The sequence below is a fragment of the Saccopteryx leptura genome, chromosome 2, assembly GCF_036850995.1.
Source record: "Saccopteryx leptura isolate mSacLep1 chromosome 2, mSacLep1_pri_phased_curated, whole genome shotgun sequence".
Lineage (NCBI taxonomy): Eukaryota > Metazoa > Chordata > Mammalia > Chiroptera > Emballonuridae > Saccopteryx > Saccopteryx leptura.
Window position 1 is genome coordinate 350,809,872 of NC_089504.1, and position 69,802 is coordinate 350,879,673.

The 69,802-nt window shown below is 48.8% G+C and overlaps 3 protein-coding genes and 1 pseudogene across 7 annotated transcripts; 2 read left to right on the forward strand and 2 right to left on the reverse strand.

Annotated features, from left to right (window-relative positions):
* The first annotated feature begins 5,910 nt into the window (after positions 1-5,910).
* On the forward strand, positions 5,911-44,549 carry ACSF2 (acyl-CoA synthetase family member 2). The gene is made up of 16 exons (XM_066364544.1): positions 5,911-6,097; positions 30,591-30,786; positions 31,136-31,264; positions 31,510-31,563; positions 31,941-32,059; positions 32,197-32,362; positions 32,928-33,023; positions 33,160-33,314; positions 33,599-33,690; positions 33,995-34,071; positions 40,438-40,545; positions 41,758-41,906; positions 43,090-43,231; positions 43,321-43,431; positions 43,559-43,627; positions 43,880-44,549. Exons 1-16 carry the CDS (start codon positions 5,970-5,972, stop codon positions 43,928-43,930), a joined length of 1,842 nt encoding a protein of 613 aa, XP_066220641.1. The 5' UTR covers positions 5,911-5,969; the 3' UTR covers positions 43,931-44,549.
* LOC136392407 (large ribosomal subunit protein uL16-like) lies at positions 22,388-22,931 on the reverse strand (annotated as a pseudogene).
* Positions 34,086-38,419, reverse strand: CHAD (chondroadherin). The gene is made up of 4 exons (XM_066364545.1): positions 37,452-38,419; positions 35,368-35,531; positions 34,985-35,130; positions 34,086-34,749 (listed from the first exon to the last, which is right to left on the reverse strand). Exons 1-3 carry the CDS (start codon positions 38,223-38,225, stop codon positions 34,989-34,991), a joined length of 1,080 nt encoding a protein of 359 aa, XP_066220642.1. The 5' UTR covers positions 38,226-38,419; the 3' UTR covers positions 34,086-34,749; positions 34,985-34,988.
* A 1,328-nt stretch (positions 44,550-45,877) lies between the features above and the next one.
* Positions 45,878-55,592, forward strand: RSAD1 (radical S-adenosyl methionine domain containing 1). Of its 5 annotated transcripts, none has more exons than XM_066364550.1 (10): positions 45,882-46,368; positions 46,765-46,898; positions 47,012-47,216; positions 50,389-50,754; positions 50,953-51,016; positions 51,441-51,588; positions 51,798-51,852; positions 52,387-52,490; positions 52,671-52,821; positions 55,262-55,344. In XM_066364550.1, the coding sequence occupies exons 1-9, from the start codon at positions 46,234-46,236 to the stop codon at positions 52,786-52,788; spliced, it is 1,329 nt and encodes a 442-aa protein (XP_066220647.1). In that variant the 5' UTR covers positions 45,882-46,233; the 3' UTR covers positions 52,789-52,821; positions 55,262-55,344. The 5 variants fall into 5 exon arrangements, with proteins under 5 accessions (XP_066220644.1, XP_066220648.1, XP_066220647.1 ...); XM_066364549.1 differs by lacking the exon at positions 55,262-55,344 and adding an exon at positions 54,618-54,735; XM_066364548.1 differs by lacking the exon at positions 55,262-55,344 and adding an exon at positions 54,608-54,740 and having other exon boundaries at positions 45,883-46,368.
* The last annotated feature ends 14,210 nt before the right edge of the window (positions 55,593-69,802 follow it).

The window sequence follows — 69,802 nt, forward strand, 5'->3', positions numbered from 1 at the left end:
ACAGGCCCCAGATGCTGGGTAGATTCCAGTTGGGGGGCATGCGGGAGTCTCTCTTTCTATCTCCTCTCCTCTCTCTTTCTAACTCCCCTCCTCTCTCTGTCTTCCCTCTCCTCTCTTTCTATCTCCTCTCACCAAAAGAAAAAAAGACTCACTTCATACTTCTGATCTCTAGAACTGTGAGAGAATAAAGCCACTATATTTATATAATTTTTTCAAGCAGTAATAAGAAACTAATACACTACTCAGTTTTCAGTACTCGGCTCACAGCTCTATAAGACCTTCTGTGACATGCCTAGGGTAGGTGCCTGTCCCCTGTGCCCCTCTCCCACAGCACTGACCATACTGCCTGCCATTGCCAGTTTAGGGTTGGTGTGCAGTGAGCTCCCTGAGGACAGATGCTCTGTCTCATTCATATCTCTGGTCTGAGCTCCCAGAATTGTGCCTGGCATTAAGTCAGCACTCAGTGAATGTCTGTTAAACCATGAATGGGGAAAGAAAGATAAGTTTGGTTTGGTTTTAACATTTCAAGACACTAAATCTTTATCCAAGACTTTACAGTTAACTTTAGCTCTTGACTTTGATTCAAGCTAAAAATGGCATCACGCAAAGAAAGATTTTTGTCCTCCACTCTTTATGAAAGCAAGGCTTTCACAAATTTTGGCAGCTGCTGAGATTGCAGCTTATTTAGCTTTTCGATGTAGGGCTGTCAGCAAGAAAATACAGATTGTTTAAGATCACATCTGCCTGTGTCTGCCATCAATTATTAGTTGTGATCAAAATAATTTTACTCTACACAGCAGTTCAGAACAAATCCCTTATTTTCACTTTCCATTTGAAAATCAGAAACATTCATTTTTAGAACAATTTTTTCCTAAATATTTTTCATTGACTTTTTGAAAGAGAGAGAGAGAGAAACATTGATTTGCTGTTCCACTTATCTATGCATTCACTGGTTAATCATTGTATGTGTCCTGACCAGGAATTGAACCCGCAACACTGGCACATTGGGATGATGCTCCAACCAACTGAGCTGCCCAGCCAGTGTCTAGAACAATTTTTACTAGGTTTTTGTTTTTTTTTTGGGGGGGGGAGGGTATTGGCTACTATTTTGTTTTGTTTTGGTATTGGATCTAATTGGTAAAGTGTAAGCATTATGTTCCAAGTCACTGTCATCTCTTTTTTCAAAAATAAAACTGCCTTCTTCATCTTCCTCTCCTCTCTTCTCCATGTGGTTGCCAGCATTCTCTCCTTTTCTCCCACCTCTCCTTCGTGACTGCCCTATTTCTTATTACACCGCTCCCTTCTCAGACATACAGTGAAGAAAATTCTATACTGGAGATGTTTTTCATGTACTGCTTGGAAACTGTCCATTATAGCAGAGAGCTATGAAAATTACAGCAGAGGGAAGACATTGGCTCAAGGTCATTGAGAGACAAAGAAGCAGAGCTGGATTCAGCCCAGCTCCGACTCCGAGGCTGGCTGCCGGCCTATGTAAGCCCTTCGCACTCACTGCTTTAGACTGAAAGCCTCACGGAACACACTAGTCCCTGTACGCCATCAATGGTGCTAGTCAGGATGCCTCCCGTGGCCTGTTAACAAAAATCTTATTAAGATAAAGCATGTACCCTGTCTTAGGAAAATGAAACAAGAAAAAGGCTTTTTAACAAAAAGCTGTGCTCTGCTCCATGCTTCTTCTCAGTCTCATGCTCCAAAGAGAACCGTTTTCTGTTCTTGTGGTAAAACAGAGATAAAATGTACCGCCGTAAACATTTTAGGAGTGCAGTTCCGTAGCATGAAGCCCATTCACACTGTCGTGCAACTATCCCTCTCCAGAACTTTTTTCATCTTCCCAAACTAAAATTCTGTACACATGCCAGTCCCCACTTCCCCTCCCCCCGACCCCTGGCAACCGACCGCTCCTCTAGTTCCTGCCTCTGTGCCTGTGACTGACTACTCTGGGTACCTCATGTAAATGAAATCATGCAATACTTGTTATTTTGTATCTGGCTTATTTTGCTTTAGCACAGTGCTTTCAAGGTTCATCGCCGTTGCAGCATGTGTGAGAATTCCTTCCCTTTATAAGGCTGAATAATATTGTATTTACACTTGTGAGTACACAAAACACAGCTTATTCTTGTATTAGTATTTATTAATTACTGTATTATTTTCCATATGAACAACCATAAGCCTGCTTTTGCTCCACCCTGTATACAATATTGTGTATATCTATTCATTGAAGAACATCTGGGTTGTCTGTCTTTTGGCTGTTGTTAATAATGCTGCTATGAACATTGGCGTACATGTCTGCTTGAGTCCCTGCTCTCACTTCTTTTGGGTCCATACTCCCAAGCGGAATTGCTGGATCACGTGATAAATTCTGTTTATAACTTTTTGAGAAACTGTGCCGTTTTCCACAGCAACAGCACCAATTTACATGCCTACCAACAGTGCACAAAAATGTTCCAACTGCTCCACAGCCTCACCAACACTTGTTGTTTTCTGTTCTTTGAATAGCCCTGCTAATGGTTGTGAGGCGGTATTTCGCTATGGTCTGGATTTGCATTTCTCTAATGACTAGTAACGTTGAGTACCTTTTCATGCGTTTGTTGGCCACTGATACATTTTCTTTGAAAAAAAATGTCTATTCAAATCCAAAGGGAACCATCTTGAACTATATTAGCCATTTCTGTTTTATCTTCTTCTGTTATTTACTTCTAAACAATATACTTATTCAGCTATTTCTTGGTTTTCTATTTGATAAGTAAGGATTTGCACTCCCATCCCTCTTGTCAAGTCTTCCTAAATAGTTCTATTGTTATTTTGAATATATACTGGTTGCCTTTGTGACTTTGAATAACATGACTCCTTTATTTCATGTTCCATCATTGGCAGACAGAATCTCTTGACACCTTGATTTATAAGGTGAGGATGTTTGCTTCCACTCTGAATCTCCTACCCCTTACCTTTCAACTGCAGCCAGGTATGAGTTCCGGGTTTGTAGCATTTACATTGGTTCATAACTATGATTAATTCTTCTGAACTTTTTTCATAAGTTGATAATAAGAATTTTAAAAGTCAATAAGTGGGCCCTGGCTCAGTGTTTTAGAGCGTCATCCTGATACACCAAGGTTACGAGTTTGATACCACGCACCCCCTCCCCACTCCCGTCAGGGCACACACAAGAAACAGCCAATGGATGCATAAATAGGTGGAGCAACAAATTGATGTTTTTCTCTCCCACCCTCTCTCTCCAAAATCAATAAATATATTTTTAAAATAATAAAATAAAAGTCAATAGGTGGTGTTTACAGTTTTTGAGGCACAGATGGGAAAGATATTGGCAAATGGGTGGGACTAAGGGCTTTCTCAGGGTAGCCAATGGCATGAGCAAAATCATAGAGACCATGAACCATGTGAGTCCTGTCCGGCACACAGCAGATGCGCTCAGTTCAGGCAGAGAGATCCTTGGGGAGCTGGGTTAAGAAAGAGGAAGGAAAGTTGAAGGCCCTGGATGGCCCATGTGCCCTGTTGCCCACTTCCTCAAAGTGACACAAGAATTCTGGTCAACACAATCCAATACAAAGTCTCAGGGACTTACACATCAGGCATCTTCACTATCCTTTCTCCAGCCTTCCTCCTCCCTTCCTCCCTTCCCATGGAACCAGTGTCTACCAGGACTCTCACAGCTTTGCAGAGATGAAAAATAATTCCTTCTCTTAAAAAACATTTGCAACACCTAACACAGAGGAAGGTCTCAGAGTGTAGACATGAGAGGAAGGGGAGAAGGTGAAAGGAACCAGCAATCACTGAAAACTGGTCAAGCACCTGTTCTGTGTCATGTCGCTCGGTCCTTACCCCAACCCTCTTCATGAGACTGAGATTATTACCCCCATCTTAAAGGTGACAACTAAGGCTGGCGAGGCTCACAACTTACCCAAAGCCACAGAGCGTGTATGGGTAGAGCCTTGGCCTTTGCTCACTGTGTCCACTTGGTTTTGAGCAAGTAGCTGGACCTCTCTGAAGTCTCAGTTTCTTCACCCATTAAAACAGATACACACTCCAAGGCATGCCTGTTCCCTGCAGGGTGACTGTGTGGGACAGAGAAAACAACCTTGAAGAGTATGGCTTGTGGGAGATATCCTGAAGCCCGCGGCTGTGATTCCATGGCATGTATATCTGGGAAAGCAGGAAAATCCAGTATGTGGAGGTCAAGGCTGGAGCAAAGTTCAAAAACTAACTCATTCCTCTCTTCCCCCAAGACTGACCTTCAAACTAACAAGGGAAGTGGCACGGCCTGCCAGGCAGGGCAATACCCCAGACTTGGGGTACTCACCCTCAAGTCCCGCAACACCTAACACGGATAACGCCAGGCTGAGCTCTCCGAGTCAGTGAGTTAGTCTCAGCAGGAAGGTGTGCCCAGTGCAGGCCTGGCTCCCCACAATCGCTCTGCCCCCGTCTTCCTTCCTGCCTCATCCCCACACAGTCTGAAGTGTGGGGACTCTCCCCAGGAGCGAGGATTTCCAGGAGATCTGAGGTCGTGCTCGGCATGGTGAAGATGAGCAGTGTAGCCTCCTCAACGGAGCCCAAGTTCCCAGACAAGGACAAGGGTCTTCTCCGGCCCGACCCACCCTTAGATCTCCCTTCTAGACCACCTTTCATCACCCCTTCTGGGTCATGCGAAGAGAGGTCACCCCGCCGGGGCCTTTCTGCCATTGCTCTCCCACTACTCCTCTGGAGGAAGGGTCAAGGTGGAGACAGACAGTATGGTCCTGATGGCCAGAGTGCCACTCTGGCGTCCAGTGCCACCTTTTCCAGCTGGGACCAGAGATGGGCAGTCACTTCTCCATCCTGCAGCCACCCCTGGGCCTCAGGGGACCATAAAGAGGTCTGGAGGTAGAGTGAGATTGCTTTCCATTTCCACTTGGGACAGCTCACAGGAGCTGAGCTGGGGCGGGCAGGTGAGGGACAGGGCAACAGGTTGCAGTGCCTTGCAGAGGCCCAGGGACAGAGATCGATGGGAGATGGGCTTCCCTTCTGAAGCTCACGTGTGGCCTTAGCTGGGGCTAGCTAGCTCTCTCAAGGGCCCCATTGTCCAGACAGCCTCCCAAACCCCCACCCCCCAAACACACACCCCCACTGCCCCTGCAGGCCTCCTGACTGTTAGGTCGCCAGACGAGGAACACACAAGGCCTGCTGAGTTTTATGAGAACTTTATTTATGCATTTGCAAACAGATCGGCTGAGACTCTAGTGGTGTCACCCCCGACTGCCCGGGGATTTAAGCTTTCATAGGGTTAATGAGCAAGGCTTAGCCAGGAGGTTAGTTGGGTGCTAAATTTTGGGGCGGGGTGAGAGTATATGCTCAAGGGGAGGTTGAGTGAGAGGATGTGGGATATAAGCCAGGTTTGCTCAAGTGGAGAGTTATGGGAACTGCCCCAGCGCCAGATTACTTCAAGTTTAACTTGGCTTAGGAGAAGCTTTCTGTTAAGGAACCCTGGACACTAACCCAGCTGGCAGGCCTTGGAAACACAACCCTTGGGGAGAGGGGGGAGGCTAGCACGTGACCGCGCTGAAGCCATGGGGATGGACACATGGGTGCCGCACCACCTGCTCTGCATTCAATCACCACTGGCTCCCCTGTACGAAGTCAACAAGACCTTGCGCCCCAAACCCAGATATCTGGTGGCTGGGAGGAGAACCTGCCTTGAGTTGCAGCCCAGGACCCGCGGATCCAGAGCGAAATCAGCGCAATTCTTTGAGGGCGGGAGGGGGAGGGCGGCGGGTCAGAAAGACGGTGGCCCTGCGCGGAGTCGCTCCCTTCACGCCACGACTTGGCCCGCCCTCCGCTGGGGGCCGCGGCCTCCGCACCCCATAGGCAGAGGCGACCCCGCCTCCCCGCCCGCTCCGCGCTCGCCCCGCCTCGGCTCGCCTTAAAAGTTTCTTTGGGCAGGGACACCCGCGTCGCGAACCATGGCTGTCTGCGTCGGGATGTTGCGCCTCGGGAGGCTGTGCACCTGGAGCTCCGGGGTGCTAGGGACCCGCACCGTCCTCTCTCCGGGTTGGCAGGAAGCGAGATTGCGGGGCGTCCGTCCCCTCAGGTACGGGGTCCGGGGAAGAGAAGGCGCGGGCCTGTCCCCTAGGAGGGTCCTGCAGAGCTTCGCGGGGGGCCGATTCTGCTCCGGCTGGGAGGCTGCCGCTGCTGCACCTCTGGATGGCACTCGGGGGAGTAGGTATCCATTACCTAATTTATAGGCAATAGGAATGGCCTAGCTGGCGTAGATGGGGGCTTGGCTGGTGGCTGGCAGCAACCCTGCTCTGACTCCGGGTTCAGGACTCCAGAGTCTTAGATTTATGGGCAGACAGAGCACCAGGAGTGTTGGCCCTTAGTAGGCTAGCCTGAGGGGGAAGGGCAGGGGAAGGCCTGGGCTCTGTCCCCAGGGCACTGCCTTCAGAGATAAACTTAGAGATTTTCATTTTTTAAAAAAAGATTTTATTTATTTTAGAGAGGAGAGAGAGAGAAGGGGGGAGGAGCAGGAAGCATCAACTCTTATATATGCTTTGACCAGGGAAGCCCAGGGTTTTGAACCAACGACCTCAGTGTTCCACATGACACTTTAAAATCTACTGCACCACCACAGGTCAGGCAACTTGGAGATTTTCAGCCCAGTCTTGCCCACCCCAGGCCACTAAACTCACAGACTCCTCTTCCCTCATTAGTTGCTAACAAACCTTGCTACTTACTGGGCCTGTTTGTTTGTTTTTTTAAAGCGAGAGGAGAGAGAGAGACAGGGACACAGAAAGGGAGAAAGATGGGAAGTATCAATTCTTTGTTGCGACACTTTAGTTGTTCATTGATTGCTTTCTCATATGTGCCTTGGTTGGAGGTCTCCAGCTGAGCCAGTGACCCCTTGTTCAAACCAGTGCCTTGGGCTCCAGCCAGCAACCTTGGAGCTCAAACCCGAGACCATGGGGTCATGTCTATTAATTAGCGCCTACTCAAGCTTGTGACTTCAAGTTTTGAACCTGGATCCCCTGCATCCCAGGCCAGTGTTCTATCCACCATGCCACTGCCTGGTCAGGCTTACTGGCTTCTTCCGTCCTCGGTGCAAAAGGTGGGATGGGGGCCGGCTGGTAGAGGCTGCTTTGCCGCGTTTATAGCAGTGTAGTAAGTGATGCTGTTTCCTGTCAGATTGCAATGTGAAAGTTTGTTGACTGACCAGAGCTGGGCTCCCACTGATGTTATCACTGATGGTAGTTAACTTCCATTCCTGGAGGCCTGGGTACCACGGAGCCTGCCCTGCCACTTCGCTGGGCCAGGTACTAAGTCCGGGGTCAGGACACAGTTTTGAAGACAAGGTCTCAGGGTGTAGGCCTGAGTGTGGAAAAGGGAGAAGAATCCCAAAGAGGTTTCTTGTCTGAGTGATCTGTTTGGTTAAAAAGGCGAAAGATTTATATGATCTGAAGAGAAACCAGAGCATACCTGTTTGGTTAAGAAATAACAATTGGGCCCTGGCCGGTTAGCTCAGTTGGTTGAGTGTCATCCTGAAACGACAAGTTTGTGGGTTCCATCCCTGGTAAGGACACACATGGGAAACAACCAATGAATGTACAACTTAGTGGAACAACAAATGAATGCTTCCTTTACACCTCCCCTTTATCTCACTTCCTCTCTGTCTCTAAAAAAAGAAAATTTAAGGCCCTGGCCGGTTGGCTCAGTGGTAGAGCGTAAGCCTGGCGTGCAGGAGTCCCGGGTTCGATTCCCGGCCAGGGCACACAGGAGAGGCGCCCATCTGCTTCTCCACCCTTCCCCCTCTCCTTCCTCTCTGTCTCTCTCTTCCCCTCCCACAGCCAAGGCTCCCCTGGAGCAAAGTTGGCCCGGGCGCTGAGGATGGCTCTGTGGCCTCTGCCTCAGGCGCTAGAATGGCTCTGGTCTGGCAGAGCAATGCCCCAGATGGGCAGAGCATCGCCCCCTGTTGGGCGTGCTGGGTGGATCCTGGTCAGGCGCATGCGGAAGTCTATCTGACTGCCTCCCCGTTTCCAACTTCAGAAAGATACAAAAAAAAAAAGAAAATCTAAGCCCTGGCCAGATTGCTCGGTTTGTTGGAGCATCGTCCTGAAGTGCAGAAGTTGTCAGTTTGATTCCCGGTCAGGGCACATACAAGAGCAGCTTGATGTTCCTGTCTCTCCTCTGCCTCTCCACACTCCCCACCCCCACTCCCATCCCCGCTCCAAAAAAGAAATAACAATTGGACAGTGGGAGTTGGAGTGAGACACAAACTCCTCTTTTGGCTAGAATTCCAAGATCACAATGTTTTGAACATGCTTTGAGATCACTATGCTTAATTTTCTGGGGAAACCCAGGGGCTCAAACCTGGTTAGTAGATGGTATTGTGGGGAAGAGACTTGTCCCTCACTACTTTCTAGTGCCTCCCTCAACCAGTTTACTGATCATGCCACTACCTAGACCCTGGCCCCACCTGTGGACTCCCAGGAGCCCTCTTATACTGGAAATTACCCCCAAATGTACATGTTTTATGATGCCAAGTCTGTCCACCTCGGGACACCTGACAACACTTCTGACTTTGATTTTTTGTGAGTGTGCATAAACAAAACAGCTCGCCCTAGTGCTACTGGCCTACAGTTTCAGGGTAGGGGCATCAGGTCTCAGAGAAATTCCGACTGGGTCACAAGAAGACCAATTTGTCCAGAGACATAAGATTTCTAAATCTTTGGGCCTAATTCCTCCCCACCCCTTCCATTTCCACTTTCCCCTTCAGAAACCCTCAAGAGTCTCAAGCATTCAACAGACGTTCGTGGAAACAGATGTCATGTCATGCATGGTGGGTGCTGTGGCGATGGGAGCCATTGGACACAGTCCTCCAGAAATGTGCAGTCTAGGGAAGAAAAACATGAAGTAAATCAAGGTGATCATGACTCAGGGTTCCAGGTCAAATGGGGTGCAGAGCTCTTGGACTTCTGTCCTTTGCTCTTTCTGACCTGGGCAAGATAGCCTGATTTCCAGCCTCCCAACACCCTAAGGCCTGTGATTTATCAGATTCCTAGTTTTACCCTTCAGGAAAGAGCAAGAATGCTCTTGAGTTACCGCCCTGGCACTCCACCTATTTGCTGCCTGCGCTTTAGCAGGCTGCCTAACCTCCGAGCATGATGAGTTTGTCTCTAACGCTACCTACTTACCGGATTGACAAAGGCTTGCTCTTCTCGGCCTTTCCCTTGGGGCAGGCCCCTGAGAACCTTCGAATGGTGTCTGAGTAGGAATTCCACTTGATTTAAAAGTAAGAGACGATCCTCTTCTTGGCAGCCTCTTTCTTGTACCTGGTTCTCTCTCTTAACCAGTTGCCAAGATGGGAGTCTTTGCCTAGCCATAAGGCTGGTACTTAGATCTGCTGGACACTCCTCTCCCCATCAAAATCAGGGCTGCCCAGAGCCTTTTTCCCCAGAAGGAAATAAGCTATCTATTACTCTTTAGATCTGAACCACACCAACTCCTTCCAGGCTTCCTTCAGATCTCTAAAGCTAGACTGGGGCTACCTGTGATGTAATTGCACCCATCTAGGGCAGCAGTCTCCAACCGGCGTGCCACGGCACACTGGTGTGCGGCAGAAAATGTGAACACATACAATATCTGACTATTTAGTCAGGGGGGACTGACCTCTTTTCCCTTAGATTGTCAAATTTAAAAAAATAGCAACAACCAACACAATAGCTGCCTGGTGTGAATGAATCAAAATTATACCTATTTTTTGTCAGAGCAGCAAAAAATATATCTTTTGTTGTGCTGCAGAATTTTAGTACTTAGTTTGTGTGTGCATGAAATGAAAAAGGTTGAGAATCACTGATCTAGGGTGTTGGGAGCACTTGGAGCTGGGAAAGACAGAGAGAACAGTGACTTAAGCCTCCCAGAATTGGGTGTGAAGCTCAGAGCTGGGGCTCCAGAGATTTAAAGTTGATGGTTGGGTCAGAGAGGTAAGTGGCCTTCATGGACCACACTCCAGTGGGATGGCTGTAATTAGATGGGACCAGTATTGGAAACTATAAAATGCTATCCCTCTATGAGGGGATTGTATTAAAGCCAGAAAGTGTTTTGAATTGAAACCATAATAGTTACAAAAAATAGACTCTCTTCATAATTCCCCCGAAAATGATTAACAAATGATTTGGTAATGATATGCCTATGTATCATACACAAGGTATCCTCCAATCTAAATGGAACAATAAAGGATAAGCTATAAACTTGAACACTATAGTCGGTGAATGATACACATTGGTTTTAGTTACCCTTTCATGCCTTACAGGAGGTAGGTATGCAATCTACTATAGAGGGTGTGGTGGGGATACAAACTTGTTTTCACTTTGCCTGAGAGGGATCTACAGGGGGGAGACCATAGACCCACTCGCTGACTCAAGGCAGAAAGGGTGCTGCACTGTGGATAATGTCCATCAAAGCAGGAGAGAATTCGATTGTGGAGATGGGCTCAGGGAAGGCTTCCTAAAGAGATCTGAACCCTCCAACTATAGGACTGAATTGTAGTTTGCAGCTTGTTGCTAGAACTCTTTTGAATCTGGGTATGAAACCCTCCTAACCTCCCCACCATTATTTTATTTATTCAGTCTACAGAGAGAAATTTTAGAATCAAACAGATCTGGGTTCAAATAAACCACTTTCTAGCTGGTAGCTTTGGCACTGAAGTTGAACTTGACTTTTTTCATGTGTCATGTTGTTGTAAAGGTTTAATGAGGTCACAGAAGAAAATTATTTATTTTTATTTATTGATTTTTAGTGAGAGAGGAAAGAAGAAAAAAAGAGAGAGAGAGAGAGAGGAATATCAATCTGTTCTTGTATGTGCCCTGACCAGGGATTGAACCAGCAACCTCTGTGCTTCAGGATGATGCTCTAACCAACCGACCTATCCAGCCAGGGCAAGAAAATTCTTAACCCTCAGCTTGGTGCCATTGCAGTGATGAGTTATTATACAGATAGTGCTTGTGCAAAATGTCTTTGCACATTGCTACAATGACCCCATGGCCCACAGTTTAATAATGTTGGCCAGACAGGAGGAGAGGCACAGTTCTGGCAGGAACTGCCTGGGTAGGGCTGCTCATGATGTTTGAATAGACAGGCCTGTGCTTACCTTGAGTGTTGAGATTAAGGGATTATTTTTGTTTGTTTGTTTGTTTGTTGCTGATTCTTACTGAACAAACAAAAAAGTACAGGATGTTATTTCATCTCTCAAGTGGGACTTGCTAGGGGAAGAGCTAATATATGACAAGAACCAGTGATCCTGCCAGGTGCCCTCCCTTCAGAAATAAACAAGTTGTGTTTCTAGCTTACAAAGCATGTTTTTTTTTAAAACCTGCTTGGCCTGTGTGTTTCTTAGCTTGGGAGTCGTATGACAGCACGTCTGAGCTCTACCCCTTTTAACTTAGACAAGTCACTCAACTTTTCTTTGTAATACAGGCCACTTAGACAAGAAGCACTCTACAATTCTGTAGACGTTCTGTGATTCCTAAGGAGTATGGCTTTGAAACTGGAATAGGTAGAATGAAATGTGTCCCCAAATTGCTCCATCGAGTCAAGCCCTGCCAAAGCACATTGCTGCAGGGAGTCAAGCCCTGCCAGCGCTGGGGCAGTTATCAATAGGTTGCTATGAAACAATGGCACAGGAACTAACTGACTTCTTTTAAGTTTGTTTGTCATATCTAAAGCCAAGGCACTCCTTGGCCAGGTGGCTCAGTGTTGCCCAGGCACACCGAGGTCACCAGTTTGATCCTCAGTCAGTGCACACACCAAAAGCAGACAATGAGTGCACAACTAAGTTGAACAATTAAGTGGAATAAATTGATGCTTCTCTCTCTTTCTCTCTCTTTTGCTCCCTTCTCCCCTTCCTCTCTCTATCTCTCAAATCAGTGGACAAATAGAAAATAAAATCAAGCTACAAACCCAAGACAAACTCAATACGTGGTTGGGAAAGCCCCTTCCTGCATCCCATAATAAGTCTTGCACAATACCAGAATGCCTTACTTTACTTACGCGTACCCGGACTTCAGTTGGACCCCAACGTTCCTAAAAAGCCAACCAACATACACCTTGATTGGTTAACCCCGGCAACTTCCATATTCCCAAGGAACACTTTGTAGTCCCCAATAATATACTGCTCACAAAAATTAGGGGATATTTCAAAATGAATATGAAGCAATGAAAAAAAGAAGCATTTGATTTTGTTTTATTAAACAAAAACATCAGAAAAGCAAACAACAAGTCAAAGAAAGTTGTTTGATGATGCAAATGAGATGCAAAATCAACTTTTATTTCCTTGGTGAACATGCACTACACAAAAGGCTGGAAGTACTGGGGTATCTGCACGTCCCCTGACCCCCTAATTTGTGTGAGCAGTGTGTACACCAAGGTTGTGGGTTCCATCTCCAGTCAGGGCACATACGAGAAGCAACCAACAAATGCATAAGTGAGTGGAACAACAAATCAATGATCAATGTTTCTCTCTCTCTCTCTCTCTCTCCCCCTCCCTCCCTCCCTCTCTACCTCCCTCTCTTTCTTTCTCTCTCTCTATAATAAATTAAAAAAAATTTTTTTATTCGTTTGAGAGAGGAAAGGGAGAGAGGGAGAGAGGGAGACATAAGGGAGGAGGAGCAGGAAGCATCAACTCCCATATGTGCCTTGACCAGGCAAGCCCAGGGTTTCGAACCGGCAACCTCAGTGTTCCTGGTCGACGCTTTATCCACTGCGCCACCACAGGTCAGGCCTAAATGTTTAATAAAAGAAAATTTCATATGGAAATTTTTTAACCCAGTCACATGATAAAATAACAAAACACCTGTATACCTACCACTCCAAATTTAAAAAATAACCACACTTATTATAGAACATTATAAATAAAACAAATAAGACATTATGGGTCAAGGTGAAATTCCTTTTATGACCCTCCTCCAACTCATTCCTCACCAGGGAGTCATTATCATAAATTTAATGTATGTCGTGTCAGAGCACTGGTTGTGCTTTTAATATTTCTGAGTCCATAAACAGTTCAGCTATCATTTGTAAATCACTTACAATCGTGTCGTGCAGGTGATAAGTGCTTTTAGTTTTCTTATTTTTGGATCCAAGAATAATACTTATTATACTCTCATAGTTTTATTTTATTTTTTATGCTATCAGAATTATAGAAAAAGAGTATCACAGTGTCCTTTTGCTCTCAACACTCAACAGTATGTGTTTGAGATTTGTTTACGTCGACACCTCTAGAGCTAGGTTTTTCTCTATGTCTTCTCTATAGTAAGTAGTCCATTGCATGACTGTCTCTACTGGTGCAATGGCTGTGGTAGAGTTGACATTTTCAGCTGCTCTAGAAATTTCCCTGGAGAGGCTGTGCTGCTGTGACCACCAGGAGCAGCCAAGAATCCCTGTTTCCCCACATCCTCACAAATACTTAGGAGTGTTGCTGAATGGTAAAGTGTCTGCCCCTCTGATTGGGGAAAAGGGTATCTCATTTTGGTTTGAACTTACATTTTCCTGATCACCTGTGAAGTTGGACATCTTTTGAAATATCTTCTGTGAATACTCTGTTCATATTCTTTGCCTGTTCATTTTGTTAGATTGCTTGTCCTTATTGATTTGTGGGTTTGGTGAGGTGTTTTTTTTCTAAAATACAGGCTGAATATTCATCTTTCATCTTGTATATAGAAAATGAAATTTGTGAACCAAGGCAGATCCTTGTTTTTTAGATTTGTCAATGATTTATGTGTTCCTCAGGGCCAGGGCCATTCTGGTGGCCAGTGCCTGTGGGGGAAGGGGCAGAGGCCAGTCCAAGACTTGGAACAAAAGCAAGCAACCTATTGCTTCCAGTTTTATTTCTAAAGCCTTTTCGCTGGTGGCTGGCATGGCACCTTGCCCAGGGGAGCAGTAGTCGGCCTCGGCCTGGGGCGTGTTTCTGCAGTTCCCTGTGTCCCTCACCTCTGCCCACCCGTCCTCCCTAGTGGCTTGTGAAAGGATTAGAGGCCTCGCTCAGGAGCCTGGGGTAATTCCAGCCTCCAGCAGGAACAGAATCTACCTGTCAGCCTTTGGCCCAGGTCCTAAGCACATCCACCCACCAGGTAATCTGACAGGAAACAAAACAGTTTCTCCCCAAGCAGATCCTATAGCTCTGTCAGGACTGTATAATCCTTGGTGCCAGAGAGGCCTCTAGCCTGGACTTTTGTTGTCAGCCCTGGAAGCCACAGAATGTCACAACTGTTCCACCAGAGTTCCTTGAACCAGTCAGCCCATATTTTGTGTCCGGCTCCTGCTTGAAGACCAGGCTGGACTGGGCAGGGCTAAGGCTAGACAGAGCACGAGGCTTTCTAGGTCGATGTAGCCAAGGGCTCCACACTTAGGATGAAAGCCATTATGGTTTGTTTCAGGGGAGGGGTGCTAGAGCCATGGGAACAGGACAGTAAGATCAGAGGCAGCGAAGAGGATGAGTCAGATACCACAAGTGAATTATGCAAAGAGCTCTCTTGAGCTTGAGGGCTGAGGTGCAGGGCACGGAGGAAGGGTGAGCCTGTGGCACTCAGCGGGCCGAGCAACCCCCGGTGTGCTGCTTTAGCTACTGCAGCGGCCCCCACGGAGGCTGTGGATGGGCTGCGGCATGAAGAGCAGTCCACAAAGGAGAGGTCCGCGGCTGCCACTTACCAGAGTTAGAACCCAAAGAAAGTGAAGCTCTGGCTTCTTCATCCATAGAAAGAAATAATCCTTTTTATAGGTGTTCCAAAACTGGTGTGAGGGCCATTCAGATCCACATAGAAGCCCCTTGTAAGCCATAATGCTCTACAGAGATTCATTTTGTATTGTATCAAGGCTTTAGAAACCGGATAGTCCTGGGTTTGAATCTCAGTTTGGCTGCTTACCTGCATTTCTTTGAACCTCATTTTTTCATCTGTTAAGTGGGTACGCTTCTTGGTCAGGGAGTGATTATGAAGATCACAGGCGATCGTGTGTGTGCAGTTTTTGGAAGAGAGCTGATATGAAGATACAGCATTAAATGTCAACTCACGTTATTTAGAAATGTGCTTTTAAATCTAAAATATATTAGACATTTTCCATATAATTAAGTACACAAAAAGTGTCTTCCTACTGTTATGCATTCATTCAGTTACTTTTGTTTTTTCATATAGATCCCTAAGAGTGGAATTGCTGGTCAAAGGGAATGCATATTCAAACATCAATAGTGCCTGACCTATGGTGGTGCAGTGGATAAAGCATCGACCTGGAACACTGAGGTCGCTGGTTCAAAACCCTGGGCTTGCCCGGTCAAGGCACATATGGGAGTTGATGCTTCCTGCTCCTCCCTTCTCTCTCTCTCTCTCTCTCTCTCTCTCTCTCTTTCTCTCTCTCTCTCTCCTCTCTAAAATGAATAAATAAATAAAGGAAAAAAAACATCAATAATTACTACGAAAGCAAAAGGGATCCGAGTTTTGGGTTCTAAAACTCACACAATTTGGGGCACCCTCTTTATAAAAAAGAATACAAAATTACAAACACTAACCGGTTGAACATCAATTTAGAATAAGAAAAGAATTTGCGACAAGTCGCTAGGCCTGGAAGACTCAGGTCCTTTTATGAGATCTCTGTAGGCAATCTGCCAGAAATGCCGACATAATAGATGCTTCTAGATTTGCCATCAGCCTCCCCCTTCCAGTTCCCAGGAAATCCCAGCAGCAGTAGGAGGCGAAGGGTCCTAAAGTATCAGCTTCATAAGCTTCATGGCTTCTGTACCTCAAGCCCTTCAAATGTATTGGACCAGTTTACACGCTGGCCCATTTCTCCACATTCTTGCCAACATTCTGTATTATCAGTCATTCTTGTTTTTTGCTGAAATAGTCATTTTATTCATCTTCTCCGGTTAGGGGGGTTGCTTTGGGCAATGTTGAGGGCAGCGTTATAATCCACATGCTCTCTGCTGAGTCCTCCCTTCCTTATCCTGGGATCCGCTCTCCCACTGACCTGTGAAGCCAAGGAAAGCCCAACTGCCTCCGCTGGCCTGGCGGTGAAACTGCTTGCTGTTCCTTACTGGCTGCAAACAGTCTTTGCAAAAATACTTGTCAGCCCTGGCCGGTTAGCTCAGTGGTAGAGCATCGGCCTGGCGTGCAGAAGTCCCGGGTTCGATTCCCGGCCAGGGCACACAGGAGAAGCGCCCATCTGCTTCTCCACCCCTCCCCCTCTCCTTCCTCTCTGTCTCTCTCTTCCCCTCCCACAGCGAGGCTCCATTGGAGCAAAGATGGCCCAGGTGCTGGGGATGGCTCCTTGGCCTCTGCCCCAGGCGCTGGAGTGGCTCTGGTCACGACAGAGCTACGCCCCGGAGGGGCAGAGCATTGCCCCCTGGTGGGCAGAGCGTCGCCCCCTGGTGGGCGTGCCGGGTGGATCCCGGTCAGGCGCACGCGGGAGTCTGTCTGACTGTCTATCCCTGTTTCCAGCTTCAGAAAAATACAAAAAAAAAAAAAAAATACTTGTCAATGGAATTTTGAAATTAAATGTGGACTCCTCCAAAAAGCCAGAAATCTTTGGTTTGGGCAGAGAACTACTGATCTGTTCTATTTTCCCCTCTAGTGACTTTTCATTTATTACAGTATGAGACAGATTAATTAGTTTCAGCATATATTTATACATACTTTTTGAAATAACAGCTTTTTGGACCCAGGGACCTTGTAATCCGGATGAATGACCAAAAAGAGATTGAGTTTGAAATATCAACCGCTAAAGGTCTGGCAAGTAGGGCCCCTCCCTCTCCCTCCCCCCTTTCTATTTTTGGAAATACACACACACACACACACACACACACGCACGCACGCATGCACTCATTTTTTTTCTTTCTGCCACTATTTGAAAATAAGTTGCAAACATCATAATATCGGAACTGTTCATTTTTTAGAAAGAAAAGATAAAGAAAAGAAAATTTTCCATCTTGGTTGATCTCTTGGGGCACAAATGCCTCATGGTTGTTTTGCTTTGATTTGTGACATGGACATCTTTTCCTTTGCTTACTGGCCATTCGTATTCCTTCTTCTGTGGCTCTGTGGCAGATTTGGTCATGATGGTACTTCACGTGTCAATGTCACTTGGTCTGTTTTACTGAAAAACTGTTTATGAACTAGTTGATGAGGATGTTTCAATCAACTTTTATTGCGGCATCTTGGACAAATTGCTTAACTTCTCCTTCTTTTTTCTATTTGTAAGAGAGGAATGAATAAAAGCAGCTGGGACAATCTGCCTGAGAAAATAACAGCATTACAGAGGAGTTGCTCAATGTTTCCTTTGATTTACATACCCTGTGGGAAATTGACCCCTTTGTGCCCCTCCCCACCAAGAGTGCCTACCTCTGCCCTGGCCAGGTGGCTCAGTTGGTTAGAGCCTTGTCCCAATACACCAAGGCTGTGGTTTCGATCCCCAGTGAGGGCACATACAAGAATCAACAGGCAATCTTGAGCGTGGGATCATCAATATGACTGCATGGTCGCTGGCTTGAGCCCAAAGGTCTCTGGCTTGAAGCACTAGGTTGCTGGCTTGAGCGCAAGGTCCCGGGCTTAAGCAAGGAAGGGGTCATTGCCTCAGCTGCACCCCCCCCCTCTGTGAAGGCACATATGAGAAGCAATCAATAAACAACTGAAGTGACGCAACTACGAATTGATGCTTCTCATCTCTCTCCCTTCCTCTCCCTCCCCCCTCTCTCTTTCTCTCTCTCTTTCTCACTAAAATAAAATAAAATAAAATATAAAAAAATTAACCAGTGAATGCATAAGTGGGTGGAAAAACAAATCAATGTTTCTCTCTCTCTCCCCCTTCCTCTCTCTCTAAAGTCAATAAAAATAGAGTGTCCACCTTTTTCATAAATTAGAATCATTGCATTTGTGACTTGTCATTAAAAGTCTTTATAGACCTTCCTGGAAATGATACTGTAAAGCAGATAGTTATCAGGTGGATTCTAGTTCCCTGCTGGAATCCAACTGGGGACTGCCTTCTGCACCAAAGCCTCACATCCAGAAAGCCATACTCTAAACAAAGAGCCAAGTGTCATGAGCTGTTCTGTGCTCTTGAACCTGGAGAACGTGCATCCATATATGGAACGGATTGGTTGAGTCAATAGTGACAGCATGTAATGATCAGTACAGAGGGCAACATCATGTTAGTTTCAAGTATACAATTTTATAAACATCTTCTGTGGATTGCATTGTGTGCTCCCCACCCAAAGTCTAGTCTTCTTCTGTCTCCCTATATTTGACCCCCTTTACTCTCTTCATCCTCCCCACCCTTCCTTTCCCCTCTAACCACCATACTGTTTTCTGTGTCTGTGAGTTTGTTTGTTTTCTTCATTTGTTGCTTTGTTTTTTACCCCACATTTGTGTGAAATCATGTGGTTCTTGTCCCTTTTCATCTGACTTATTTCACTTAATATAATACTCTCAAGATTCATCTCTATTGTCACAAATGGCAGTATTTCATCTTTTTTAAAAAAAGATTTTATTTATTGATTTTAGAAAGAAGAAAGAGAGAGAGAGAGAAAGGCAGGGGCAGGAGGAGGAGAGGGAAGCATCAACTTGTAGTTGCTTCGCACATGTGCCTTGACCAGGCAAGTCCAGGGCCTTGACCCAGTGACCTCAGCACTCCAGGTCTATGCTTCATCCACTGCGCCACCACAGGTCAGGCAGTATTTCATCTTTTTTATGGCTGAGTAGTATCCCATTGTATAGATATACCACATCTTCTTTATCTAGTCAGTGGTCCAAGGACACTTTTGTTGTTTCCATTTCTTGGCCACTGTGAATAATGCCACAGTGAACACAGGAATGCATATATATATTTGTGAATAAATGTTTTCAAATGTTTTGGGTAGATACCAGAAGAGGGATTGCTGGGTCATATGGTAGCTCTATTCTTAACTTTTTGAGGAACCTCCACACCGTCTTTCATAGGGGCTGTACCAGTTTACATTCCCACCAGCAGTGAATTAGGGCTCCTTTTTCTCCAAAACTTCTCCAACACTTATTATTTCTTGTCTTACTGTTAATAGTCAGAGATTATTTCTTCTCTTGAGTAATTTCTAAGACAGAGATCACAAACAGATGTGTTCACTTGGCTTGCCCTGTATTATTATTAATGTATGCATGAGTTTTGCACAGAAGTGGTACCATTGCCTTTATGTTTCTGATACAATGGTAAATAAATGGCACAATCACAATCAGTCAGAAGATTTTATTTATGAAATATGACTATATCAACATTAGCTTAAGCCCTAGAATGATTTTCTTTTAACCTCTATATTGAAATATACCATAGATTCAGAAAATTAGACATACCTTAAGTGCTCACTTGATAAACTTTTGATAAACTGTGCATACCCATATAACCAGCACTCAGTTGGCCAGCTTTCTGACTTCTAACAGCATAGGTTAGTTTTACCTGTTTGGTACATATAAATGGAATCAGACAGTATATACCTTTTTCTGTCTGGCTCCTTTCATTTAACATGAATGAGTTTCACTCATATTGTTGAGAGTAGCCATAGTTCATTTGCTCTCATTACTATATAACATTGTAAATCATAAATCATCATTTGTCTATCTGTTGATGGGTATTTGGGTAATTTACATATTGGAGATAATACAGATAGTCTTGTACCTGTCATGGTGAGCACATGCATGACTTCTGTTGGATGTATGCCTACTAGTGGAGTTATCAGTATGTCATTCCTTTTTTTGGCCAAATGATATTCCATTACCTGGATAGCCCACGATTTGTTTATCCATTCATCCAATGCTGACGTTTGGGTTGTTTTGACCCTTTGGTGATTGTGAACGGTACTGCTATGAGCTCTGTGCACAAGTCATTGTTTGAGCACCTGTTTTCAATGCTTTTGAGTATATACCTAGGAGTGGAATTGCTGGGTCATATGGTAATTTTATGTTTAATGTTTTGGAGAACCACAGCCAAACTGTTTTCCACATTTTACATTCCCTCCAATCGTGCATAAGGATTCTAATTTCTCCACATGCTGGCCAACACTTGTTAATTAGGGTTTTTTTAAATTACAGCCTTCCAAGTCAGCGTGCAGTAGCATCTCATTGTGGTTTGAGTTTGCATTTCATGTGCTTGATGGCCACTCATATATCTTTTTTGGGGGAAAATATCTATTTGAGTCCTTTGCTCATTTTTAAATTTGGTTGTTATGTGAATTAATCATTTATTCGTTTGGTCATTCAGTTAAACACCTCTTACATTCCAGGCCCTGTGAGACACTGGGGATAAAACAACGAACACACTGCACTTGCCAAAAAAATGAGAAATCAAAAGAGTTCTTTTTTAAAAAAAAAAAAATCATGTCTCCTGACATTTATGAAATCAGGTCTGGCAGCATGTCCAGACTTGACTTCTGTGCAGACTCCGTGAGAGTGGCTTTAGACGGGGCAGCACTTTGCCTCTGGTTCTCACAGCCTCCACCTAGCTCCTCTGCACAGCTCCCGTTCTCCCCGGGGGGCCTGTGTTTCGCAATAACTACACTAGTACCTGAGGCCTCACTAAATAATCTAGTTTAGCTTTCTGAGTTGAGAGCAACTGGGACTACTAGCTGTCCTCCTCCAACTCCAACAGGTTTCAACCAACAAACAGCAACTTTCCCAAAACCAAATCTTTTTAATGTCCTTTTCAGGTTTATAAGATAGCTGTCACTTAGTTCAAGCACAGAAAAAGCCCTGGCCAGTAGCTCAGTTGGTTAGATTGTTGTCCCGACACAGCAAGACTGCAGGTTCAGTCTCCAGTCAGGGCACATACAAGAATCACCCAACGAATGCGTAAATGCGTGGAACAACAGATCAATGTTTCTCTCTCTCTCTCTCTTTCTTTTTACGTTCTCTTTCTAAGATCCCCAGGTAAAAAAAAATTTTTTTTTAAAGATCAGGAAAATAAGTGGTTGCTCTTTATGCCTTAGGCCTTTGGGGTGTGTTGGAGGAATGGGGGAAGTCAAAGCAGTTCTTTGTACTTGCACTGTTGAAATAAATGATGGGTGGTTCTGAAGTTTATGAGCAAATTTCATTGATAAGAGTTTTTAGAACTCTTAAGTCCTTTGAAGGAGCCACCTGTTTCCACCTCAGCCCTGCCCTACCTCAGTCCAAATTTCTTGGGTTCAATTAGTAAACAATTGTGGGGGAAAATCAAGTTGAGATTAAACAATCTCTAATGATCAGGTAGGGGGTAAATCCAAAGCCTGAAGGACGGAAACCCCACCCACTCCTTTCTTCCGGTCCAGGTGGGGGAGCAGTTGTCTTCCGTTCTCCACTTTGGGCTCCGCTGTAGTCCGCTGGGAACTCTTTGAATTTTAGTTTCCTTATCTGTAAAGAGTTCATAATTCCTACCTTTGTTTTTTAGGATTTGCTTAGTGTTGTCAATGTAAGAACACTTAAACCTGTAAAGAATTTTTACAAAACTTTATCTGAGCCCAAAAGAGGATACACCCGCAGCAAGAGCTCATCCAAATGAGATAAATGCTTCAGAGAGTTACAGTTTGCAGTTTCTTTTATGCATTTGGAATTAAGGAGGAAATGTAAGGAAGGTGGGTGGTGAAGATTATGTGCTCTTTTAAGGATGGTTATACTTATTTAAAAATTTTTTTAACCTACATGTACAGAAACAATAGACAGGGCTTGCTTAAGGCAAAGATAAACCTTTTATTGGAAGATATATGTCTGGGAGATGACTACCCACCATGATCTGCCCAGTAAGGCATTTATGACCAGATCACCTTACTTTCCATAGAACCCCCCTTTTTTGTCCACAGTGCATACCAGAGAATCCCACTCTCCCTGTGGCTTAATGGAAATGGGAGTTACTTTTTCTGGGAGATGGCCAGTCTGTACCTGGCATGGTGCCTCCTGCTGGCAGACTTTGGCCCCTTCTGTCCTGCTGCTCTGTGGTGTCCACGCTCACCAGGTAGTCCAAGATAGCTGCCATTCTTTTCCTGCCTCCAGCTGCATGCTGGCTGGCCAGAAGAGAGACAAGGAGATGAGCCTTCCCTTTGAGGATTCTTCTCAGAAGCTGTACCCATTACCTGTCTTTAAATCCCATTGGCCAGAACTTCACCTTTGGGCCAGATCACCTGTTGCTGGAAGCTGGAAAATGTGGTCGCTATTCCACATGGCCCACAAACCATCTGAGGGTGTATTATTAAGGAAGAAGGGGCCATTGGGAGTCTCTGTCACAGCACCTATGAGAGCTGCTGTAACAATAAAGGATATAACACATGTGATAGATGAACTGGATTTTCTTTTTTTCCTTTGGATAAGAAGTAGGATTTTTTGGTAGGTTTAAGGTGGGGGCAGTGCTGAGACTCCTATGAGTGCAGGGCCTGCCATTTGTTTAAAGGAGATGTATTTGACCCCATAGCCACCTGGAAAGAGCTGCTTTTCAGCCACCATGACTTCAAACTCACCCACATTAAACTTCTTGGAGATGTAGACCTTCTGGCGGCTAAGGAACTTGAACTTGGCTCTGAGTAGGGCCTCAATTATATGATCCTTGTTCTGCAGCTTGGTGCAGATGGGCATGATGACTTAGCCAATATGGGCCCAAAGGCACCCTGTGTAATTGGAGCCTATCAGTCCCAGCATAGGACAACATCTTGCTGGTGTGGATAGCATGGAAGGGGTAGAGCTGTGCTCAGATGTGAAAGCCACCTTTGCCACCATATACTTGTTGGCACAAATATGGACAGCCTCCAGGATTTTGGAGGAAAGCTGCAACTTGTCCACTTTTACCTTCTTCCACCCAATGTCAGAGATGCAGATCTTGGCATCAGGGACACCTCCGCAAAAGCGAGACTTTGGGTATGGCTTGTTCTTTCCATACCAGTAACACTGGGCAGGTGGGCGGCCCATGGCGACACCAAGATCTTTAGTGGCATGCCGAAGGGAAGGAAAGAGATGGATTTTTTTTTGCATGTAAATCATCCTGTTGACTTGCCAACTAGATTTTCCAAGAGGCCATTGCCCAGTCTGAAAACTATGGTGAAAGATGAGAAAATCAAGTTCCAAACCAAACAAAACTCTGGGTCATTATGAGAATAGGAGGATGCCTGTTGTGAAACACAACCACCACCTTTAATGCTTTATTGACAATGAGGTCATTAAAAAGATTTGCACGACCTGACCAGTGGTGGCACAGTGGATAGAGTGTCAACCTGGGACACTGAGGTCATGGATCATCGACATGATCCTATGGTTGCTGGCTTGAGCCCAAAGGTCACTGGCTTGAGGAAGGAGTTATTGACTCTGAGTGGTTCCCCCCTGCCCCTACCAAGGCACAGATGAGAGGCGATCAATGAACAACAACAAAAGTGACGCAACTATGAGTTGATGCTTCTCATCTCCCTTCCTGTCTCTCTCTCTCTTAAAAAGAAAGAAAGAAAGGAAAAAAGAAAGAAAGGAAGGAAGGGAGGGAGGGAGGAAGGGCGATTTGCACTTTGCTGCCTCTCAATCCAGAAGCTGTGTGAGGTCCCTGCCAGGCTTTCAAGGGCACTGGTAATCCACTGATTGTGGAAAATGTAGGTATAGTTAGAATTCACCAGTTGTAAGCAACAGAAACCCAATTTAAACTGGAAGTAATTAATTAACTAAGTTTTTAGATTCCACATACAAGTGAGATTATGCAATAATTGTCTCTCGATGTGTGGTTTATTTCACTTAGCATAATATCCTTCAGGTTTCATTGATGTTGTCACAATGGGGTTTGGCTAATCCCCCCCCAAATTTGGGTTAAATTTAAAGAGGGAATTTATTGGCTGTTGACAGTGAAAAGTCTTGAGGTAGGTAGAACATGGCTGGGTCTAGGGATTCAACAACCTCCAGATTAAGTTGGTCACTCTGCCTTCCTGTCTCCGTCTCCCTCTGTCTCTCTGTCTCCTTCTCTTCATACTTTTCCCTGTGTTGGCTTTCTTTTTAAGCAGGTTCTCTTCCTGTGCTTGGTCTTGCAACTATTGCTTTGGCAAACTCAAACAAAAGAGTATATCTGTTCCCAGTGGGCAAAATGAGTGCCCTTATTGACCTAGCATAAACAAATCAGGAGGCTTTGGCTAGAAAGAAATAATAAAGTATTATTCATGGTTCTTAGGCTTTGTAAACCAGAATCACACCTAGGCAATATCCAAAGTGTTTCAAATAAGAACAAAAGGCTAAGAGTAAGAATTACATTCTTATGAAGAACCAGTCCTGTATACTTAGCCTATGGATTGTTCCGAGGTGGTTTCCAGATATCTAGTAGACAGGTGAACATTCTTTCTTTAGTCATTGGGGGTAACCAGAGGATTATCAATAAGATACATACATAACATGCAGGCATAGTCAACAGTGCAGTGTGGTGATAGCCAGAGAGAAAGAGAGAGGGGGCTACCAGGTTCGATTCCTGGCCAGGGCACACAGGAGAAGTGCCCATCTGCTTCTCCACCCCTCCCCCTCTCCTTCCTCTCTGTCTCTCTCTTCCTCTCCCGCAGCCAAGGCTCCATTGGAGCAAAGTTGGCCCAGGTGCTGAGGTCGGCTCCATGGATTCTGCCTCAGGCACTAGAACAGCTCCAGCAGCAGCAGAGCAACGCCCCAGGTGGGCAGAGCACCGCCCCCTGGTGGGCATGCCAGGGTGATCCCAGTCGGGTGCATGTGGGAGTCTGACTGCCTTCCCACTTCTCACTTCGGAAAAATACAAGAAAAAAAGATGGGGGATAGGTGGAGGTGGACAAGGGTGGCCGAACAGGCACAGAAAGAGATGTTGCCGGAGCAGAGGGTGCACAATGCTATGTGTAGATGGTGATTTGTTGAGTTGTGCACTTGAAACCTGTATGGTTTTGTGAACCAATGTCATCCCAATAAATTCAGTTTTTAAAAAAAGAATAACAATTTTTAAAAAAGGATTTCTACTTAAAGCAGGGGTCCCCAAACTACGGCCTGCGGGCCTCATGCGGCCCCCGGAGGCCATTTATCCGGCCCCCCGCCACACTTCCAGAAGGGGCACCTCTTTCATTGGTGGTCAGTGAGAGGAGCACATTGACCATCTCATTAACTAAAAGCAGGCTCATAGTTCCCATTGAAATACTGGTCACAAGCCCTGGCTGGTTGGCTCAGCAGTAGAGCGTCGGCCTGGCGTGCGGGGGACCCGGGTTCGATTCCCGGCCAGAGCACATAGGAGAAGCGCCCATTTGCTTCTCCACCCCCCCCTTCCTCTCTGTCTCTCTCTTCCCCTCCCGCAGCCAAGGCTCCACTGGAGCAAGGATGTCCCGGGCACTGGGGATGGCTCCTTGGCCTCTGCCCCAGGCGCTAGAGTGGCTCTGTTCGGAGGGGCAGAGCATCGCCCCCTGGTGGGCAGAGCTTCGCCCCTGGTGGGCGTGCCGGGTGGATCCCGGTCGGGTGCATGCGGGAGTCTGTCTGACTGTCTCTCCCCGTTTCCAGCTTCAGAAAAATACAAAAAAAAAAAAGAAATACTGGTCAGTTTGTTGATTTAAATTTACTTGTTCTTTATTTTAAATATTGTATTTGTTCCCGTTTTGTTTTTTTACTTTAAAATAAGATATGTGCAGTGTGCATAGGGATTTGTTCATAGTTTTTTTTTATAGTCCGGCCCTCCAACAGTCTGAGGGACAGTGAACTGGCCCCCTGTGTAAAAAGTTTGGGGACCCCTGACTTAGAGCTTCAAGTTCCTGGGATAGTTAAAGCAAAAATAGAATCATTTTCTCGTGCCTCAACCTACTTGATTTTAATAACTTAGCAGCTTGACTGTAGTGGCTCCTTTTTCTTTTCTTCACTCTATTCCTCACCCTTTACAGTATGCCTGGGAGGTAGGGATTTAGGGTCACAGTCGCTCCTGAGGGGTGTCATGGTGACCACTGGGAACCACATCAGCAGTTCTTTAGTTTCGTCAACCTGTGGACAGTAATGAGTGCGGACTCACAGGGCCTCAGCGTCCTGCAGTTCCTGGCTGTTTTCTGCGCAGCACACCGGCAGGAACCACCTGGCTTAGGCGGCTCATCACAACCCTTTGAGAAGATTGTCCGGGTCATTCAGATAACATTCCCTTGAGACTAACCGTTGATTCAGTCCCAAACTCGGGCAGGGAAGCTGAAGCCTAGAGAGGATAAATCGTGTGTCTTCATCTGGATACCTCTGAGAACGAGGGCTGGAGTGCAGGTTTGCTTGTTTGTGACCCTAGGAGACAGGAGTGAGGGAGGACTGGGAAGCGGAGCCAGGAAGAGAAGCCAGTATCAGCTGTGTTGTTGAAGTCGCCACCCAGGCAACCAGGCTTTTACTCACCAGGACCTCTGAGAATGTCCAGCTGCCTCCCAGAACTGTCCAGCTACAGAAAGGGAGACTTGAGGAAGTCCCTGAGCACAGACAGACCCCCAGGGAACTGTCCCAGTAGCTGAAACCAGAGATGCACTGAGGAGATGTGACATGGGACACCAAAGGTGTCTGCCATTGTCACTTACCCAGCCAGCTGCATACCTGGGATGAGCCCTCAGGCCTCCAACCCCAGCCCCGGGCTTGCTGGCTCCCCACAGAGCTTCAGCAATCCTGCCGGTTGTGTGACTCATCCTCACCTCCCTCGCTCTAGCTCAGGGGCCAAGCCAGGCCGCCTCCCCAGGGTTCAGCATCGGGACCCACCCTTCTGGGAGACTCGGTTTTGTTTCCCACTGCCCTGCATACCTTGTTCCTTCCAGCAGTTCTTCTCCATAGGCCATAAACCATAAACGATCAATCAACAAAAGGTAGCTAGGGTATTTTTAGCAGCTGCTGAATTGAATCATCAGGATTGGCCCTCAGGGCCCACACTACCCAGTGGTGGCCCAGAGGTGACCTGGCAGGCAGGAACCTGGACAGGCCCTCTCTGCTGGGAACAGGGTCTGAAACATTCCTAGCTGGGCCTGCGGCAGGGGGACCCCAGCAGCTATCACCCAGGGTGTGCAACTGAGCACACTCAGGCCTAGCCATGTGATACTGGGACTTCTGGAGGCCTGTTAGTTTTGTTTCTTTAATAATTCACTGGGGAACAAAACTTTTGTTGCATCCACAAAAACACTTGTTCTTACCTAATCTGAGTGTGCTGATCTCAAATCTGACACTAGTTTTTCTCTATAAGCTACAGTTTTTTTGCAATTCAAGATTTTAGGTTTTCATCTTACTGTAAAATTTTCAACATTTAGTTTAACATAATGAAGTTGAACGTCTTATTGGGCATCATCTTTGTGAAAATATAATAATTTATATAATGCAGTAAATACACTAATACACTAAAAGATATGATTGCATCAGAATTTGTCTACAATTTTGAAATAGAACATATTAAAACACTTATTTTAATCATAAAATTTGTGCAAAACTTATTTAAATTCTATTCAGGCAAAAATTGGCATTTGTAGCTCTTGCATTTGTGTACTTGTTGAGGACAATCTTGTTTGATGTTCCAGCAGTAGTTTGCTCATCACTAACAGCTCCAAGATTTTCGGGAAACTTATCAAGGTGACTGTTCAGGAAGTGAATCTTAACGCTCATGTTACATCCAATGTCGCAGAAAGCCAACAGCATCCTTGGAACCAGAAGTTCATAGTTTTCTGCTTTTTTGTTGCCAAGGAAGTTCTTTGTAACTGCCACAAAAGACTGCCATACTGCTTTCTTCTCCTTATTCATCTTCCTGGCAAATTCTTCGTCACATATGAGGGTTCGAATTTGAGGTCCATCGAATACACCTGCTTTTATATTCTCGAAAGACAAGGCAGGAAAAGCAGAAATAATATGTTGAAAGCGTTCACTTTCTCTATTCAAAGCCTGAACAAACTGCTTCATTAAGCCAAGTTTGATGTGAAGTGGGGGAAAAATGATCCTGTCTCGATTAACTACAGGTTCATTCATAATATTTTGCATCCCTACTTCCAGAGCTTCACGTTTTGGCCACTCCTTCTGTGTCCAGTGTTTCTTCCAAGTTCAGCTGACCCACCAACACAGAAAGCAAGGATACTTCGTGAAACCTCTCTGTTGTCATAGCAGGAAATTTACCATTTTAAGATCCACACAAATGATCCAGTTATGCTCTTCATACTTCAGAAAGTCGAGAACAATTTTTATGTCATTATAATCTTCTCGCAGATGAGTTGAATAACCAATTGGAATTGCTGCATAAACATTACCGTTGTGTAAGAGGACACATTTCAGACTCCGTTTAGAGCTGTCAAGAAATAGCCAGCATTCTGTTGGACTGTAAGTGGTAACACCTAGCTGGCTGAGAAGACTACTGATATCATGACAGTAAACAAAGTGTTTGTCTTCGGAAAAAAAGTCCACAAAAATTTGTTCACACTTCCTGAAATGGGATACTTAGCTGACCTGTTGAAGCCTGGAGGCTAATAACTCAGCTGCTTTCTTTGATAGGCCCAAATCTCTTACTACGTCATTCAATTTGGGTTGGCCAAACTGCTGAGGGATTAATGACTACTTGGCATCAGAAGACCCTTCAGATTCTACAACTATTTCCTCATGCATCTTATCAAAATACACTTGATTGCCATGTTCACTTTCTTAGTCCTTAGAAGAAATAGAACCATTGAAAACTGGAACCGGGAATGTCTCAGAGTGTGGGATAGGTCGTATTGCTGAAGGAATATTAGGATATGCGATCATATGCCATTTTTTCTTGCCGATGCCCTTTGTATGGATCAGACAGAAATAACAGTCACTGCTGTGGTCCTTAGGTTCACGCCAAACCATGGGAATACCAAAAGGCATTCCTTTGCGTTTTCCTTTTGTCCAGTTATGAAGCATTCCCTCACAATTATGACACACAATATGAGGAGGAACCTGATTCTTGTCTTGATCGCCAAGGGGAATTTGAAAATAGGCAATATATGCACGTGTCACAAATGATGAAATATTGCGCCTTTGACGTTGAAGTGTGTAACAGCCACATATATAACAGAAGGTGTCAGGACTATTCTTACATTTACGCCTACTCGAAGAAGCCATGATTCAATCTTAAAACAAAATAAGAGGGTATTTTTATCAGATACTTTTTTACATTTAAAAACAACTACAATTATGTAAAAGTGATGTTTGTAAAACATTAATTGCCCTGTGGTTATGTTCAATCCAAGAGTTGTTGCCCTTTAACTCCAATTTAAAAACCAATGCATGCCATTAACTATAACAAAAAGAAATTAAAATTGCATAAAAACTAGAGCATGCACCAAAAAGTGGATTTCAGATTTGGAATCAGCGATGCAGAAATAGTATATAGAAACAGTTCTAAAACCTCATGCAACAGAAAATGAAAAAAAAAATTTGTTCCCCAGTTAACAGGCAATTAAAAAAAAATTTTTTTTTGTCTGACCGGTGGCGCAGTGGATAGAGCATCGGACTGGGATGCAGAGGACCCAGGTTCGAGACCCTGAGGTTGCCAGCTTGAGCGTGGGCTCATCTGGTTTGAGCAAAGCTCACCAGCTTGGACCCAAGGTCGCTGGCTCCAGCAAGGGGTTACTCAGTCTGCTGCAGCCCCACAGTCAAGGCACGTAAGAGAAAGCAATCAATGAACAACTAAGGTGTCACAACAAAAAACTGATGATTGATGCTTCTCATCTCTCTCCGTTCCTGTCTGTCCCTATCTATCCCTCTCTCTGACTCTCTCTTTGTCACTGTAAAAAAAAAAAAATCCCCATTGATTTGAGAGGGAGAGAGGAAGGGATAGAGATGGGTGAAGGCAGAGAGAGAGAGAGAGAGGCTTCAACTCGCTCTTTGACCTAGTTATTCAATCTAGCTGTGTACTCATTGACTGCCTCTCCTACAAAAACAGACCCGGTGTCGAACCCACAACCTCTAGAGTACCAGGTCGACAATTTATCCACTGAATCCCCTGGCTAGAGCCTAGACTTAATTTTTTTAGTGCAGTTTTAGAGTTACAAAATAACTGAGCAGCTCCAGCTAGAGTTCCTTATACCCACCCCTGCAGGAGACAGTTTCCCATTATTAACATCTTGCCTGTTAACATAGTACATTTGTTGCAAGTAGTGCACGGACACTGACACACTGTTATGGACCTGAGTCCATAGTTTACATTAAGGTTTGGTCCTTGTGTTGGACTAGTCTCTGGGTTTTGACATATGCCCAGGGGCTGTTTTTTTTTACCAGGAGGCTGTCCTGTCTAAATGAGGCCTTGTTCGCCCTCTTGGGCAACCTCTCTGCCGAGTGCAAGCAATGTGACCTGCCTCAGTTTCCTTTTCCAGGGGTTTTCGCACCAAGGCTCCAGGCTGCTGACACGGAGTAGAAACTGGGGAGTAGGTTGGGGGGAAACAAAACTTTCTCTCTGATTAAGGACAAGAAGTCAGATTCCAATTTGGATCTCCCCAGGGCGAAGCAGCCCCTAGGCTCAATGGCGGTGGGGTGGGTCTGACCGTTTCTGCAGTGTTCCCTAACACACTGTGAGCAGCCTACCTCCCCGCTGGGTGTGCCAGGCCCCTGGTGCCGGGGAGGCCGGGGCTGGTGCAGTGAGGCCCATGCTGCCTCTCCCCACAGCTCTGGAGACGTGGATCGCATAGCCACCCTGCCCATCGGAGGCCTTAGCTACGTCCAGGGCTGCACCAAATTCCCTCTCACCAACAAGACCGTGGGCCATTGCCTGAACGCCACAGCGCAGAAGTTCCCGGACCGAGAGGCCGTGGTCGTCCTCCATGAAAACGTCAGGCTGACCTTTGCCCAGCTCAAAGAACAGGTGGGTCCTGATCTTGAACCCTCAAAGTGGGCAGGTGCTAGCCCCCACCCCGGCTCCCCTGGCTGGCTGGAGCCACAAGGGCGGCCCCTGACTGTGAGGCAGGGTGCTGGGGCTGCTGAGACCCCCGAGAGACATCAGGAGATGGGGACAGCGCTGAGGCCGAGGCGTCCCAGATGCCTCCTGCTCAGTGGTGCCTGGGGCACTTGTTGACTCTTCATACTCCAGAACCCGCTCTGGATCCACTGAGGCTTGTCCCTTGTGAACCCACGGGCCCAGGGCTGAGGTGGGAACTGTGGCCCCTTCCTGCTTGCCTACACTTTACCCTTTGTACCCTGTCTGTTTACACCAGGTGGACAAAACTGCTTCTGGCCTCTTGAGTGTCGGCCTTCGCAAGGGTGACCGGCTGGGCATGTGGGGACCCAACTCCTATGCATGGGTGCTCATACAGCTGGCCACAGCCCAGGCGGGCATCATTCTGGTGAGGAGGGGCTAGCCTGGCATAGCTGGGTATGCAGAGGGGGCATCATTCAAGGGAAATCTGCTCGTCCCTTGCTCTCAAAGCCAAACCAATGCCTGGATGGGTACTTAGGGCCATGAAGGAGGCCCAGAGGGGCAGGGTGCGACCGCTGTCTACACCATGTCTCTGTGCCTCCTGAGGATAGGGGGCAGTGAGAGGCACGGGGGCTACCCATGACACTGCCATACCCGTGCTGTCTCTACCAGGTATCTGTGAACCCAGCCTACCAGGCTGGGGAGCTGGAGTATGTCCTCAAGAAGGTAGGATCCATTCCTGGAGGTAGGGCAGGCTGGGTGCCTGGGACAGGGGCTTCTGCTTGTCACAGAGGGCTAGTGTGGCGGGGGCAGGCCCGCACAGGTGGCTGACACCTGGAATCTGTCCTTCTGCAGGCTGTGAGTGGGTGGGAGGAGGAGCTTGTTGGGCAGATACAGAGCTGGTTGGTGTATGTGTTGGGAGTGGTGATATACATGTATGTGTCACGGCAATAGTGTGTGAGTGAGTTGATGTCTAGAGGGTGATGCATGTGGGGGTCAGGGTAGTGATGTGTGTACACGAGAGAGCAACTTTTAGTGTGGACTCACCAGATCCCCACTGTGGAGCTTCCTGATGAGTGGGATTGGGGGGTTCCCTTCCACAGGTGGGCTGCAAAGCCCTCGTGTTCCCCAAGCAATACAAGACCCAGCAGTACTACAACATTTTGAAGCAGATCTGTCCAGAGTTGGAGAAGGCCCAGCCAGGGGCCTTGAAGAGTCAGAGGTGGGGATGTCCTGGGCCGGGAAGGGTGCATTACGTGGCATCCTAGCCCCCCTCCCCTTCCCCACCCCCAGAGAGGAGGCTGGTATCTCCGTGGGCCCTCCCCCAGCCCTGACTCTCTCCATCCTCTCTACCCCTAGGCTCCCAGATCTGACTACAGTCATATTAGTGGACGCTTCTCTGCCGGGGACACTGCTCCTGGATGATGTGATAGAGGCCGGAGGCGCAGAGCAGCACCAGGCCCGGCTCCAGCACACCCAGCAGCTCCTCTCCTGCTATGACCCCATCAACATCCAGTTTACCTCGGTAAGGCACAGGTCTGCCGGCGCCAAGCTTAGGCTGGCATGCCCCTGGGCCTGCCTGCCCCCGTAACCCCTCTTTGAGAATAAGAACCCGACTAAGGTAGCCAGGGGTGCAGACATTCTTCTCCTGGGGCTGGCCCTAGCTCTCTTCTCTGCTTTGGAAAGCATCAGCAACTGGTGTCCTTGTCGCATGCCCCTTCCCCTGGCTCTCTTGTCCCCAACACAGGGGCAGATGCATTGCACCACCACATGTCAGAGCTGCCTCCTCATTTAGCCGATGAGGACATTGAGACCCACAAGGGGACCTGCTGCTGGGCCACAGAGTTCTCTGAGCCACTTCATGAGCAGCACGGAGGACAGAGACCTCATCTTCCCCATTTCTGGGTCCTAACGCCTAGGGCCGTGCAGGCATGTGGTGACCCTTTGTCAGCACACACTGAATGGACAAGTGGTTCTGCGGCCACAGTCCCGGCCTCCTGACTCCCAATCCAGTGCTCTTCCGTGCAGTGGCCCCGGGCGTGAAGGAGATGGGGAGAAAGAGACCAAGTGTCACCCGTTTGTCTTCTCAGGGGACGACAGGCAAACCCAAGGGGGCCACCCTTTCCCACCACAACATTGTCAACAACGCCAGCATCATGGGGGAGCGCTTGAGAATGAACCTGCAGGTGAGAGAGTGCTGGCTAAAGCTTACCGGTGCCCCGCACCAGTGGGGGTCTCGCTGGCCCTCCCTGCTGGCTAGCGGAAACAGCTTCTGGGGCTTCTGGCTCCAGGAGAGACCTAGCTTCCTGCCTCCATCTCCAGACAGCAGAGTCGCGGATGGTCCTGCCCAGCCCCCTGTACCACTGCCTGGGTTCTGTGGGGGGCACAATGATTAGCCTCCTGCACGGTCTCACCCTCATCCTGGCCTCTCCGGGTTTTGATGGCAAGAAGGCTCTGGAGGCCATCAGCAAAGAGAGGTGGGCATCGGTGGGCAGCTCTCTACGGGCTCATGGGACCCTTCTATTCCTCACTCCTGGGCCCTGATCCCTCCCCAAGATGTCTTCTCCCTCCAGCCAGGAGAAATGGGGCCAGGGTAGTGGGGGACCCCAGGAGAGCACCAGTTCTGGCCTCCAAAGAGCTTCTGCCTGTTTCCCACAGTTGCAGCCTCGGTCGTTACTACAGATTCAAGGTGGGTGGGTGAAAAGAGGGTGTTCCCTTCCACTTCCAAGCCTGATTTTGAGGTGCTGTTCCCCTTATACAGAGGCACCTTCCTATATGGCACCCCCACAATGTTCGTGGACATTCTGAACCAGCCAGACTTCTCCAGTTACGACATCTCAACCATGAGAGGAGGTGGGATGGGACCAGGGTGGCCAGGCCAGGATTGGCCCGGGTGAGCTAGATGTACATCCAGTCCTTTATTTAGAGGGCAAGAAGGTCACTGTAGAAATGTGGGTGGGAGGAAGGCAGATACCCAGAAACCCTGGACACAAGCCCAAGGCCAGTTGCCAAGTATAGGAACAGGTCCAAGGTCAGGGTAGAGAAGGGAATGTTTTTCTCTAGAAAGAGCTTCAGGCAAAAGGTGTCCACTGGGTCTGGAGAAGGGGGAGCTGGGCCTGGAGAAGGGGGAGCCGTGTCAGCCCTCTCTCTGATTCAGGTATAATCGGAGGGGCCCCTTCACCCCCGGAGCTGATCCAAGCCATTATCAACAAGCTGAATGCGAGGGATCTAACGGTGAGTGGGGGCTGGGGCTGGGCCTGGGGCTGCGGGTGGGGGGCAAGCCAGCCTGGGATGAGAACACGTGTATGGGAGTGGGAATGGGCCCGGGCCAGATCTCAGGGTAGACTCCTCGGCCCACCCTCCCTCCAGAAAGCAGACGAGAGAAAAGACAATCTGACCTCATCAGCAGCTGGCAAGTCCTGGAGATAGGGAACAACGGGGAGTGAATATTATACAGACATAAATTTATACTTATAGAAATCTGGGGAAGAACCGCAGCCGGGGGGGTGTTTGGCGAAGCACTGGTATCCTGCTAGAGCATCCCGGCAGGCAGGAGCTGGTGGAGTCGGGGCGAGGATCTGACATTTGTTTCCAAATGGAAGGAAAGGAGGATTCTGGGAGGATGGCCACCCTGATGACCTCCCAGTTCTGGTTCTGAAGGACCGGGGGCTCTCGGCAACGGCTTCTTTGAGAGGAGCCATGGTGGAAGTGATGAAGCCCTCGCTGTCAGGGGCGTATGGTGGAGCGAGGTTCACGCTGGAGTCCCAAGTCCCCCTGCCAGGACGTGTCTAGGTGTGGACAGCTCTGTGCATTGGCAGAGGCTGTGGAAGAAGGTTGAGTCGGAGGTGGGGAGGTCAGTAGTTTCTCCAGCAGAAGGCAGAGACCAGTCACCAGGACTGGCTGGGTCAGGACCTGCAGTGAGACAAGCATCGGTGTCAGGACTCTAATAACCCGGATGATGCTTGGAGAGAGCAGTGGGAGCCCCGGGTGGTATCCTTTTCCCCTTGAGAAGGGAGCTCCTCCCCTTCCTCCCTGCAAAACTGGAAGGTCTGCGTGCCCCTCTGTGGAGAGGCAGTACCTTGGGACACCCTCCTCACTTGTCAGAATCTGCAGGGAGGAGAACGGGGACCTGCTGTCCTGTGCCCACCTGTTTAATGGCGTCCAGCTTTCTTGGACCTCTTAGTGGGGAACTTGCAGCTGCGGAAGGAGTCTGTGTCACGGATGTGCTGGCCCCTGAACTTGGAAGGCGAGGCGCAAGTGGCATCAGGGCGGGAAGCCTTGGCTTCCAGCCACCTGGAGAGACAGAGAGATGCTGAGTTTGGGGAAGAGATGTGGCAGTGCTGGGGGAAGGGACAGTGAGCCATGAGGCTGGGATTGACTTGGCTCTGGGTCAGTCAGGGAACTGTCCTCTCCTCACTTATCAGGTAGCAGACCTAGGACGCATGCCCAGGACGTCTTAGTGCCGGGCTGGCGTGTCTCCACTACATCACCTGAGGGTGGGTTCTGGGCATGGCATGGGGGCGCTCTCACCTCCGGAGGCCCCGGAGCTGGCAGGTGCACTTCCAGGGGTTGTTGGCGAGAGCGAGGGTCTCCAGGTTGTCAAAGGGGAAGTTGGAGGGCAGCTGGCTCAGGCGGTTGTTCTCCAGGTGGATGTTTTTCAGTGTGGTCACACCCACGAAGGCGCCATCAGAGAACTAGGGAGCAAGGTGGGCATGAGTGAACACCCCAGCCCCAGGGTCCAGCCTCTCCCAGTTCTGTGTCCCCAGATGGCAGAGTCCTTCCGTGGACATAAGCAGTAAGACACACCTTGAGGAGTGTCACAATATGACTCAATTGTCTTTGGTGATTTAATACACAACCGCTTTTTGAGAAAGCCGGTGCCATTTCCAACAGGCAGATGGCAGGAAAAAGTTAAGTCCCTTGTCCAAGGTCACCCTAGGGAGTAAACAGTAGCTGCAGGACCACACCCAGCTCCTCTGCCCCTGGCACCGCACTCCCTGCACAAACACTGCCACTGCGGAGGCAGCCAGAGTTTGGCCCCGGCACCCCAAGCTGGCACATGGTGAGGCTGGTCAGTGTTTGGTGGGATGGGCAGTGGGCCCAGGCTACCCACAGCCCCAGGGTCCTGGGACTTCCCCCAGCTCTGTCCTCACTGCTCCCTCGCCGCCTGCCAGAAGCTATTTGTGGCGCCTCCTCGGTGGAGCCTTCGGCCAGGTTGGACAGCTCCAGAGGAAACGTTCTATTGGTGCCCACATCTTGGAGCAGGCGTCCCAGATCCTGCCTGGCCTTCCCTGCCCCAGAGCAGTTCCTGCTACCCCTGCTCCGCTGCCCCCTGAAAAGCTGCTCTGGCGCTGGGGGGCCACGGGGGACTCTGACTTCAGCTGGGGAGGGGCCAGGCTGAGGCAGGCGTCACAGATCCTGCCTGGCCTTCCCTGCCCCAGAGCAGTTCCTGCTACCCCTGCTCCGCTGCCCCCTGAAAAGCTGCTCTGGCGCTGGGGGGCCACGGGGGACTCTGACTTCAGCTGGGGAGGGGCCAGGCTGAGGGAGGTCAGGCTCCATTCACGCAGACAAAGGCTGGCTGCCTTCCAGGTAGGATTCTGTTCTCATCTCCATGGCCAGTGGCCAGGGTGTGGGGTTCTCTGGCAACCCGACTGTCCTGATCACCATCTCCCCAGCCTTGCCCTGGTGTCTGCCCAAACCTTCTAAGTTCCTGTACTAGAGTAATTTTTCCAGCCCCAAGAAGGGATTCCATTACAAAGGAAGAAGGATTCAATGAGGTTGCAGCCAAGAGATGGGTCTGGTGACTGGGGTGGGCAAAGGGCAGTAAGTAATCTGGAGTCAGGGAGGCACATCTAGTCTTCACTGCAGGGAGACACCTGGGGACCTGTGCCAAAGGTTGACAATGGTGTGTGGTTCTTGCCTTGGCCCTTCACAGAGCTCTTGGGGACCATGCCTGCAATCTGGGGGTGCCTCTGCTCCCTGCGCCATTGGGTTGAAACGGACCTGAGAATGCAGTGGAATATGTGTGTGAACTGGGGCGGGGGCGGGGGATCCACCAGGGCCTTTAGGGGGCGTGGCGAGAGTCTTCCTCAGGTATTTGCTCCCCCTCACTCCCCAGCCCCCCCCCAACACCAGCACAGCACACATGCACACCCCCCTCCAGGAACAGGGTCTCTTTGTGGGCCTGATTCGCCCAGCTCCTCTGGAAGTCTCCTCAATAAACAAACCTTCCTTTATGGGGCGGTAGGTTTACTGGAGACGGGAAAAACAGCAGAGGAGGGGCAGAAGGCCCGGCAGGAAGAGGTGACTGCTGCCCGCAGCAGGGGGTTTGGGAGCACTGGACACAACTCCTCAGGGCCTTTGCTGGGGCCAGGGCAGACCCAGCTCTGTTTATAAGTAGAAATGCTAGGAGGTCCATGGCTGAGACTAGGGACAGGGGAAGTAGGGCCCGGTGAGGATGTGACAAGATGAGAGGGCTCCTCACCTGGGAGATGGCCAGAGGGACAGAGGCAATTTTAGGGGAGAGGGAATGGTACCCAGGTGTGGCCCTGGATCCCTGGGCCTCCAGGCAGGGAAGAGGGAGCCGGGGCAGGGCTCTGCAGCCAGGAGCTCACCTTCTCCAGGTTGGTGCTGTCCAGCCACAGGGTCTCCAGGTATCTGCCAAAAGACTGGAAGGCATTGTCCGGAATGCTCTTCAGGGGGTTGTGGGACAACTTCAGCTCCTCCACCACCCGAAGCTTGCTCAGTGCCGCCGAGGGGTAGCTGGAGAGCTGGTTCCTGTCCAGGTGGAACTTGGCGAGGTTCTCCACGTCGTCCAGAGCTCCGGGCTGCAGGGAGCTGAGCGCGTTCTCCGACAGGTAGAGCCAGCGCAGGTCCTTGGCGCCCTGGAAGGCGCCCGCGCGCAGCTCTCGGATCTTGTTGTTGTTGAGCTGCAGGATGAAGAGGTTGACCAGCGGGGAGAGGAGCCCCCGGGGCAGCTCGGTCACCTTGTTGTGGTCCAGGTAGAGGTATGTAAGCTCGGTAAGGTCGTCGAAGGCGCCGGCGCGCAGCACGCGGATGTCGTTGTGGGACAGGTACAGGTAGATGAGCTGCTTGAGGCCGCGGAAGGCGCCCGCGGCCACCTCGCGGATCTGACAGTGCTGCAGGTGCAGCGACACGAGGTTGGGCATGCCTCGGAAAGAGTTGGCAGCCAGCACGGGGAAACTGTTGCGCTGTAGGTTGAGCAGTTTGGTCTTCTCGGATACCTTAGGGATCTTCTGCAGCCCCACCTTGTCACAGATGACGTGCTGCAGGTCGCCGTGGCAGTGGCAGTTCTGGGGGCAGGCGGCCAGCGCCGGCAGCAGACCGGCCAGGAGGCCGAGGCTGAGCAAGAGGATCGGGCGAGCCATGGTCGGGACGCCTGGGCCCGGGCTGGGGGCAGCGGCGGCGGCGACGGCGGGGCACGGGCAGCGAGAAGTCCTCGGCGCTCGGGTCTCCCGCCCTATTTATACGGTGGCCCTGACCGCAACCGACAGCAAGAGCCAGCTCCTACGTGGAGCATCGAGGCCACCGGACTTAACTCCCTCCCGCCGGGCGATGCGCCCCCGCCTTCCCCGAATGGGGGCGGGGCCCCTCCCCCCTCCCCCCGCTGGCGACCGTGCGAAGTGGGACCATGGCCCTCAAACTCATCCCCTGCTCTGATTCTGCTTCTTTCCAAACCCCCTAGCTCCTTTCCCTGCGCCTTTTCTTTTTTGGGGGGTGGGGACCCTGTGATTACACCGCAGGGATGGAGGCGTTCCATGAATGTATTTGTTTGCCTAACTACGAGCCTCCATGCGCCCCCGCCCCATACACACTGGGCCGGGTGCCCTGGACCCGGGGAGGGAGGAAGCGGGGCCGGACAGCCGGACGCGAGTCTCGCCGCGGTCGGCCGGCCGGCGGCGCTTTAATGGGGCTCTTGTGTGGCGCCGGCCGAGCGTGCAAGCCGCCCTGGCGTCGGGCTCCCCCTTCTGGCTGGACACGCAGCCAGCCCCAGGGAGATGGGAGCTCCTTCCCCACCCTTGGACTTGCCTCCGACTCCTCTCTACTAGCCTGAAGTTTGAGTTTTCCCGGCATCCACTCTCCCCCCTTTCCGTGGCTGAGGACTAACCAGAAGTTGTGTGTGTGTGTGTGTGTGTGTGTGTGTGGAGCGCGGTTGGAGTGGGGAGTGACCCAAGGACTGCAAACACACCTGAAGACCACACGCAGGGAATCAGGGCAACTGAACGAGCACAGCCCCACCTACCCCTTTTAATCTCCCTAAAATATCCATCCCCTCATTCCCATTCCCAGCGGTCAGGAACCGCCCCTTAGGGGTCTCGGGGTGGTGGCCAGAGTGGCGCCAAGATGTACTTGGCAGAGGCCACACCTGGGCAGTGGCCCCAGGACTGGGAGGGCTGGGCGGGTAAAGGGGTCTGAGTCCTGGCTCCAAGGGACCGGCCCTGGACAGCTCAGGTCCTGTGGGAAGCCCTGCCCTAGCTGACCTGGCCTCTCTGTGTCCACTTGCAAGCCACCGTGTCCTGATTGCTGTGGAAATGGGCGGGTGGGCAGTCAGGGTCTCAGCTCTGGGATGCCAGGCAGGGAGTATAGTCTGTGTTGGGGGTGGGGGAAGAACAGGACCCCAGGTCCTGCCAGACCCCAGCTGTGGCTGAGCCGTGCCTGCTGACACAGAGGAAACTGGGGGGGGGGGGAGGTGCGTGGAAGACAAAGGTCTGGCGCCTCTGCCGACTGGCAAGGGCATAGACTCAGTGTGCATAGCCCTCCCCTCACCCGGTGCCCAGGTGAGGAGGCCTGCCCTTCACCTAAGCCCCTTCTACTCCTGCCTCCAGATGAGGGTCACGCTTGGCCCAGAACCTTCCACTCCCTGATGGCATTTAGGCTCCTCCGAGGCTGGCTTCTGGTTTTCTGTGCTCAGGATGTTCCAACCACCAGAGGGGAGGGGAACAGGGGGCGGTGGCGCTGGCTTTTAAAATTCTTGCTTTGGCTGTATTTTTATTTTGATGGAAATAAAATTTCAGAGGAAACTGAGCTTGGGGAGTACCCACCCCAACCAAGGCCAGGCATTTGTCCCGGTTTCGGTGGATGGGGTAGGGTTGGGGGGGGGCAGGTTATGTATGTGCGACTCTCGACTGGACCAAGACAGGCTGGCTTTCTCATCAAGTGTACGGGACCTTCGGCTTGGAAGGGAGGGGGAGGGCATGCTGTGGCCTGAAATCAGGAAGGGGGGCTAGGGCAGCCTGGGGATGGGGGAGAGAAGCCTGGACATGGAAATGCTGGGAGCCACAGACTGTGGCGGGTGGCTGCTTCAGGGAAGTGGAGAGACTGGGAGAACCCTGGCCAGAAGGGAATGGCTTCCTGCTCTCAATTTCACATCTGGAGCCCCTGCTAGTTGAGTCAGTCAGCTCAATGTCCCAGCCAGCACCTCTGCCTCCTGACCCCTGACCTCTACCATCTGTGCCTCCCTCCCCTCCGTTCAGCTGCCCCCCCACATGCCGCTGGGTTCCTTCCATTCCCCCAGGGTAGCTAACCCCATTCCCCTGCAATCCCACAGCTCCCTCCAAACATCCTTTCTGGACCCTCTAGGTTGTTTATGGAACCACAGAGAACAGTCCTACGACCTTCATGCACTTTCCCGATGACCCCATGGAGCAGAAGACACAAAGTGTGGGCAGAATCTTGCCTCACACAGAGGTGAGGCCCAGGACAGGCTGCCCAGACCCTGCCTCCTGCAGAGAGTCCCCCCAGCCAGCCTTCCCCATCGCAGGGTCTTCCCCGGACCTGCCCTGGGGCTCTCTCTGTGGGCCGAGGCCTGAGAGGAAGAGGCTGAGCAGCGGCCCTGAGCGGCTGCCAGCTGAACTTCTCTGCAGCCTCCCTTCCTGTCTGAGGTGTGTTTTTGCCAAGCCCCACTGTCTGTTTCCGGGCAGCCAGGACGGCCGCAGACAGGGGCCAGAGCACAGAGACTTTTCCTGCATAGTTCTTTCTCCTGCAGGCCCCTACCCTCACTTCCACAGGGTTCCTCTTTTCCCTTGGTGTAAACACTGAGTTTCCCAAGCCTCCTGTCCCTTTGCGGGTTCCTTGCACCTCCTGGCTGACCCAGATCGTCTGTCACTCTCAAATTCCAAACCACAGTTCCTTTCCTGCTCTGACACTGGTGCTTTATGCCAGTCCACATCTGGTTCCCTTGACCCCTTGTGCCCCTGTGCCCCTGGGGTCACTGCCAGTGAGCCTGAGCGGCTGCTACCCTTAGAGCGCACTGCCACCCTGGTGCGGCTGTTTCCTGCCCTCCTCTCTGGAGTAAGTGTGTGGCTGTGTTAGCCCCCTCCCATACATCCGGAAGCCTCACTGCCACCCTCTGTGGGATGCCCACCTGTGAGGTAGACAGGGCCAGCCCAGTTCTCCCCAACTCACAGATGCAGACACTGAGGCACACCGAGGCTAAGCCTTCCTTTCACATTGGCTGGGGCTCGTTTCTCTGCTAGGCTTTCAGACTCTGCCTCTCTGCCGCCTCTCCTGCTCACATGGCCCGGCCACACCACTCTCTTTGGCTTCTCTATTTGCTGCTTAATGGGAAGTAAGAGAATGCTCCCTTTCCTTCTGTACAGTTTATAATTCTGCAGCCTGCCTGACCCTCCATAGGCCCCCTTCTCAGCGGTAGCTCATGTCCACTCTGTTTCCTCGGCATCCCAGCCCTGGGTCTCACCTGTTCTTGCATGCCCAGCTCAGGTGCCTGACCGGTGATGGGTCCACTCTGACCTTTGTATCCCTTCCCAAGATGGGGCTGGGCAGAGCTAGGGTGCCTCATTATCGGGAGGGGGAAAGGCAAAGCTCCCATCCACTCCTGAGCCCCCCTCTCTCCTGAAGTGAGAGGGTGGGAGGTCCCAGCCCGAACCTGCCCTGTCCCAGGCTCAGATCGTGACAGAGACGGGGACCATAGCAGAGCTGAACACACCCGGAGAGCTGTGGACCCGAGGGTACTGTGTCATGCTGGGCTACTGGGATGAGCCCCGGAAGACCGAGGAAGTCATTTCACAGGACAAGTGGTATCGGACAGGGTGAGAGGGAAGAGCGGGGCGGGGCTTCGGCTGCTGAGGGGAAACTGGAGGTCCTGAGGCTGAGCTGGGAACATTAAACTAGAAGAGGGAGAATAATGTGTGTCCGGATGGCCCCTTCGCAGACTTAGTTTCCACAGTGTGTAACATGGGGACGATGATAGCACAGAGGGCTCCCGGCTGGATCAAGTGTGGTAGTAATGAGAGTGCGCAGGACAATGCTCTGCACCAGTGTCTGCAGAGTCAGAGCCAAGGTTTAGCCACCATGTGTTAATTCACCAGATTCTTTTTATGTACCTGTCACGTGCCAACTCTATTCTAGACGCTGGCAGTCCAGTGGAAAGCGAGATGAGAAGGAGCCTACTCTTCTCACATGTCTGGTGGAGGGAGACAGATTCAAATAAGATAATTACAGACATGGATGAAAGTGAAGAAAATAGAATAAGATCAGAGGGAAAAAAGTGCCTCTAATAGGGAAAGGAGCTTCTCTTAGATTGAGTGGTCAGACAAGGCCTCCTTGAGGTGGAAACATTTCGGCTGAGACCCAAACAACAGAATAAAAGTCATCCGTGAAAAGTGTATGTCAGGGGTCCCCAAACTTTTTACACAGGGGGCCAGTTCACTGTCCCTCAGACCGTTGGAGGGCCAGACTATAAAAAAAACTATGAACAAATCCCTATGCACACTGCACATATCTTATTTTAAAGTAAAAAAGCAAAACGGGAACAAATACAATATTTACAATAAAGAAAAGTAAATTTAAATCAACAAACTGATCAGTATTTCAATGGGAACTATGGGCCTGCTTTTGGCTAATGAGATGGTCAATGTGCTCCTCTCACTGACCACCAATGAAAGAAGTGCTCCTTCTGGAAGTGCGGCGGGGGCCAGATAAATGGCCTCAGGGGGCCGCATGTGGCCCGCGGGCTGTAGTTTGGGGACCCCTGGTATATGTATTGATATGTCGAGAGAGAAACTACGTCCTAGGACCTAGGTACTGGTCTGTTTTGGTCTGCCTCCCCCACTAGACTGTAAGTTTCAGGGAATGTCTTGTTCACGCTGCATCTTCCAGAGACTAGAGCAACGCAAGACACATACTACGTGCTCAGTAAATGTTTGGTGAATGACTGAGCAAGCCGGCCAGCTGAGGCAGAGGCAAGAGACCATTTCTGGCCTTTCCTTACAGAGACATCGCAACCATGGATGAGCAGGGCTTCTGCAAAATCGTGGGCCGCGCCAAGGATATGATCATCCGAGGTGGTGAGAACGTCTACCCCGCAGAGCTCGAGGACTTCCTTCACACACACCCGCAGGTGCAGGAAGTCCAGGTGAGGCGCCCGGTCCGGGCGAGACCCCAGGGTCAGGAAAGACAGACGGGGACGGGGATGTCTGACAGCTCTGTCTGTGGCTCCGCAAGGTGGTAGGAGTGAAGGACTACCGCATGGGGGAGGAGATCTGCGCCTGCATTCGGCTGAAGAATGGGGAGCAGACCACGCCAGAGGAGATCAAGGCTTTCTGCAAAGGGAAGGTGGGAACCTCGACGCACCCCCAGCTGCTGGTGCTCGATTCTCCCTGCTAACCACGCAGCCCACTGCCCCTCCCCCGACCCCATGATGCCCACCTAGCCTCATCTTCCATCTCCCTCTGGTCTGCAGGTCGCCCACTTCAAGATTCCCCGATACATCGTGTTTGTCACCAACTATCCCACCACGATCTCAGGAAAGGTATGTAAGGTGGAGAAGACAAGGGAGGGGCAGGGTAGCCCGGGGCCCAGGTGCAGAAAGCCAGGCAGCTCGACCTCTGCTTCCTTCTGCAATAGGTAAGAGTCTGCCAACCAGTCAGCTCATCGGGGTTTGTCCCAAAGTTTCCTAGCTTTAGCCTAAGGAGCTCCTCAGTCCCAGGCAAACCAAGGCTGTTGGTCACCCTAGCTGGCAGAGGCCCCGAACCTGGTTCTCACTCCCTTCTCTTTCCTCCAGATCCAGAAATTTAAACTTCGAGAGCAGATGGAACAGCAACTAAACCTGTGAATAAAAGGGAGGGGGGTCCTCTCAGGCCCTCCCTGCCCTTCCCCCACCTTACTCTCATCTGTCTTTGTGATTTGACGTAAAGAGAATTTCTGTTTTCTTTGGCTCATCTCTTGCTGATGGTGGTCTCTTGGCAGCTACTATGGGATGGAGAAGGGAAGAAACCCAAGGGAAACCAGCACTTTCAGATTTATTCTTTATCAACGATGGCACTAAGCACTTTGGTGTGCACCATCTACTTAATCTTATCCTCACTCAACCCCCTTGAGATACCAGAGGAATTGAACGAGGATTTTTAAAGATGACATTCATTTCTTTTTCACACTGTCACCAGATTAGCCCACCAAGAAGTATTCTTTTTTTATACCACCCTCATTGAGATATAATTCAAATACCATCTAATTCTCCCATTTAAAGTATACAATTTACCTGACCTGTGGTGGCACAATGGCTAAAGCATGGACCTGGAATGCTGAGGTCGCCGGTTCAAAACTCCAGGCTTGCCTGATCAAGGCACATACAAGAAGCAACTACTCTGTGTTGATGCTTCCTTGTCTTCCTCCCCTTTCTCTCTCTCTCCTCTCTCTAAAATCAATAAATAAAATCTTAATAAATAAATAAAGTGTACAATCCATTGGTTTTTAGTATAGCCACAGTTATGTGCCACTATCATCACAGTCGATTTTATTAATTTTAATGGGGTGACATTGATAAATCAGGGTACACAGTCGATTTGAAACATATCATTGCCTTAAAAAGAAACTGCATTCCCTTCAGCTATCATTCCATATCTCCCACACACACACCCAGCAACCCAGTTCTTATATATATTTTATTCATCAATAATCCTGGGCTTGCCCTGGCCTGTTGGCTCAGCGGTAGAGCGTCGGCCTAGCGTGCGGAGGACCCGGGTTCGATTCCCGGCCAGGGCACATAGGAGAAGCGCCCATTTGCTTCTCCACCCCTCCGCCACGCTTTCCTCTCTGTCTCTCTCTTCCCCTCCCGCAGCCGCAGCCGAGGCTCCATTGGAGCAAAGATGGTCCGGGCGCTGGGGATGGCTCTGTGGCCTCTGCCTCAGGCGCTAGAGTGGCTCTGGTCACAACATGGCGATGCCCAGGATGGGCAGAGCATCGCCCCCTGGTGGGCAGAGCGTCGCCCCTGGTGGGCGTGCCGGGTGGATCCCGGTCGGGCGCATGCAGGAGTCTGTCTGACTGTCTCTCCCTGTTTCCAGCTTCAGAAAAATGAAAAGAAAAAAAAAATAATAATAATCCTGGGCTTCCCTGATGGACAGAGCCAGAGAAAGCAAGCTGTAGCTTGACCCAAGAGATAAAAACGACTCTTCCAGCTTGCAATCCTCACCCGCTAGTATGTCTGCTCCCAGCAGCACTGGCCCCCTTTACTTTTAGAAAATGAACCTAAGTGAGTGCCAGACACTGTGCTAGGTGCTTTCTTGAAATCTTCCCAACAACCCTGCCAAGTAGACATTAGCCCCATTTCACAAATGATGAACGGAAACCCAGGGCAATTCGGTGTCTTGATCAAGGTCACAGAGCTGGAATTAGAACGTAGTTGTTTGACTTCAAAGTCCATGATCTTTCCACCTCATGGGACAGTGCAGGTGCGTGCTTTCCCAGCCCTTCACCTGGACTGTCTTTACCACAGAAACCATCCCCGACTCTCCTCCTAGTGGCTTCAGGGGGGTTGGGGGGATTGGCCTGACCCAGGAGATGACAGTCTGGGATTTTTTGCTCCCATACTGACTCCACGGCCCTTGAAACATATCTCCCCACAGCACAGACAGACTGGCTTGGTATCCAGCAGGTGTTGAATTAGTTTCTATTGCCTGTTGTCTCTTGTTGGTTTTCTTCTCCTGTCTTATGCACCTGCATTATGACCTGGTCTTATACATCTGATGTCCCCAGCGCCCAGGTCTCTGCCAGGTACATAATGCGGAGGAATTCACTGAACGAACCAAGAATTCCTGGATGGGCCAGGGAACTCGCCCCTGGACAGGGTGCCAAAGGCTGGCAGCTCACCCCACAACTCCCTGCCACCTTAGAAAAGGCCGGGTGACTGCGGTGAGCGCATAGGTGCTCGGCAGGTGGCGCTGCAGACCCGAAGTCCCCAGTCCGCCCCGCGCGTCGTCGGCCGCGGCGCTCGGTACGCACTCCCTCTTCCTTCCGCCGAAGCAGCCCAACCGGCTTGGCCTGCGCACGCTGTGCTCCCTGGACGCGCCTCGGGCTCGGATCCTGCCCCCTGCACTGATCCTGCTCGGTGCTCCAGGCTGCCCCGTCGCAGAGCGCACCATGACGCTTCCCCGGGCCCGGGCCGGTGCCTGGGCGGCGGCAGCCAAAGTGGCCCAGAGGCGCCGCCTCGCTGAGTGCGCGGAAGGACCGCCGAGGTCTGTGACCTGGAGCCAGCGCGCGGCGCTTTACGTCCACGTGAGTGCGAAGTAGGAGGCAGAGCCCCGGAGGCGTGGCGTGGCGGGGCAGGGTGAGCGCCCCTGCCGACTTTCCCTAACCTCAGGGGAGGTCTTGGATGGGACCCGGTGCCCTGGCAGGGAAATGTCTGGGTCTGGGGACCTGAAGCCTCTTGTGCTCACCAGCTCGATAACCCTTGTCGATGTATGTGGTTTCCCTTCTGAACCTCATTTTTGCTTTATTGAAGTGGGCATAATAATCCCAGTCCGACCTGCCTCGGGAAGTTGTGTGGCTCGGATGGTGTAGCCACTGTTGACAGAGTGGAATGGGGATGGGGATGTGTGTGACTGAACCCTGGAAGTGGCCAGGGCAGCCCGGGGTCACCGCTCGCCTCCTTCGAACACCCCTTTCCCCCAGTGGCCCTATTGTGAGAAGCGCTGCAGTTACTGCAACTTCAATAAATACATCCCCCGCGGCGTGGAGGAGGCTGCTGTGCGGAGCTGCCTGGTGACCGAGGCACAGACACTGCTGCGACTCAGCGGGGTGCAGCGGTGGGTACTGGGGGGCTGGAGGCAGAGCTTGGCAGGATTGGATGACACAGGTGCTGCAGATATCCGGGAGGGCTCCCCGAGGTCTCATCCTCTCCATCTTCCTCTTTACCCAGTGTGGAGTCTGTGTTCTTTGGTGGAGGCACCCCCAGCCTGGCCAGTCCCCACACCGTGGCTGCTGTCCTGGAGGCAGTGGCCCAGGCAACTCACCTGCCTGCAGACACCGAAGTCACATTGGAGGCCAACCCCACTTCTGCCCCAGCCTCCAAGCTGGCAGCATTCGGGGCAGCAGGAGTCAACAGATTGTCCATTGGCCTCCAGGTAACCAGTCTTATCCACCCCATCCCACTGAAGGGCCTTCAGTGCTATCTCTCCTCTGGTCCCATTCATTTATTGAGCAAACATTTATTGAGCTCCTTCTGGGTGCCAGGGCCTAGTAAGTACCGAAAAGTGTATGGTGACACTTTTCTAACAGTGTAATTGTCCGCTTCTGTTAGACCACAAGCTCTGTGGGGCAGGGATCATCGTGCATGCCTTTTTGTTCATCACAGTATTTCAAGCACTCACTATAGTTCCTGGCACATAGTAGATGCTCAAAAGGATTTGTTAGATGATTGGAGACACAGTCGGAGGCAAACAAGTGGTTAGATCGTTGCAGCGTGGCAGTAAAGGGGACCTCTACAAAAGGCTTTTGGAGTACAGACTGAAGAGCATCTCAGTCTGATGATGAAATCCTGGAAACCTTCCTGGAGAAGTGATGCTTGAGTGAGGAGGAGTTAATCGGAAAGAGGATGTGGGAGGAAATGACACAGGATATGGACGAGCCTTGCATGTTTTGGGGGAGCTGCAAGCCATTCCTTTTGACTGGAGAGGCTGGAGATGAGCCTTCAGCACCATACTAGGGAGGTTGGGTTTTGCCTGGTGTTGACAGGCGGGCCATTGAAGGTTTTTAAATAGGTAGAAATATATTCCTCTCAGGTTGACGCCTGTTTTTATATCCAGTATTGCTTTCCCCACTTCTATTTTTTAATTTTTATTACTTTATTATTATTATTATTATTAAGTGAGAGGCAAGGAGTCAGAGACAGAGTCCTGCATGTGCCCTGACCGGGATCCACCCGGCAAGTCTCTATCAGGCAATGCTCTGCCTGGCTGGGCCGCAGCTCCGTTGCTCAGCAACCTAGCTATTTGAGCACCTGAGGCCAAGGCCATGGAGACATCCTCGGTGTCCAGGTCCAACTTTGCTTGAACCATTCAAGCCATGGCAGCGGGAGGGAAAGAGAGAGGGTTGGGAGAAGCAAAGGGTCGCTTCTTCTGTGTTCCCTGACCAGAATCGAACCCAGGACTTCCACACACTGGGCCGACACTCTACCCCTGAGCCAGTCGGCCAGGGCTGCTTTCCCCATTTCTAATACATGTACCATGTATCATAGAGTTTGAGGTCAGAGCCTTGTCTTGATGGGACACACTGAAAGGGACATATTTCTGAGATAGTCTGGCCCCAAATGCATACATGTCTTGCCTCTAATTTTGAGGAAACCTCAGGAAAACCTAAATGAAGAGACTTTTTGTATGTATGATAAGAACAGATAACATGAGATTGACCTAAATTCTTAATAGATTTTTAGTGTGCAGTATATGCTAAAAATTTGTTAACTGTAAGGACGATAATGTACAACAGATCTCTAGAATTTCTTCATTACGAGGCATTTTGAAAAACAATCGACAATGTCAATATCATGAAAGACAAAAAAGGCTAAAGAGCCTGACCAGGCGGTGGCGCAGTGGATAGAGCGTCAGACTGGGATGCCGAGGATCCAGGTTCGAGACCCTGAGGTCGCCAGCTTGAGCGCAGGCTCATCTGGTTTGAGCAAAGCTCACCAGCTTGGACCCAAGGTCGCTGGCTCGAGCAAGGGGTTACTCGGTTTGCTGTAGCCCCACAGTCAAGGCACATGTGAGAAAGCAATCAATAAACAACTAAGGTATCACAACGAAAAACTGATGATTGATGCTTCTCATCTGTCTTTGTTCCTGTCTGTCTGTCCCAATCTGTCCCTCTGAGTCTCTCTCTGTCTCTGTAAAAAAAAAAAAAAAAGGCTAAAGATCTAGACTAAAGGAGATGAAAGAGATAGTGATCACTGACTGCAATATGTGATCCCTGATTGGATCCTGGAGTGGGGTGGAAAAAGGAAATTACTACAGTAGACATTATTGGGACAGTTGGCTTAATTTGAATATGACTTTATTAGATAGTGGTATTATATCAATGTAACATTTCCTGAACTCTGTAATTGGATTGTGGTGTATAAGAGAATGTCTTTTTTGTTAGGAAGTATTTATATATACGTTAGTATTTAAAGGGTAGTGGTAGTATTAAAAGGGTACAAAGTCTAAGTTAATTAAATAACCACTTTCCAAAATGCTCACTAGCATGTGGCTAGTGGCTACCGTATTTTACTAAAATGTTCTGTATCTGCACTGATCACATGTCAGTAAACATTTGGAATGTCATCATTTACATTTCATTATCTTGCCTGACCAGGCAGTGGCACAGTGGATGGAGCGTTAGACTGGGATGCAGAGGACCCAGGTTCGAGAACCCGAGGTCGCCAGCTTGAGCGCGGGCTCATCTGGTTTGAGCAAAGCTCACCAGCTTGTACCCAAGGTCACTGACTTGAGCAAGGGGTTACTCGGTCTGCTGTAGCCCCCCGGTCAAGGCACATATGAGAAAGCAATCAATGAACAACTAAGGTGTCACAACGAAAAACTGATGATGGATGCTTCTCATCTCTCTTCGTTCCTGTCTATCTGTCCCTATCTATCCCTCTCCCTGACTCTCTCTGTCTGTCAAAAAAACACACACATTTCATTATCTTAAAATTTAAATAGCCACATGTGGTTAATGGCTGCTGTCTGACAGTGCTGACATAGAACATGTCCTTCATTGCAGAAAGTTCTTTTGGACAGTGCTAGTCTATAACTTATTTCAAATGATTCCACATCATAATAATATGTGTATATATTTATGGAGAAATAAGCCAGACATGGCAAAATGTTAGTTGGCGAATCTAGATGAAGGTGTACATTGAATGTTTTTCAACTTTCTATAGTTTTGACATATTTCAAAATAGAAAGTAAAATTAAAGACGACTCTTGGGTTTGGGGCCAGACAGTCCTAAATTCCAAGTGTGACTTTGCCACTGTATGACCTCGGGCAGGTTGTGTAACATTTCTGAACATCAGTTTTCTCATCTGTAAAATGGGGCAGATGTTGGAGGGTTATAAGGATAAATTAGATGTTGCATAAAAATGCTTGGCACGTGTTGACCCTTCAGTGAATGGTATGCCCTTGGCATTGGCTTGACCACCACCTTCCAGCTGCCTGCCATGTCCTGTATTTTCACCTGTGTCTGTGTCTGCGATAACGTCAGTCAAGTGATTTTGTTTCCCCCTGAGCTGGCCTGTGCACTTACACGGGACCCTCTCTCCCCAGTCTCTGGATGACACTGAGCTCCAGCTGCTGGGGCGGACACACTCGGCCCGCGAGGGTCTGCAGACACTGGCAGAGGCCCGGCGCCTGTTTCCTGGGCGCGTATCCGTGGACCTGATGCTGGGGCTGCCGGCACAGCGGGTGGGGCCGTGGCTCAGGCGGCTTGAGGAATTGCTGCGCTGCTGTGACGACCACATCTCCCTCTACCAGCTGTCCCTGGAGCGGGGCACTGCCCTCTTTGCCCGGGTGCAGCAGGGTGCCCTTCCTGCCCCAGACCCCGAGCTTGCTGCTGAGATGTACCAGGAGGGACGGACAGCGCTTCGGGAAGCTGGCTTCCGCCAGTATGAGGTCTCCAACTTCACCCGGCATGTACGTCCTAGGGCTGCTGGCTGAAGGTGGGGAGTGGGCAGGCTAAGGTGTGACCTGGCAATGTGGCCTTGTGGGGAGAAGGGTCTCTGCAGGGTGTCTGAGGCCCGAGGTGGCTGCACATTCTAGCCAGGTGTCCCATACCTGAAGCAACGAACTACCAGCTTGGCTCTGCACTGACTATCCCCTCCCTCCCCACAGGGGGCGCTGAGTACCCACAATTGGACTTACTGGCAGTGCGGTCAGTACATTGGCGTGGGGCCTGGTGAGTCCCCTGTGAACCATAGAAGGATGACTCAGGAGTGGAATGTCATGGCTATGTGATCTTGGGCCACTTATTAACCTCTCCAGGCCTTTGTTTCCTCATATGTAAAGTGAGGGGGGGGAAAGATGATTCCGTAGAGCGGTTGAATGTGTATTTTAGGGGTGCTTGGTAATGCTCGGCACTGCGGTTCTCGGCCTTCAGCACACATCAGAATTACCCGGAGGGCTTGTTAAACCTGGGTGGCTAGGCCCCACCTGCAGAATTTCTGATTGTACAGGGTGGGAATAGGGCCCGAGAGTTTATGTTTCTAGCATATTAGACGCTGTTGGTCCAGGGACTACACTCTGAGAACCACTGACTTAGCATCTGGCAGGCTCACGGTGTTAGCTGATATTACAGTGGGTGTGGTCGTTGGTGTTGCCAGGGGCCCATGGGCGATTTGTGCCCCAGGGGGCCGGGGGCCTTGTCCGGGAGGCCCGGATCCAGACTCTGGAACCTGACAACTGGATGAAGGAGGTGATGCAGTGTGGACACGGCACGCGGAGGCGCATCCCGCTGGGCGAGCTGGAGCTGTGAGCGGCTAGGGGCACGGGGCTCTTCCCCCAGGGGTCCCCCCGCCCTCCCAGAACCCCCTCCGCCTGCACCTCTTTGTTTCTGGCCTTGCCCTGCCCCGTACTGCCTGGTCCTTGTCAGCCCCCATACATACATCCCAGCATAGGGTTTGAGGACAGGGAGAAGCACAGGTCGCCTCTCCAAGACCCCTCGATGGTTCTCCTTTCAGGCTGGAGGAAGTTTTGGCGATGGGGCTACGCACCGATGTGGGGATCACTCACCAGGTAAGGAGCCAGGGGTGCTGGCACACTGCTCCCGCCTAAGGGGTGCGCAATATTTCTCTCTCTCTCTTTACACACACACACACACACACACACACACACACACACACGTGCCTCCCAGCTGTGTGAGGGGATAGTCTGGGTTAAGGGTTTTCAAATGTTTTTAAGTAGCACTGAAAGCTCAGATAAGAAGTGCGATAGATAATCAGTCAAACTCAGAGCTGCTCTAGATAAAGTCAGTGCTATAAAGCCCCAGCCATACCCTGAGCAGCAGGAGGTGGGCGAGGAACCGAGGAAGACCTGGTTGGGAGCTGGGTTTCGGCCTGAACATGGAGGAGTGAAGGTGCCCACGTCCCTGCTGACCCATTGGCCTGGGCCAGGTGTGCATGCGAGTTAGTTGGCTGAGATCCCTGTACTGGACCAGAGCCTCCCTCACCCCTTACCATACCCCCGGACACATGGCTTCCTCCCCTGTGGTCCCTGTGGTCCCTGTGGTCTCTGTGGCCCCTGCACCTCTGACCCTTCTGGTCTCCCCAGCACTGGCAGCAGTTTGAGCCCCAGCTGACCCTGTGGGACGTGTTTGGAGCACGTGAGGATGTGGACGCCCTGCTGGAGCAGGGCCTGCTGCTGCTAGATGGCAGGTGTGGGGGGGTGGGGAGGGGTGGTTAGGAATCCCAGGGAGCCCTGACTACAGATCGCACATCTGGGAGAAGGGGGAAGCTCAATGAGGAGGGACCTGTGGGTGCCGGTGGCACTGGTGGATGGTGGGCATTGAAATTGGTAAGATGAGGCAGTCACATCCAGACCTCATGGTTTTCCAGGGGTCTCCGGTGTTCGTGGGAAGGTATGGCCGTGCTGGACTCTCTGTTGCTGACCCTTCTACCTCTACTCCAAGATGCCTGGCAGCAGAAAACCCCCTCCCCTGTGCCAGGAGGGTGATAGATGTCCCTGTATTCCAGGACACTCTCCCAGGTGAGCTTGGGTCTGGGCCGACACCACAGACATCTCCCCTGTCAGGTGCCGTCTCAGCTCTGGTCATTACCTGGCCCTGGCGTCCCCAGGGCACGACTTGCAGTGAGGTGGATGGTCTGAGAACTAGCATCAGGTGCCCCCACCACTGCCAGAGAAGGAGTGGCGGTTTTTCGCGAGTGCCTCACTAGTGTCCTCTAAAGCAAATCCTGGATGGCCAGAGATCCGGAGGAATCGAGCTCTCAGGCTTCCAGCCCCTGCCATACAGGACGAGACACAGAGGGACTGCATATGCCAGTGGACCATGTGCGTATCCAGCACAGCCGCCTGCTGGACTCAGGACGGTGGGAAAGGTCAGAGCAAGCCTTGCCCTTCTCTTTGGGCAACCAGGATATGTTTGGGGTGTCAGGAGCCTCACAGACCCTCCTGAGTGTCCTCCCCCAGTCCCCTCTCCCTGCAGCCTTTGCCCTGAGAGAGTGAAAGTGGGGGGCTGGCAAGCAGCGAAAGGGGAGGGGAGGGGAGAAGAATTCAGGAAAAACCCGAGCCTGGTCATTTCCCCCTGGCCTTTTACTTGCAGAAATGGTCACCTGGTTTTATTGAAATACCCTAGTAAGACTATCTGGAGCCTGTCTTCACTGTGGCCCTCGCCTTTGTTGGGGCTCCTTTGAGAGCATGAAATCCTGATTTGAGGGCTAGAGGCTTAGTCTAGGATGAGATTTCTTCTTGTTCCCTGATAATTATTTACCCAGTGATTTTCACATTTGTTACTGATCCTTGCCTAAATCAGTGATTAGACCGAGGGTCGCAAAATGCTCGACTCTGACCCTGTCATTCCAGCGCCGTTAGTTAACCGGCATCCATCCACTTAAAAAGAGCTCTCCCTTTCTGAAGGGCCGGTACTCTTATCCTGGAAATTGTATGCAGGGTGTGTGTGTATGTGTTTGAGAGAGAAAGGCGTTTTCCTGGGAAAAGGCTTCGTGACACTTCATATCAGGGGTACTGTGTGCCAAAAGTAAGTCAGTACCCCTGCAAATCGGGGCGTGCTCAGCTCAGCCTCTAGCTGGGTGACTAAGGATAGGGCTCCCCACCCCTCAGAAATGAGCACGTGCCTTTCCCATGTGCCTAGTGGGTGTGAATATCAGTCCTTCTGTGACCCTGTGGTAACGTGGTAAGTGTTACTACCTCTCATCTATTCATGAAATATTCAGCAAGCACTACTGGTGTGCCAAGCACGGTGCTGGGCGTGCAGAGAGGAATAAGACCTGTCTCAGCCCTCGAGGAACTCACCACCATGTTGACAGATGCGTAAAGAGATAAATTTTAGGGTTATCAGTAAGGGTGCGCAAGCCGACTGTGGAAGCCCGTAACACATCTGGTTCTGAGGGGCTGGGAGCAGAAAGGGAGATTATGTTTTTCTTACTACCTCCTCTGGCCCTGGGGCGGCTTGCAGGGTGACCTGTGCTGCCCAGGGGAGCCTCTTCCCAAGCTTTCCCCGATCTTGATATTCAAGAAGTGAGCACGGGGCCGGAGCAGGTGCGCCATCAGATAACCCGGGCCAGCTCGGGTTTCTCCCAGCGCCCAGGCCTCATGCCACCTGAGACTCCCAGTCCCTCCCTGCTCACTGGGCCTGTGCAGACGGCCTGGACAGGAGCCAGGGCCGGTGGAGGTGGCACGGATCAGCTTCTGTGACTCAGCCTGGTCCCACCCTCTCCAAGTGAATCAGAATCTCCCGGAGGTGGAGCCCGGGAATCTAGTTTGTAAATGCTTCCTAAGTGGCTCTAATGATCAGGCCCATTTAGGAAGCCCTGTCATCTCCTGCCTTCCATCCTGAGAGTCTGGGGACAAGAGGGACGAGGGGGACACGGCTACTTCCCGACAAGACCAAGTGGAGTGGGATCCTTCGCTCTGCATCCAGGCCTTCCATGGCTCGTCCATCAGCGAGGTCCTCCGTACTGAGCCACTGAAAAGCACACGGACCCAATTCAAAGGGGGGAACAAGCTACTTTGGTGATGAGAGGAGTTGGGGATATGGAATATGCTTGAGTGTCTGTGGTTACAGCTTGAAGGACCAAGCCTTCCTCGTACGAGAGCAGTAACAATCTCAGAGCCCTGTGAATGAGCCTCCCCACCCCCCACCAAGTAGTGTGCGGTAGGCAGGGCAGCTATTATCCTTCCCTTTTCACATTCAGAGAGGCTCGCTAACTTGACTCTGGTCATATAAGTAGTAAGTAGCAGACCTGGCGTAATACTTCTGGGCATTCAGAATTTTCTGTTACATCACTGTATTAGATTTAGTGTGGGTCTAGCTCGACGACTGACCTCTCTCTTAAGTTAGGCGAAATCCTGACCTCCCTGTGGCCCCTGTGCCTCAGGCTTGAAGCCGCCATCTCGGCCTGGTGCTGGGTCGCTCAGATTCCGCGTCTTTATGTTTTCTCTCCTGAAGAGGCTGAACCAGTGAGAACTCACATGTCCTGTTTCCATAAGACCATCCACTTCCTGGGACAGAACTGCATTCTGCAAAGAAAGGACTTAAATAATAAAATTGCTGTAGACTAAATGTTTGTGCCCCTCAGAACTCATATGGAAACCTTAGCCCCAAATTGATGCATTGGGAAGTGGAGCTTTGGCAGGTGCTTAGGTCCTAAGGATGGAGCCCTCATGAATGGGATTCGTGCCCTTTTTAAAAAGACCTCAGAGAGCTCCCTCACCTTATGTGAGAACATGGAGAGAAGACACTACATCTGCTGGCACCTTGCTTTGGAACTTGCCAGCCTCTAGACCAGGGGTCTCAAACTCAACTCAGCATGTGGGCCGCAGAGCAAGATCACAGCCGTTCGGCGGGCCGCACTAGGTCTACAAAAGGCAACTGTTACGCAACACTTTTCTTGAACTTCGTGGATTAGTCTGCGGGCCGCACAAAATTGTTCGGCGGGCCGTGAATTTGAGACCCCTGCTCTAGACTATAAGAAATAAATGCTTGTTTAATCTGCGCAGTCTTTGGTATTTTTGTTATGGTGTGGATGAACTAAGACAAGGATGAATAATTTGTGTAGTTGATTGTATTATTGTTCAAAATGTTTACCACCCTTCTTCAAGTGCCCCTTCCTAAGGGCCTGTGGAGGATTATCTATCCCTGCCAAGTTGAGTCTGGGAAGGACCAAGAGACTTGCCTACACTGACTATAAGAGCAGTAGATGGTCCACCATATTCTCTCCCACAGAGACCTGCAGTGCACAGATAGAAATTGTGTCGTCCACCTGGGTCCTAGTAAGATGTTGGGCAGAGGAGTAGTCAACTATAGCAACATGAGCAGGGGTGAGAAATTTACATCCATAGGCCCTGGCCAGTGGTTCAGTGGATAGAGCGTTGGCCTGGTGTATGGACATCCCAGGTTCAATTCCCGATCCGGGCACACAGGAGAAGCAACCATCTGCTTCTCCCCCACTTCCTCTCCCCCTTCTCTCCTTCTTCCCCTCCTGCAGCCAGTGGCTTGATTGGTTTGAGCATGGCTCAAAGCACTGAGGATAGCTTTGTTAGAGCGTGTCAGCCTCAGGTGCTAAAAATAGCTGAGTACTCAAGCATCGGTTGCAATGGGGTTGTCAGGTGGATCCCTATCCAGGCATATGCGGGAGTCTGCCTCACTATCTCCCCACCTCTCACCTAAAAAAACAAAACAAAAGATATTCACTTTCACTGTTGTAAACCAGTAGATTTGAGGATTGTTTATTACTGCAGTATAACTTGAGACTAAACTGGCTGATACAATTTGTAATCCCACCATTCAAAGATTAATCACTGTTAAGATTCTGGTGTATATGTTAGCGAAAATTCTTACATGCAAATGAACATATTTAGATACACAATCTTACAAAAATGATGTAGTATGCATCTTTCTCTGGAGCCTTCTTATTCTAGCTGACCTGTGGCGGGCATCCCTTCATGTCATACTTATATCTACATCCTGTTTTTAATTTTTTTTTTTTAATTTTTATTTATTTATTTTTTACAGAGACAGAGAGTGAGTCAGAGAGAGGGATAGACAGGGACAAACAGACAGGAATGGAGAGAGATGAGAAGCATCAATCATTAGTTTTTCATTACATGTTGCAACACCTTAGTTGTTCATTGATTGCTTTCTCATATGTGCCTTGACCGTGGGCCTTCAGCAGACCAAGTAACCCCTTGCTTGAGCCAGCGACCTCGGGTCCAAGTTGGTGAGCTTTGCTCAAACCAGATGAGTCTGCACTCAAGCTGGCGACCTCGGGGTCTCGAACCTGGGTCCTTCTGCATCCCAGTCCGACGCTCTATCCACTGCGCCACCGCCTGGTCAGGCTCTACATCCTGTTTTTTAGTGTAACTTCCTGGTGTACTACTGCATGGTTATGCCAAAATTCAGTTTACCATTTCCTTTTTGGTGAAAGGGTTTAATTTTTTTTATTTTTACAAACTCTGTAAAATGTTTTTATGCCTTGGATCATCTCCTTAGGTTTAGGATGAATCCCAGGAAGTGGGGTTGCTGACTGAGGACACACACATCCTTTGTTTGGGTACACAGTACCAAGCTGCCCTCCAGGAAGCCTTCATATTCATAGTCTGTGCTCTCACCAGCTTGCTGGTCTTCTCATTTCTCTATAACTTTGTCAATAGCAAGCATCATCCCCTTTTCCAAATAATTCCAATCCAAAAATCTTTATCTTCGGCTAACACACTGCTTCCCTAACTTCGGCCATTATTTTGTCCATCTGACCACTCAGGCCGGAGAACAAAGGAGATTCCGCCTCGAGGGCCACCCAGGTAGAACACCAAACTGGAAGTGTTTGCCCGCGTGTTGCCTCTGAATTTCTCTTATCCAGACTCCTCCCCTCACCTTTTCTGGGAGAATCTCAGCTCTCCCTTCTATCTTCCTCTAACCGCTCCCCCTTCTTTTCCCTGTGGGGATGTTTAAAACCAATTTCCTTTTTATTACACAAACAGCATTATAGAAACATTAGAATTCTAAATGGAAAAAAAATCACCCACACTCCATGGCCCCTGCAAATGAAACATTTTATTTGCCCTGCTCCCTCCCAGTCCTCATCCGAAGGCACGCAGGATCCTGGCCCACAGTGTTCCTGGCGCATCTCATTTTGCGTTCTGCTCCTTGCGCTTCTCATCCTGCCATAAGCATCGCTCCGTGTTGTTACACGGTCATCGTCTTTCTCATTTAAATTGTTGCACAGTGTTCCCGTGACTGAATAACTTAATACTTATTACCCTAATGTAAGCCACTTAAGTGGCTCCCCTTTCCCCTCTATTATAAGGAGTGTGGCAGTGCATGGTTTTTATGGATCTAGCATCTTTCTTCATTTGAGTTATTTCCTTACCCAAGAGTGAGCTAGCTAGTGAAAGGGCAGGAATGCTTTAATAATTCTTGGTGGGAAACGTAATATTGTTTAACAGAAGGTTTTTCTCTCTTTTTTTAAATTTTCCTGCTCAGAAATAATAATTCTTATTCAACTGCATAGAAGAAAGAAACATTCTACTACCCAGAAATTACCATTCCTGACATTTGGATAACCATCCTTCCAGACATGCCTTGATGCATTGGTATACATACAGATGTAGAAATAAAAATAACTTGGCACAAAAGGGATCATGTTCATGTGCCGGTTTTACAACCTGGTTTTTTTCTTCAACAACATGTCCTGGGCTTTTCCAATTGGTTCTGCCACCGCCAGTGCCTGTGTGGTAGCATAATGTAGTACATACAGTAATAGCTGTGCCAGGAATGTTATCTGCATTGGCTCGTTTAAGCTCCACGACAACCCAATGAGGTAGGTTCTATTATTATCATGCCCACTTCACAGATGGAAAAACAGGCTTAGAGAAATTGACTGCTCATGGTCACGTAGCCAGGAAAGTGCTGGAGCTGGCCCTCAACCCGAGTTCTCTGGGGCTCTGAAACAAACGCTTGTACAAATTATATCCAAATACATCCTTACTGTAAAAAGTAATGATGATCAATGCAAGCGATACCATAGCCTAGAGAGTAAAGGGTGAAAGTTCCCTTTACACTTCCACAGAGGTTTGATGTGTATAGCAGTTAACTTTAGGTTTAACTGCATATGACAAAATCAAAGTAACATAAGCTTGAACAAATAAATACATTTCTTTTTCTTCCACATAAAAGAAGTCTGGACAAAGCATTTCAGGACTAGCATGGTGGACCCCATGCTCACTGGTCACGAAGAAGCCAGGCTTCTGTCTTCATGCGCCGCATCCTCAGGTTATAGCATCCATCCCTGAGGTCTCCATCTGGGCTAATACGGTCCCTGGCTCTCCAACCACCACGGCTGCAATTTCAGGCAATAGAAAGGAGAAAGGCTGGCGGGGGCAACGGTGTGTTTTTCCTTCCCAGGTGCATAAGCCGCATCTAAAGAGCTTCCTCAAGAAAGTCTCCCTGTCCGCTGAATCGGCTAACTTCTAATTGGCCATCCTTATCCATAAGGGAGGCTGGGAAGTGTAGTTTTTAAACTGAGCATGTTGCTGCTTTCCTCCACCCCAATCCCCCACAATAGAAGGAGGGATGGTTAATTAGAAGCAGGGAGAATCGATATTAAGAGGCAATCAGACAGCACTGCCTCCGTGTATCCTTCTGAGTCCTTCTCTATAAATGTGCACATCTGTACATATATAAAGATACAGTTTAGGAAATGTCTAATGTATAAATGGTACCTTGTTTTAATTATAACCAGACTAAAATTTACCTATTAAATATTTGTTTACTAATAATTGTGTTGTGTGCACAGTTAAGCTCTTTGTTTATTTAGCCAGTTAAAGCCTTGATGATTTCCTGATTCACTTGAATGACCTGGATGGATGGATGGATGGATGAATGGATGGATGGATGGATATATAGATAGATAAAGATAGATGTTCCAAGGATACTGACCCTTCATTTTATTCACTGCAACTATTGCTTCCACTATGCTATACTTTTTTTATATATATCATTAATGGACTTTTACTTATTTTGGAATTGAATTTTCTAAAAATTTCAATTATTTATATATAAAGTCCATCTTTTGCCATGTGACTTTCCTTATCACCCGCAGGCTCCAGATATTTGGTCAGCTTGCAAGTTGGCTTTCTCATTCTGGGAGACACAGTCTAACGGGGGCAGCTACGCACACCTGGCTCAAATCTCCACTCTGCCGCTTCCTACCTGTGTGACGATTAGCAGGACACTTCCCTCTAGTTCTCTCGACTGTTTAGGGAAGGGGTTGGTTCTCAAACCCAGCTCTGCATCACAACTACCAGAGGCTCCATAACATGCACATTCCTGCACACACACACACTCCCCCCCCTCAGATCTACAGAAGCTAAATCTCTGTATCTAGGAATCTGCATTTGTAAGTACTTCCCAGGGAGCCTGATGCTCAGACATGTTTGAGCACCTGTGAACCAGCCAGTGTCTGAGACTGCTTCCTGGGCCCGGCTCTCTGAGGAGTGAGTGAGAAGAGGGCGACAGCCCTTGGCCACTGTGTCCGCCAAAGCCGCATAGCCCTGCCTCTTTCTCCTGGGTCGCAGCTCCCACTGCACATCCAGCCTGCTTCCTGGAGGTGGGGTGCGGTGAGATGGTGGTCGGGTTCCTGGGGTATAGCTTGGGGCTGCCACAACCCTGACCTTGCGGTGGGGCCACTGTCACTTACTGGTTGGGTGACCTTAGATAGGCCACTCACTCTGAATATCCATTTTCTCACCTCTTTAAGCAGAGACTGTGCCTTCCTCGAGGTTATGATAAGATGGATGGATGCATGTATGCATGGATGGATGGATGGATGGAAGGATGGAAGGAGAGATGGAAAGAGCCTAATGCAGTTTCTGGCACAGAAGGGGCATGTGACAAATGTGGTAGTTATTACTACGATTAGGGGTTTCATTGTGGTTTACAGTGCCCTGGGCATGCTAGCTCTAAAGAAGGCAGGTCCCAAACGGGAATTCCTGGTGCCTGACAAGACAGAAACCTGTTGTTTTCCTGTGATGCTGAAACTTGCCAATAGGTACCCCGGGCTTCTGGGAAAATTTCCTCCTGGCCCTAGTGTAGAACTTGTCACCTCCCAAGTAGCTGGGAGCTTGTGTGCCACAGGGCAGACTGACAGCTTCCAGACAACAGCACCCACCGCCCACCCACAGGGGAAGGGAGGGCCCCTCAGCAGGTGACTCCTCAGACCAGCACTCCTTGCTGTCCCCCACCAGGTCAGACAGGAATGGCCCCATTCCTCGGGTGGCAGACTGACGCAGGCAGGGACCACCCCACCAACCTCCCAGACCTGACACGTGGGACATATTCTGGTGTGTGCTAGTCGTTCCTTTGCCCAAACCTCCGGACGAGGTGTTGCTCCTCATCCTTCCCCAGACCTTACGCCTCCTGACCTCCATCCCTGCTGTCTCTGACTCAGCGTGGGCCTTACCCTTGCCCTGGAACCTGACCAGTTTACACAGACCTCACTTGCTTTGCTGACCTTTCTTCTAGTGATTAAGGCCCCAGTGAGAGTTGAGAATCCCTTTCTGAGGGTCTCGGCAGCACTGTTGGGGGACAAGTTGGGCAAAGCTTCAGCTCAGGGGAGCTGCTTTAGATCACTGAGGAGGTGGCTGTGGAAACACTCTTCCTCCTGGACCCCACCCCGCACTGATGTTTCAGACTAATTTATGAATAGTACAAAATGAGGTCTAAAAACTCAAGCAGGCAATCCTGCTTGAACAAGGTCTAAAGGTCCAGGGACAGTTTGAGTGTCTACTCATGCACACCAGATTGAGCACAGGAGCTGTGAGTGCGAGTGTGAGTGCTTGTATTTAGAACCCAGCTATGCTTCCCGTTAGCCTGTTAATATCAGGCAAGGTACTTGATATTCCTATGCCTCAGTTTCCTCATCTGTAAAATGGGGATGCTAATGATATTCTCTACCTCATGTGGTTGTTTTAAATGTTCAGGAAGTTAGCACACATAACTAAAACAACCAAATAAGAATATATTTATATAAATTGGATTTCATCAAACTTAAAACTTTTTAGGCCCTAGCTGGTGGCTCAGTGGCTAGAGCATTGGCCCCGCATATGAATATCCCATGTTTGATCCCCCATCAGGGCACAAATGAGAAGCAACCATCTGCCTCTCCCCCCTCCCCCCTCCCCTTTCTCTCCCTCTTCCCCTCCCGCAACCAGTGGCTGGATGCATTCCAGCATGGCCCAGGTGCTGAGGATAGCTCTGTTGGAGCGCATCAGCCTCAGGCACTAAAAATAGCTATACTCAGCATCAGCCCCAGATGGGGTTGCCAGGTGGATCCGTTGGGGTGCATGTGGGAATCTGCCTCACTATCTCCCCTCCTCTCACCTTAAAAAAAAACTTTTGTGCATCAAAGGACACCAACAAGAATATGAAAGGAAATCTCACAGAATGCGAGGAAATATTTGCAAATATTGTATCTGATAAGGATTTCATATCCAGCTTATATTAAAAAAATGCTTACAAATAATGTGGAGATGTTTGCCCAAAATTTATGTATCCTTGTTGACCAATGTCACCTTGTTAAATATATTTTCTAAATTAAAAAAATGCTTACAATACAACAACAAAAAAGATAAACAATCCAATTAAATGGAAAAAGCATGTGAATAGATATTTCTCCAAAGATATACAAATAGACAATAAACACATGAAAAACAGTTCAATATTATTACAGCCATCAAGGAAATGCAAATCAAAACCAATTCCCACCCACTGGGATACTTACGCTTTTTTAAAAAAGGAAGATGAGAAATATGGGTGAGGACGTGGAGAAGTTGGAATTCTCACACGCACTGGTGGAAATGTATGCTGGGGCCACTAACACGAAATGCCGTCTGGTCCCTCGAACACTTGAGCAGAGTTACCATATGACCCAGCAATCCCACTACCGAGTATATACCTAAGAGAAGGAAAACCATGTTCACGCAAAAGCATGTACACAAATGTTCCTAGCAGCATTGTTCATAAGAGTCACAAAGTGGAAACAACCCAATATCTATCACCTGATGACTAGGAAAACTGAATGTGGTTAAGTCACACAGTGAAAAATTATCCCACAATAAAAAGAGATGAAGTACTAATGATACTCATTACATGGACGCACCTTGAAAGCATTTTGCTAAGTGGAAGAAACCAGACATGAAAGGTGTCCTTTTAGATGATTTCATATATGTGAAGTGTCTTTAACAGGGAAATCTACAGGAACAGAAGGTAGATTATTGTAGGCTAGGGATAGGGGAAAGAGGGGAGCGGGGGGTGGCTGCTCATGAGTATAAGGTTTATTTTTGGGGTGGTGGAGCTAGATAATGCTGATAGTTGTACAACCTTATGAATATAGTAAAAACACACACACTGAATTGTACACCTTAAATGGTAACTTTTATGTTATATAAAATGCTATGTTATGTGAATTATAGCTCAATTTTTAAAGAGTCAGTATACAGACACTGCTTCGGAGGCTACCCAGTCCATGGTAAACACATGGTAAAGTGAGTTGCCACTTAGTTTACACTCCACCGGACTTTGGTGTTGGTCTGGATCAGGCAGAAGAAAAAAAAAAAACTTTTAAAGGCACATTGCCTTTAGAGATTGAATTCACATAACTTAATATATGTTCAAGCATTTCTTTGCATGTAGTTTTTTCTTTCACTTATTTTCATACTCAGTTTTTGTTTTACAGACTTTATATACATGTATATGTATATATACATCTATGACATACAAGCATTTGTTTGTGTGTTGTTTTTAAATTTTATTTTCATGATTAGATATATTTTTATAATTTTTTATACTTTATTTATTTTTAGAGAGAAAGGAGAGAGAGAGAGAAAGAAGGGGGGAGGAGCAGGAAGCATCAACTCCCATGTTCCTTGACCAGGCAAGCTCAGGGTTTTGAACCGGCAACCTCAGCATTCCAGGTTGACGCTTTATCCACTGCACCACCACAGATCAGGCTAATTTAGATATTTTAAAGGTATGCAATGGGCTTCTGAGGCTTGAATTGCATTTGTTTTTGAGGCTTCAATTGGGTTGTGAGTCCAGGGCTGCCATGTGGCTCAGCTAATCGACTCAAGATCGGGCCTGTGATGAAGCAGGATGCTAGCTGGACTTGGAGTTTAGAATCTGAGATGGAGGCACAGCATTTCTGCTTAGAAACTGTGTGACCTAAGAGAACACTAAGGTTGCAGGATTTAGCAAATAAAAATACATTTGAATTTCAGATAAAATTAGAATACATTGTTAGTGTATGTCCCAAATATCGCTTGGGATATACTTATACTAAAAAAATAATAATTTATTTTATCTGAAATTCAAATGTAACTGGTCATTCTCTATTTTATCCAGCAACCTTAGACATGATCTTTAATTTCTGTGAAAGGAGTTTTCAAGTGGTATCATGTTTAATTCTTACAGTTCCCTATTGTTGCCAGATAACAGACTGACTCAGAGAGGTTATGGGACCTACTCTAGGGTCACCCAGCTAGGAAATTACTGAGCTGGGATTTGAACTTGGGTGTGTCGAGTTTGGCATGCTCTGCTAAAATGGAACTCAAGACAGATAAACCGTGATCTACTTAACCATAATTGGGAGTCCTGAGCCAGCCTGGTAGGGACAGAAGAACTGAGAAGGAATGTTGAAAAAGAGAGTCAGAGAATCAGATCTGAAACAGTGTTTATATGCCTGTCTATGTTAATTTCACATTGTTGCCATAACATATTACCATAGACTTAGTGGCTTAACACAATACAAATTTATCATCTTAACCGTTCTGGAGACCAGAAGTCTGGCAGAGCTAAAATCAAGGTGTCAGCAGAGCTGTATTCCTCCCGGAGGCTCTAGGAAAGAATCCATTCCTCGCCTTTTCCAGCTGCTAAAGGCTGCAGCGTTTCTTGGCTCAGGGCCACATTGCTCTGACCTCTACTTCCATCAACACATATCCTTCTCTGACTCTGAGCCTCCTGCCTGCCTCTCATAAGGACCCTTGAGATTACACTGGGCCCATCTGGATAATCCAGGATAATCTCTCCATCTCAGAAGCCTTAATCACATCGGCAGAGTCCCTTTTGCCGTGGAAGGTAACAAATTCATAGCTTCCGGCAATGGGGATGTGAATATCCTTAGAGAGCCATTATTTTGCCTACCACACTAAGAGAGAAATTACCTAGTGGATTTGAGTGTTCTGGGCCTTAACTATAATCCCTTTGATCTGTACAGTTTTCAGAGTACTTACACAATGTTTTTTTGTTTTTTTCTTTTTCTGCTTGCATTGATCCTGGGAAATCGATGAAGGCTGTATTGAGGCCATTCTGTAAGGGAAGTAGCTGAGACTGGAGGTGGGGCGGCGCACAGTCCCTGGGTCACACAGAGAGACTGGAGCCCAGGGCTTTTCTTTTTGGGGGGGCAGGGCTTTTAATTCAGCACCTTCCCACCTCATCCCTACAACCCCTCAGTTCTAGGCCATGTGCCACTAGAACAATGTTCTCGCTGATGGGATGGGGCAATTCCTAAGGTATTCCCACATTCTGGAAGAAGAAGCCTCCAAAGTGAGCCAGCCCCCTCGGCAAGCACCTTCCTCCTGACCAGGACAAGGATGGAGGGAAGGGCACAGAGAGCCTTCATTTTAGTGGAGAGCCTTGTGAGCCCCAGAACCCAGTGTCCGTCCATCTAGGCATGACCTCAACAGCAGCCCGTGGTCCCAGCGCCTGTGCTGGACTCCTGTAACAGGAAGATTCTTAGAAAAGGCTTAGGGAAAACCTCACGGGGGTCATAATTCTGCCCTTGAGTGCTGCACAAAAGGAGCCAGGTTCTTTCCTTGCCCCCAGATGTTGGAAGGCAGCTGCCATGAGTTCACTGACGTGCCTCCAGGCATCCCTGCATCCCACCCGTGATTGATGGTCCACGTGTGCCAAACACTATTCCAGGAGCCAGGACACAGCTGTGAATCTGACAGGCAAGATCCCTGCTCCCCTGGACCTTATGCTTTAGTGCAGTGGTTCTCAAAGTGTGCGCCCTAGATTTCCAGGTGTGCCCTATGGCATTCCAGAGAAATATGTGCCTGTTGGGGACCAAAAAACCAACAGGGTTTTGGAGTTTAGATTTTGGGGGGACAGAGGTGTGGGGGAATTTGCTGTAAGCTGACAGTCTGCCCAACCCCCCACTTCACTTGCCTGATTAGGTTGCAAAAGGCTGTTAAGCTGTGGTACTGGACTATTTACACTACCCCCATGTACCCCGGAAAGACTGGAGGCAAGTTTCTTCTATCCTTTGTTTGGTGTAAAGTTAAGAATGATATGTATGGTGGGGGTTTTCTGCATTTGGTAAAATTCTTGAGTTGCCTTGGAAACGTGATCAGAGATCTCATTGATTTGTTAATGGCCTCACTTTGCCCTATAAATAAAGGAAGATGCGGTTTTTGGGCACGCTTTGGTCTTGCCAGCAGCAAGCAATTACAGGACCCTCCTGACCCTGTATTTTCTTTTATTTCTTTTTTTTTTTTTTTTTACAGAGAGAGAGAGAGTCAGAGAGAAGGATAGATAGGGACAGACAGACAGGAACGGAGAGAGATGAGAAACATCAATCATCAGTTTTTTGTTGCAACACCTTAGTTGTTCATTGATTACTTTCTCATATATGCCGTAACCGTGGGCCTTCAGCAGACTGAGTGACCCCTTGCTCAAGCCAGCGACCTTGGGTCCAAGCTGGTGAGCTTTGCTCAAACCAGATGAGCTCGCGCTCAAGCTGGCAACCTCGGGGTCTCGAACCTGCGTCCTCCGCATCCCAGTCCGATGCTCTATCCACTGCACCACTGCCTGGTCAGGCATCCTTTAGTTTATTAATAGATTTTTGTTTTTTAAAGCAGTTTTAGATTTACAGAAACATTGAGTGAAAAGTAGGGGAAGTTCCCACACTCACGACCTTCCACACCCACTGTGTGGACCCCTTGCTCAAGCCAGTGACCTTGGGTCCAAGCTGGTGAGCTTTGCTCAAACCAAATGAGCCCGCGCTCAAGCTGGCAACCTTGGGGTCTCGAACCTGGGTCCTCCGCATCCCAGTCTGATGCTCTATCCACTGCGCCACCGCCTGGTCAGGCGAGACCCCGTATTTTCTTAGTTCTGCATATTTTCTTAATTTCGCACCATTCCCACTCGGGACCTAGAATTATTAGCTGCGCTGGTTTGCGGCATATGCCCAGATATAAAAATAAATAGAGTTACTCTCTTATACCATTTCATTATGAAAATACCACTCTTTTTGTTAACACATCATTATTATATGTATTTATTATTAACACATTATTATATTATTTTTAGATAAATACACCCAAATAGAATGGATAGATTTCTCAAAAAGAAGTGTGATATCGAAGAATCTGATTCTGGAAGTGAGCAAAAGTTAAGTGTAAATAAAATAGGACTTGAAGGCTGATGGACAGAATTTAATTTATAGCATTTTTCATCACTTAACACTTAACAATACAATTGGATTAGAAATCCATTCATGGAAGCTTCAAGTGATTTCGTATAACATTAACAGAAGAAAAAGAACTGGCAGCTATATCCACTGATCGTGGATTGATGATTAAACATAAGGAATTGTCTCTTGAAGCCTTTTGGATTTCTATAAAGGAAGAATATGTGGCAATATCTAAAAAAGCTTTGAACATTTTACTACAATTTTCAACATCCTATTTATGTGAATTAGGATTTTCTACCCTCAACACAAGAGTAAAAAGAGAGGAATTCTTCAATGTATTGTCGAGAAAATGAGAGTTTGCCTTTCAAATATATGCCCAAACATTGAAGAAATTGCTAGGACACATCAGGCTCATGTTTCTCATAAACACAAGAATGAAAAAACACATTCTCGCCAGGACCTGCTGAATTTACTAAATCTTACTAAGAATGTATCTATATATATAAAAAGATAACTTTTTTGTCGTTTTGTTACTTTTTAACCCCTTTTTTTTACGAATTCTAAAAAGCATAACTCAAAAAATGTAACATAAAAATGTTTTTTAATGTCAGAATAAATTTAATTTTGTCGTATTTATTTCATTTAATTACTATAAAAGCACGCTTGAACTTTTTTTCTTAAATATTTGACTTAATTATTATAACATATTTCTCAGAAATTTCTATATAGTGTGCCTACAATTATTTGTAGGATTTTAAATGCACCCCGACTTTAAAAAGTTTGAGAACCACTGCTTTAGTGGACAAGACAGACCGTACAGAAATATGGGAGAAGGATGCTGAGCATAGCAAAGCAGGACAAGACAGACAGTAGAGGGTGATTTGTAAGATTTGCACCGTCCCCCCTTTAAGAGGAGGGAGATGACCTAGGAAGGGGCAGTAATGAGATGCAAACCCACATTCTGTACCAAGGTCCCCCTTGCTCCTAACCCCACTCAACGTGGACTTCAGAAGGGAGTAAGAGCAATTTGAGTCTGGCGATGGTGCCCATGGTCCGCACATCAACCCTGAGGCTGAAGTCAGGCCATTGAGGGACCAGTGTCCAGCGCTGGCCAGACTGCAGGGCCAAGAAGAATGGAAGATTCCTGCTCCGCGTTAGCCAAACAAGGGTCTAAGAGGGAGGATAGTGGTGCGATAGGTTGTTTTAGAGGGGTGTCGGCGGATTGAAGGCAATGAACTGGAGGTGGAGAATGAGCCAGGTGTGTGTGTTGGTGGGAGTGGGAGTGGCCAGATGTAGGGGGCAGGGTACAGACAGTAGGGGAGAGGGCCAGGTGAGCATGTGGAGGTGAGACAGAAGTAACAGGATGATCTGGAGAATGGAGCCAGATGTTAAGGGGCTGAGCTAGCTGGTCGGGGCTTGAGAATAGGCTACTCCAGCCTCAGGCTTTGGAGGGCGGCTGTCCCTGGAAAGGGATGATGCAGCCCGTACAGGAAACACACTTTCTATTTTAGGGAGGCTGTTTAGCGTCTGCAAAGAGGGGCTGAGGACATGTCCGGCACCTGGCTGCAGAGAAATAAACAGAGACATGAAGTAATCATTGATGCCGTGTCCTCTGTCAACCCTGCGACCTCCTCCTCCCTGGGCATGAGGAGGCTGCTCATTGTGGCCAAGCTGGGAGGAGACAGTTTAAGCTATGTTAGCTAAAAGGTGCTGTCCCCTGAACTTGAACTTGTGTTTTATCCCCTCTGGGCCTTGGTTCCTGCTGTGTCCTCCTGTGGAATGCCTGCCATCCGATCTGCCTGTTGGATTCTTATCTTTAGTGGCCACTTTACATATTCCTCCTCTAACAAGGCTTTCCTACTATCCATTCTGCCTTTTCCAAGCTGTGATTAATCACTAGCCCCTGAGCACATACCTTAGAGTTGAAACCCATTTAAGGAACAACTGAGCTCTGTGTCTAAGGCACACTGACCTCAGACCACTCCGCCCCAGGGGCACATGAATGAACTTCAGAAAATCTCTGGAATTGAATGCAAAATCAAATGTGCAGATGAATGATTAAACAAAATGTGGTATGCAATGGAACATTAATCAGCCATGAAAAGCACCAGAGAATTGACACGTTACAACATGGATGAACCTTGAAACCATTATGCTAAGTGAAAGAAGGCAGACACAAAAGGCCAAATATTATAGATTCCATTTATAGGAAATATTCAGAATAGACTCATGAATAAAGACGAAAAGGAGAATAATGGTTTCCAGAGGATAAAGGGGTAGGGGTGGGGGGGGGGAGTGAGTGTTCAATGGCTAAAAGGTTCCTTTTGGGGTGATGAAAAAGTCCTGGAACTAGGTAGGCAATGGTGACAGTTGTACAACACTGTGAATGTACCAAACGTCATTGAATTGTATGTGGAGTTTTTTAAATTGAATTTTTTAGGGTGACACTGGATAACATAATTATACAGGTTTCAGGTGCTCACTTCTATAACACATCTCTGTACACCATATTGTATGCGCAC

Coding starts and splice junctions, on each gene's coding strand:
- CHAD (XM_066364545.1), bottom strand. CDS start 38,225: ATGGCTCGCCCGATCCTCTTGCTCAGCCTCGGCCTCCTGGCCGGTCTG. Junction 35,532..37,451: donor ACAGCACCAACCTGGAGAAG/GTGAGCTCCTGG, acceptor CTTGCTCCCTAG/TTCTCTGATGGCGCCTTCGT. Junction 35,131..35,367: donor CAGCTCCGGGGCCTCCGGAG/GTGAGAGCGCCC, acceptor CTGTCTCTCCAG/GTGGCTGGAAGCCAAGGCTT.
- RSAD1 (XM_066364547.1), top strand. CDS start 46,234: ATGACGCTTCCCCGGGCCCGGGCCGGTGCCTGGGCGGCGGCAGCCAAA. Junction 47,217..50,388: donor GATTGTCCATTGGCCTCCAG/GTAACCAGTCTT, acceptor CTCTCTCCCCAG/TCTCTGGATGACACTGAGCT. Junction 51,853..52,670: donor ATGTGGGGATCACTCACCAG/GTAAGGAGCCAG, acceptor ATGGTTTTCCAG/GGGTCTCCGGTGTTCGTGGG.
- ACSF2 (XM_066364544.1), top strand. CDS start 5,970: ATGGCTGTCTGCGTCGGGATGTTGCGCCTCGGGAGGCTGTGCACCTGG. Junction 6,098..30,590: donor CGGGGCGTCCGTCCCCTCAG/GTACGGGGTCCG, acceptor CTCTCCCCACAG/CTCTGGAGACGTGGATCGCA. Junction 43,432..43,558: donor AGGCTTTCTGCAAAGGGAAG/GTGGGAACCTCG, acceptor TCTGGTCTGCAG/GTCGCCCACTTCAAGATTCC.